The 72,089-nt window shown below is 39.1% G+C and overlaps 1 protein-coding gene across 3 annotated transcripts; it reads right to left on the reverse strand.

Moving 5' to 3' along the window:
• Nucleotides 1-28,064: 28,064 nt before the first annotated feature.
• HRH2 (histamine receptor H2) lies at nucleotides 28,065-59,415 on the reverse strand. 3 transcript variants are annotated; one of them, XR_009630784.2, is made up of 4 exons: nucleotides 59,233-59,415; nucleotides 47,047-48,759; nucleotides 40,766-40,909; nucleotides 29,212-29,298 (listed from the first exon to the last, which is right to left on the reverse strand). XR_009630784.2 is itself a non-coding variant. In XM_060765575.2 (3 exons), exons 2-3 carry the CDS (start codon nucleotides 48,120-48,122, stop codon nucleotides 29,112-29,114), a joined length of 1,263 nt encoding a protein of 420 aa, XP_060621558.2. In that variant the 5' UTR covers nucleotides 48,123-48,759; nucleotides 59,233-59,415; the 3' UTR covers nucleotides 28,065-29,111. The 3 variants fall into 3 exon arrangements, 2 of the variants coding, with proteins under 2 accessions (XP_060621558.2, XP_060621559.2); XM_060765575.2 differs by lacking the exon at nucleotides 40,766-40,909 and having other exon boundaries at nucleotides 28,065-29,298; XM_060765576.2 differs by lacking the exons at nucleotides 40,766-40,909; nucleotides 59,233-59,415 and adding an exon at nucleotides 56,426-56,528 and having other exon boundaries at nucleotides 28,065-29,298.
• Nucleotides 59,416-72,089: the final 12,674 nt, after the last annotated feature.

Consider the following 72,089-nt stretch of genomic DNA (forward strand, 5'->3'; position numbering starts at 1 on the left):
TAGTAATTATTGTCTTTGAAATTCACCAATTTTACAGAGGAAGGCAAAACAAAAAACAAAACCCCACAATGGCACTATTGAGGCAAACAAAGGTCCCCCTTCTGGACTGCTAGCTCCCTATAATTTGTACTGGTTTTCACCCTCTCTTCTTGGCTCTGCAGGCAGGTGAACATACAGAGAAAACCTTGCCATAGAAAGAGTAAGGACATGGAGGGCAGGCTTCTCGCCTCCCTTCCCTAAGGAGCTGATTCATAAAAGAAACAATGCCAATCCCCACAGGGAATGTGAAGGCAAACCTCTGGGGGAAAGAAGGCTAAGAAATCACATGGAAAGCAGAGCTCATTGCTTGACATGGCTCTGCATGGAGAACATTTGTCACAGTGAAAGGCTCCCCCTCCCTCTCTGCAGGGGAAAAGTTGCTGAAGATTTGTGTGAAAGCTGAAGTGCAGAAACAATTCAAAGTACAGGAATCTGCACAAATATTCCATGCAGGATCGATCTGATGTATTTATCTGTGTAGTCTGTAGGGAATGAGCTCCATTGTATGTGACGGGCAGAAAAGAGAAGAATTGCACAAAGCCAGCATACTGCAAGCATGACAAAACAAAAACCCTTTTGTAACTTAAATGTAGCTTAAAAGCATTAGACCAACCCTACCTTTTGAAACCTTTACGCTACTTTTTTGTGATAGCGCTTTTGCTATTTAAGGAGTCAAATCATTCTCACCCCCAGTCCTCTCTTTACATGACCAACTTCTTCAACCTTTCCTTGTATGATTTGTTCTTTGTAGTTTTATCAACTCTCTTGTCCCTTTCAGAACCTGTTATATCTGTCTATATCTTTTCTAAAATGAGTTGTCCAAAAACTGAATGTAGGACTCCAGCATGGACTATAGTGAAGCTATTACTTTCCTTGCATTGAAAACTATGGTTCTATTAAGACAGGCTGAAATGTGATTTACCTTCTTTGTTGCAATACCACTTTGCTGGGTCATGTTCAGGTTATGATCAATAATAATCACAAAGTCATTTTCACATATGTTTCTTCATGTATCCACCTCCTTTAGGTGTGCATTTGATTTTTGTGTCCTAAATGTAGAATTTAGCATTTGTCTTTGTTGAATTTCATTCTATTACTTTCTGTTCAATTTTCAGTCCACAATCTCTTCTTATCTTCCAGTGTATTAACTATTCCACCCCACTTTGCAACATTTGGAAATTTGATCAGGCTTGCCTCAAACCTTTCATTCAAGTCAATGGAAAAAATCTTGAAGAATGTCTATTCAATGACAGAATGATGAAGCATTCCATTCAAAACTTCCCTCCAGTTTGAAGCCCAGCCTTGATGATGATTCTTTGAACATTATTTCCCCTACTACTTACGGATCTATCTGACAGTGTTCCCATCTATTCCACATTTAATCAATGTGTTAATCAAAATATAATGGGGGAATTTATCAAATGTTTTACTGAAATCCAGATAAATGAACAAATGGATACCAAAATCATGGATGCCCACTCCCATTGTACAGAATGGGGTTTGGACTTCAGCATCTATGAGTTTTTAGCATTCATGATGCATCCTGGAACCAAATCCCAGTGCATACTGATGGCCATTGTATTTTACTTAAGGGGTTTGGTTTTTTAAAAAAGTTTGATTTCTATACCTATTTTATATACCTGGAGTCACATAAACATTTGTTGGGCAAAAACGTGTCTCAAGGTGAAAAAGCTTATGAAACTCTGATCTGACATTTGCAACACCAGATTGGCCCTGGGATAAGTGGTCAATGGAGAACCAGCCCAAGTCTACAAAAAAATCATGTTGTAAATTGTTTCTATCAGTCTCAAAGATGCTACAACACCTCTTGAACCATCACCACTTTTCCTTATGAGGATTAGTTTGCTGGGTTGAAGTTTAGTAGGGAAAGGAAGACAGGGAAGGTCATGGGAATATTTACTTTGTCTAATTCTGAATCAAGCATTCTTTTGTGGACACTTACACTTTACACCCAGACTGCTGGAGTGGTCTGAACATTGTATTATGACTGGAGACCAGGGCTTAAATCCTCGCTTGGTCATAGAAACCCACTGTGTGACCTGGAGCAAGTTATGCTCTGTCAGGCTCAGAGAAAGCAAAGGCAGCTCTCCTTTGAAGACATCTTGCCAAAAGTTGGAATCAACTAGAAGGTATCCAACAATAACAACACTGTCCCTGACTCCCACATGTATTTTCATTACTCAGGGCTAGCTCAAGCATTTCATGTTTATTTGGCATAGGGGATCAATTTGGATAACAATTGGGAGCTCTTTCATTTAAAATGCTAATCTACTACCTCATTATTCCTCTCTCATAGTATTAAAATGCTTCCATAGGGATTGGGATATCATTCAGATGATGATGCATTTGAGATGGAAAGTCTACTTTGAAAAGGTGGTTGCAAGGGGAATGGTGCACATGGGTGTTCCGGTTGTCTGTGCTGTTTATTTGCAAGTGTGGAAAAGAGGTTTGCTCATATGCTCATGACATTCTTCTTTTCTTTTCTACTTATAATATGTTTGAGCAAACATTCACTAGGGCAATGCTAATCAAAACAAACAAATAAAGGCTGCTAATAATACACATGATGAATCTGGGTTGGCTTTTCTTACAGGTTTTTTTTTTGTCGTGTCAGGAGCGACTTGAGAAAATTCTCTGGTGTGAGAGAATTGGCTGTCTGCAAGGACGTTGCCCATGGGATGCCCGGAAGAATTGATGTTTTTATCATTCTTGTGGGAGGCTTCTCTCATGTCCCCACATGAGGAGCTGGTAGAGGGAGCTCATCCGCCTCTCCCCGGATTCAAACCTGCGACCTGTCGGTCTTCAGTCCTGCCGGCACAGGGGTTTAACCCACTGCGCCACATGTGAAAAAGCAATGCCGACATTCCAAAAAGGGGTTTTATTTGTGGTGCTGGTGGCAAAATCCTTTCAGAGGCATTATCATGAACATATTTACATCTAGTCCATTTAATCACCATTTAAGACAAATTCTTTCACTCTTGTCAGGAGTTGAAATGCTTCTGGAGCATGGCTATACAGCCTGGAAAACTCACAGCAACCCAGTTTAAAAATAATTAGCAATTATATTCTGCTTGAAGTGTAATTTTCATTTTGTAATGGTACCATGTTACTTTTGAGGTTTTGTGGTGCATTACACGGAACACAATCTTTTCAACTTTCATAGCTCTGGGTGAGCCTATTTGAATCATAGTTCCTGGCTATTTCAGCTAAGAAAACTTGTAAAGTTATATGTAACTAAGGCTTGGCTATAGGATCAGGGTGATAGAAAATTAAGTTGCTCAGTTCTGTAGTGGTTCTCAGATGTTTGAGCTATTTCTAACAGCGGTGCCAGAAGAGCTGTTCTGGTGATAATCTAAACAGTGGGGATTAGAGGCAATGCCATGAGTTCTGTTTCTCCAGAAAGAGGAGGAGTGCTTTAATAGTCAATTTCATGTTGAAGAATAGGTGGCAGAAGGTTAAACTCTACTGGCTATTTGCCTTTTATGTGTTCATTATTTATTGGGCTCCCTAGGGTTGTTGGCACTTTCACCCAAATGATTCATAACCAACCATTTAATAGCCTCTATCAAGTGGACAGCAGAAGACAGTAACAGACTAATTGCCTCAGGTGGTTTTTCATAAGGTTGGCTGCTTTCATTCTTAGGGTTTGTTTGGTGTTAGCGTACGTGTGCTGATTTCTTAAATTTATAGCTCCTTTCTCAGCAAAGCCACCAAGATCCCTGCTCAAAATGGAATTAAATATGCAACCTCCATAGCCTTCTTTTAATTTTGTGTGTTTGTTTAGTTCTGGTTTGGATGAAAAGAGCAAAGTTGTCAATTGTGCATGGATACTATCAGCCTGCAACTCACTTTGGGGCTGAAATATCAACACATAATATGAGAGCTTGGAGGCAATTCAGCCATAGGCTATTTTTCTTCAGCATGGACACAAATACAACTGTGAGATTCTGGCTTCAAGTACCTAGCCAACTGAGAATCCTGCCTTTCCTTTTTATTTTGTAGCAGTAACTTTTATAAAACAACATCAAATAAATGCACAGGAGGCTTCGTCTTTTCAAGGAAGCAAGTGAATAGCTGAGCATATCTTAATATTGAAGTTGGTTCCAAGAAAAAGCAGATAAATGATTGGAATTTCATCTATGCATAATGTGTTCTTTTTTAGCCATATTTTTCAGAGAAGATGGTGGAGAGGAAACTAACCAACAGCCTTTTGGCAGAGATGCACTATTTCTCTCTGCTAAATCTGTTTTTTTAAGGATCAAATTGCCAGTTGCATAGATAAACTTCCCCTCCCTCCCTTCCCGGGCTTAGCCAAAGTAATTCCTCTGCCACTCTTAAGGGGCTTAAAGCATTGGGAAATGATATGCAAATGTCACTGTCTCAAAATTTTGCTATTCAGCAGTTCCTTAAACTATTGTACAGCAAGGAAAGGAAAAGAAAGAAGAGAAAAGAGAGAAAGCTTTTACTGGCCTGGATAGCAAAAGTGCATGCAATTAATTCAAACAGTTTTTATGTGAAATATGTAAAATACACCATGGGTCTTGGGCTCTCCCTTTGTATTGGTTTACTCTTAATTTTTAGCAGTATTCATTGACAGTACTATTAAGGGTTGAGAGCTTTATAATTTGCCAAAGTCGGGGAACTGTTGTTGCAAGTAACAGCTGAAACATGCCTCTCTGGCATGGGTAGGTGGTGGAAGAAACCATAGGTTAGCTGCAATGAAAGGACCCCAGGGTCTCTAAATCTGCATACATCTGTACATTTTTTAAAAATAACAAATGAGGTAAAGTCCTATTGCTCAATGAAAAACTGTCAAAGAAAATATTAAGTTTAACTGAAATGTTGGGATGAAAGGCAGGACCAACATGTGGAAAGACAGAGAGTAGTACCTAGCAAGCTTCACAAACCAGCACTCTCGGTTTTTTGCATGACACTTTCATTATCCACAACCAACATGACCAATGCTGTGATTTGGCTGATAAGAGTTTTAGCTCAACACAGCTAGGGAGTGCAGGATTGTGAGAAGTGTGTGTGTGTATAATGTCGGTGTCTCACTGTGTTATTCAGTCGGTGGGAGAGCTAAACTGAGCAAAAGTGCCATAGTTTGTTTCTCCCTTCCAAGGGCCAATGTAGAATGGAAATAGGCAAAGTAAGATGGAGGGGAGGCTAACAAAAATGGATAACAAGTTCAGTATAACTATTTGAAACCAAGTGTTACTGGAATAGTGCTGTCAGTAGTTGCCCACAGTGTAATGGATTGTAATAGCAGTTTTACTGCCCAGAGATGGAGGTGACTAAATCAGCATTTTATCCTTATTTATCATTTATCTTTATTTCTGTCCCCTGCACACTTTGATAGTCTGTGACTACTTTGTAAAAATACACCCAGAATATGTTCTCAGGCCCCCCCTCTCTTTCTTTCCTTTCTCTGCGGCATACTTCTTCCCACCTGTTTTGTTTAATTGCCACTTGCTCAGAATTGGCGCAGATATCCGAGGTCATGTGAACTGGACTCTAAATTTGCTTGTCATTTAAGCATGACTGTTTTAATTGTTTAACTGTACTGGCCTAATACATTGCTTTTCTTAGTGACTGATTAAAGGTGAATAATATAGGGATTGTTGTTGTTGGGCATCTTAAAGTCATTTTCATCCTATGAAAACCCAAAGGCCTTATTATATGCTAAAATTGGTCATGAATACAGCAGAGAAATGTGCAAAATGTTCATGCAAAATGAATATTAGGCTTGGTTGGTTTAAAAAATGGTTCAAAACTTGTTTCAGATGTTCAATTCTAAAGTCACTTCCAGATTATTATTTTTTTAAAAAATCAAAACGTTCCAAAATAGGAAAATGTTTTTATAAAAGACATTTTTAATAATAAATAAAATATGTTCCTGGTTTGAAAGTGTTATTTCCTGTTTCATTGGGTAGTCTTTACTTTGAAAGTAGTTGTTGTGCTCCAGAAACTTTGTTTGTGTGGCTCAAACTGTGTTAAATTGGGAGAGAACAGAAATCATAGTACACCCCATCAAGGGACATCTAGACTGACCTCCTAGACTGGCACCATCCAAACTCTCCTGACATCCTTTTGCTTCCTCTACTGAGTTGGAGGGGACCCTCAAGACACATCCATTTGTTTGTGTCTTTTTGCAGATGCAAAAAGTTCCAGTTTTGGCTAGAGGTTCAGGAATGTCCAGCTGGCATGATGAATGATTATTCTAACAGGAGGATTCTGGAAATTGTCATCCAGAAATACACCTACCCAAACCCCACTGAAAAACCCCATTTTATTTTATCATTACTTACTGACTGTAAAGGGCTGACTGGCTGTGGCTGGCTACCCCAGTGCCTTGTGCATGACAATCAGGCAAAGCAAAATTTGCTTATTGCTTTGCTGCCTTCTTTACACCTTTGTAGATTCAATCAGTTTAATTTATATTTAGATGAAGACAGCTATTTTGGGCCCTTCAGCCATTTTGGCTAATGAGCAGGCAAGCATTGTGGGAAATGTTGTTTAACAGCAAGGCCTTTTGCAATCTCTACCATTAGGGGCCTGGCCATCACAAACTACTACAGTTAAAGATGGCTGTGATTAGCCATGCCCACCACTTCCCTCCTTTTATCACCTGTGGCGCAGAAGGCATGAGATTTTAAAAAATCCCTTGCCTTTACCAAAACTGCTTAATTGTTGTGAGACATCCAAACATTATAGGATATTTCTGGGGAAAAACAGGTAAGTGGTTCAAATTCGGACACCCCCCCCCCCCAACCTTTCCTGCATGGTTCAAAACTGCATCAGATGTCCAAATTCATATGTTTTATTCTGAATTTCAGTCTCTTCCGAACGAACTATTCAACCCTAATGAATATTGCATCAAACAAAACTTTTAGAAACCAAAATTCAACTATTTGTGCTTATGTTCTTAGTCACTGATATTTACAGTTGGTACTACCTGCTATGCAATCCCTTGTGGAAGTTGGCTTGCAGAGTGAAAACTAGAGAGGACTCCTGAGCCTTTAATATATTTGTGGGAGGTAAAATTGTGTGATGAGCAACAGCTACTGAAATTCCTTTTCACACACAACCATTAAAGCCTTCTCAAGGTTTCACACTGGCAAAGCTATGTTGAAGCTACACGGAATAAATGATGGGTGTTTATATGGTATTTGGCCATTCCTTCTCTTTTTCAGTGGGGTTTGGGTAGGTGTATTTCTGGATGACAAAATTCCAGAATCCCCCTGTTAGAATAATCATTCATCGTGGCAGCTGGACATTCCTGAATCTCTAGCCAAAACTGGAACTTTTTGAGCAGCTGGATTCTGGAAATGTTAATGCAACTCTTCAAGTTCTCCCCTGGTACATACTCAGATCAATGAGTCATGGACAAACAGTCATGACAAAGGAGCATAGATGCATCTGTGAGCAGATCGCATGGTTAAATTACACAACTTTGCTTCTGTGATATGTGTACTGGATAAAATTAATTTGGTGCCCTCTTTTTTGACCATCAGGTCCCAAGGAGGTTAAATAAAGAGGTGTAGCCTGTGATTACAGAGAACCTGCTTTGAGCTCTATGACTAAAATTTCCAGAGTTGAAAGTATCTTGAAGTGAGTGTACTGTAGGGATGAAAATTGGATGGAAGAATGGGCTTTTGATGCCTGGTGTGGCAGGAGATGCATATAAAGCTGACCAAATGTGGAATGCTTGCTGGACATGTTTTCAGCCTGACCTGTTGTGCCTTCTGTGGACTAGGTAGCTGCTAGATATGGCTAGGTCAGCTTCCCTTGCTCATGCCTGAAATGATTCAACATATTTCTGGTGTTTTGTGGAGGAGAAGTGGGGGAAAGAAATGTAGAAAGGAGAGAGCTTTCATTTTCCCAAGTTGTGGAGGAAGCAATTTGCCAAAAGGGACTCTTTATCTGCGCAGCTTCATATTCTGCATAGAAAAAAAGACACATTCATTTCCAGAGGGGATAGGAGGAAATGAAACAGAAAAATGAAGTCCATTAAGAAAAAAAAATGTGGTGGGTGTAGTGTGGCTGTCTGGCAGGCTTTCCTTTTACTAGTTTTACCTTGTATTACCAGAGCCTAAAGGGAGCCATAGCCCATGATGGATGCCTCACTGTGCAATAGTGGCAGAGAAAATGGCTTGCGGTTTGGCCTTGCTAGAGACAATGGGGACAATTCTGAATGATTCACACATACACATACCATCACACTTCCAACCTTGTATCCAGTTCCAATATATGAATGACCAATGAGCAATAACATCTTTAATTAAATAAATTTAGTGCCAATGAAAGCAATATTTAAAATTAACTTTATTTAAAAAGTTTTAAAAGTTACATTAAAAGTCAAGAAAAGGAATCAAGAAAAGAAATATAGAGTAGAAACACAAAAAAAAAAAAAAAAAGAAAGAAAGAAAGAAAGAAAGAAGATGGCCTCCAACCTATCCTCACCTGGCCAAAAGAAAATAACATAAGCTCCACCCTTTATGCCTCCCAATGTTGACTCCTTTCTCGAACAACCACCTCCCTCATATTATTGTTCAAAACTCAAAATTGGCATGCCCTTCTCTTCCTCATGCAGAAAAAGTGAATAAAAGGTTTCCATTCTTTCAAATTTTTTCCAGTGTCCCTTTTTTTATAATAAAAACATATGCTATTTCTCCTGGGGCACTGGAGACAAAAGGAATTGAGAGAGGCAAGTAATAGAGAAAGGATGGCAAGGAATTTATCTTGCTCATTAGATGGAGGCATTTCTTTTCTCTCTCTCTCCTGGTTTGGAATGTAAGAAAATAGAGATGGAGAGAGAAGCAGCAAGGGACAGCTGTGACAACAAAGCACGGGCATTTTCTCAAGCTGGAGAAATATAGTGGTAATTCCTCCTTCTGAAAAATTAATTACAAGAGCTGGCATTGTGCTTAATCAGCATCTGTCAGCACACTCCCTTTGGGTTTGATGGTATTAGTGTTGCTTTCTGTAACTGCTTTGGGTTCTGCTGGTGTTTGCTTGTTAATCTGCACATTGATCTTTCAAGCGAGGTGTCTGGCTAGATTAGAACAAATCGTAAAAGAAGAGGAGGAGGGAGATGAGCTGATATATTCAAGGTGTTTGTGATTGGTACTCTCTCTACCAATTTCTAGTTTATCTATGGTCTACCACTTGTCTCCCTTTCCAGAGGAAATTCTGCCTTTTCGATGTATTCTCTGTCATGGCGACTGTTTCATTAGCTCAGTGGCCTGTACCTAGGAACCACTTAGTTGCCTAACCTTTACAATGTTGCAAGTAGAAACAGCCCTGACAGGAACAACTTTTACACCTTCCTCTTTGCAAATCTGGTTTATAAGATCCTAAGTGTGCTGTGGACTTTCAGAGGTGTTGTGGCCGAAGTTTCAAGTTTTCACTGCTCCAGATGTTGTTGGACCATAACTCTTATGAGATCTAGACCTACCAGGATAAATATGTTGAGAACCTTTTTTAAACTAGTTGTGAGAGAACCCTACAACTTGTCCATAAAGAATGGATTGATTGCATGGGGAAACAATGTAGTTCTCTGTGTTGTCGAAGACTCTCATGGCTGGAATGTAGTCCTCTGGATGTTGTTCGACTACAGTTCCAACAATACTAGCCAGCATATCCAGTGTGGAGAGAGATATGCAAAGAGGAAGGCATGCCAAGCAAACCCTTGTTGGGACCATCTTCTATCTGGAAATGTATGTCCTCATTATGAAAGACCATGCAGATTCAGAATAGGTCTCTACAGTCACTTATGGATCCACCAGCAAGACAATCATACTCGGCCATGAGAGATAGCCTATGTTGTTGATAATGATGATGCCATATCCTTCAGTGGTCTATAATGCTATCCTTAGAATAATTTTTCATTGTTTTCTTGTGCTGAAGTTCTTCTACATGCCTTCTCTCTGCAGAAGTTCCTCTGGGATCTGTTTCTCTCTCCTCCCATTATTTCCTCCAAATAGCACTCATATGCAGGTAGCACTCAGTTCTACCTCTCAAAGCCTAATCTGTCTCTATTCCCACTTGCCTAGCTTCTGCTCTTTTCTACCTCTTCTGACCTCCAGAAATTTCTTTGTTACTTTCCATATTAATTGACAGTGTAATCATCTTCCACAAAGTTGAAGTGCAACAATAGCCTTATAGTTGTTGGTGGCCTCCCTTTTTCTCCTGGTAACCAATATTTTTAGACCCAGTCTGCTACTCTGTCCCACATAATTTATTTTAAAGCCCCCCTGCTCAGGCTTTTGAGACTTTTAGTTAAAAAATTCCAACCCACCCCATGCCATAGGTTCAACTTTATTAAACTACCAGCTGTGGTCAAAGATGTCCAATATTTACTGGTAACACCATCAGCATAACCATTTGTCCATACCTACTATTCTCACCCTTCCGGGGACATGTTGTTCAGTTGGGAGGAGAGATGAAATGGCAAGCTGTGCATCAGGTCCTTCCACTTCCTTCCCAGATCCTCATCCCTTGTGATATCCTGAATGCTAAACCTTGCGATGTCATTGATTCCCACACAGACAAAAAGGGGACTTCTTTTCCTTACAATCAATTTTTTATGTAAGCTGGCCCTGTTCTTTTTAAGTTCTCACTTTCTGATTTTTGCTGACTTTTCTCTCATTCCCACTACCATTATAGGCATAATTGTAGAAGACGTGGGAGAGAGCTTCCTTAGTGGCTGCTCTGAGGCAGAGAAACTCCTTCCTACATTGAGTTAGGTTGTCCTTCACCCTTCTCTTTCCAGTGACAGGCAAACATTTTTTCTAATTACGCAGGCTTTTAGTTATTAACTGTTTGTTACAGAATGGTCTTGTAATGCTAGGTGCTGGGATGCAATGATGAGTCAAAATCTGGACATGAACTGATATCTTCAACATATGTCCAAATTAATTAACATACAAAAAGGCATTCACTTTATAAATACAGGTTGTTTCTGCAAATGTTGTGTTGTTTTAAATTTGCACATAAAAATGGACATTGCTTACCCATTCCTCCTCTTTTGACTGGCTGCTGGGTATATTCTACCCATTCTTTGTACCTTTCTGGAAAGCAGGTTCTCAGGAGGCAGATGAAATAGTGCATCTCATTTCTTTTGTCTGAGCCTTTGTTGGTTAACATATTTCAATGAGAACAATGATGGCAAAGCATTTGGCTCCTTAGAGTTCCAGCTGGCAACCTCCCATAGCTTACTGTAACAAACCATCAATCATATTATGAAGCTCATAGAATACATCATGCTTCTGCTGCTTCCCCTTGTTGGAAGCAGCAGAAGCATGATGTATAGGACAGAGAGGAAAAATAATTCCCCTGTACTCCTTATAGCTTTATGTGGAAAAAGTTTTATTTCTATAGGATTCCCATCCTGTTCAAAAATAGGAAACAAATCATCATCTGTCATTGTTGTAAGTAAGCTAATGGTCAGAAGTCAGTTAAGAAGAACAAAGAACTGCTCTTCGGTCTTCTTAACTGAATAATAATGTTATTGCTGTTGAGATAAAGGAAGGATCCAAGACTCCAGATGTAGAAATCCACCCTGCATCCACTCAGGGAGAGAGGGTGAATATAAATAAAGTTTTATCATTACAGGAACTCTCACAACTGAAGTTGCCCCAAACTTCTAGAAACACAGGTACAATGCTCTGGGAAAGTATGTTACTTAGTGACTAATACTTACTGCATTAATTAGATCTGTATTAATTAGACCATTGTTATTCAATGCTTTAGTTCATGTTTGAAAAAACCCAATGACCCACAGGTATTAGTGTATTTTAGAACTTTTAGAATTTTTAATTTTATCATTTGATGTTGTCTATTGTTGTATTCAGTCAAATTATGTATTGTTTTGATATGTAATTCTATTTTATGTGTGGCATCTTGAGTGTTTTGTTAGCTACCACAAGTCCCTTTGGGGAAATGGTGGCGGGGTACAAAAAGTTATTATTGTTCTTGTTATTATTATTATTATTATTATTATTATTATTATATATTTATTAGGATTACTATCATATTTAATATTCTTCCCAGATCTACCTTAGAGGAAATGCAGGATTTTATGATGAACCCAGCCCAGGATTTATACCAAGCTTTAAAGGATATATCTAAAGGAGTGGTTCTCACCCTTTGGTCCTCCATTTTGGACTTCCCTCCCCACAATTCTTAATCACTGGTAAACTGGCTGGGACTTCTGGGAGTTGAAGTCCAAAACACTTGGAGGACCAAAGAGTGAGAACCACTGATCAAAAGAATAGGTCCTATTTTCAAAATGAGTTAAGTACCTTAAACAGATCCTATATGTTTTGGCTAAAACTTGGAATGGAATAATCACCCAACTAAAATTTGGGTCATCCATCTTTCCTGGTTTGGGTTGCTGGATGTTTTATTGGTGAGTGCTGAACTAGCCATTCCTTTGTTCCTGTTTGACTGCCTAAATTATTTTTCAGATCTTTGCTTTGGGCTATAAAATTGATCTTCTAGACCAGTGTTCTTTTGGCAATCTGATATGAGGGACCAACAATTATTTTATTTTTCCAATGTGTCAGGAACCAGCACTAATTTGTGTCTACTGAGTCCAACTGTCTCTTTCCTAGAAACAGACCAAAGACTGGCAGTGGTTCAGAGACAGGTCCAGTAGCATAGTTCTTGGAGGCAAGATTGTAAATGCAAAAGAAATAAGTCTGACATTTGAGGGGTAGATGAGAAGGGTAATCAGAAATGCTGAACATGCTTCACTACAAATTCTACTAGGTATCAAGATTCCTGTCTCCAATTTGGGATAAAGTATGATTTAATGTGGACAAAACCAAAATCACATCTGATTCCACATCCTGCAAAAATGAAACTCATGGAATCAAATTAGTATAAATGAGTCTATCAGTCTTGGCAAATGCTACCCTTTAAATTGTATTGAAATGTTTTTAATGTAGGTTGCTTTGAGTCTCATTTGTGGAGAGAAAAACACAACAACAACAACAACAACAACAACAATAATAATAAGGATCTTGGTCTTCATTTAAACACAATCGGCACTGACAAAATTACCATCTGCCAGCTGCAGAAGGTCACCTTACTGGGATCTGCATGCATTATTTGCCAATACATCACACAGTCCTAGACACTTGGGAAGTGTCCGACGTGTGATCCAATACAACAGCCAGCAGAGTGATCTTGTCTGCTGTGGACTCATCTTGTTGTGTTTCAAATAATAATAATAATAACAATGTAATAATAGTACATATTGTTTACTGATGATTTTGTATTTCCTTTAAATCTTTTTTTTTTTTTGCTTTATAAGTAGTCCCTCATTTGCTAGGGGCAAGGGCATAGGACCTCCACAAAAGTGAAAATCTGTGAATAAAAAAGTTTCTGTTTTTACCTGTGGGACCCTTCTCCAGGAATCTCTAGGTTCTCCAGCACAATTTTATCGTTAATTTACAATAGAAGTTGGCCATAGAATCCCTCTAGGAATCTCTGGGTCCCCCATGACCTAAATCAAGTATTGGAGAACCTTGAGATTCATAGAGATTTGAATAAAATCCAAGAATAATCAAATCCATGGAAGTCAAGCCTGCAAATCTGTGTGTGTGTGTGTGGGGGGGGGGGGGGGCAATGGCATCCAGTTATTTATAGTACTCCAGAGCCTGATTTTTCAGTTTATAAAGTTTGACCTTTCATAGAAATGAATCAAGTGTGTAAGCAGAGTTCAGCCATTGGGTAAATGTCAGTTCAGCAAGACTAGAACAGAGTCTAGTCAATGCCAATGTATGGCATTGAAGTTTTGCCAGTTATGTGTAAACTGCTTTGAGTCCCCCTAAGGGTGAGAAAAGCGGTATAGAAATACTGCAAATAAATAAATAAATAAATAATTGTGCATTTCATTAATTCATGTAAGAACAAACACTTTCAAAAAGCATGTGACACTATGAAAGTAAGTGTTGATTTTATGCTGATATTTCACACTTTGGAACTTTTCTTTGACATGTGCAAAGAAAGATTTGCACAGTAGTGTATTTTGCACTGAATACATTGCTTTCTGTACAATAATGTTAGGGTTTCTCCAAAAATAAATAGGATTTTTTGGTCCACATCTTCATGCCAGTTGTCCATTTTCTCAATGGGGCGTCTCAAGAAGTCAAGTTAGTCTTTTTAATCAAAGACAAAAAATCTCTACATTACTGCTCTCTCAATGTTTATGAAACACATGGCTCTCATTTGACATCATGGTGAATCTGTTAAATGCATTGCCTCCTCAAATCATCTTTCATATCGCTGACAAGGTTTGCATGGAGTCTGTATACTTAGGGATGTGAGGTTTGTGCTCTGGAGATGACATTATTCTGAGATAACTCTTCTTGCATTAAACTGTTTGAATTTTCATGCCTGATTTTGTTAGCTGCTTACTTGGTTGTACATGCTCCTTCCTTCTGGGCTCTATATTATGCTGGGATAAAGGGATGATGAATGAATGCCCCTTTGGAAACCACTAGCCAGCACTGTCAGGATAATATGTTTCCACTATGCAATGGGGTTTATAGTCCAGGAACCAAAGCATCACTTGTCTGAAGGTTCCAAAATGTTTGGTGATCTCTTTGGCAATTAACAGATTCTTGCAAGGAAGACATGCCACACAAGTTGCTCCTTCTTCCTTTCCCTATTTCTAACAATAAAGATTGAAAATTAATTTAAAAAGCAGCAGAAAAAATAAGAACAAAAGTAGAGTCATGCTGGATCAGACCAAAGACTAACAATCTGTTCTTAGGGTAGTCAACCAGCTTTTGATGGGAAGACCACAAGTACGACATATGCATCACACCTTCTCACTCAGGTTCCCCTATAACAATAAATAGGGGATAATAACAGTTACCATTACTATAGGCAGTCCCTAAGTTACGAAAAAGATAGTTTCAGTAGGTTTGTTCTTATGTTGAATTTGTTTTTGTAAGTTGGTACAGGTCCATTTTTAAGTAACTTCAGCCAAATAACAGTTTGCTTTACTGTCTGTGTCCCCGTTCTGAAGATTTCACCTCACTTTCTGTCATTGGAGTTTGAAAAAAATTGCTTGTTGGGGAAACAAGGATTGGTGAGAAAACTACAGTGGAGACACCTTTTCCCCACAATAACTCTTCCAAGAGTGAATTTCCCTTCCTAGTGGTAGATTTCTCACCTGTTGTCTCACCCCCATTTGTAACTATGAGTCATTTGTAAGTCGGATGTTTGTAACTCAGGAACTGCCTGAAATAGCTTTGTCCTCCACAAAGTTCTGGCCATCTCCTATAAGAGTAAATTGTAGTGACATGCATTTTCTATTTAATCTCTGTCTGGTATGAAGTATTCCCCTTTATTTGTCCAGAAGCTGCCATCATTTAATAGGAAAACCCCAGCAACATGTCCCAAAAGCACTTTATTAGAGATTAAGATTGTCCGCACATTGCACCTATCCAAAAATCCTTATATATCACTCAGCACACTCAGCACTTTTTAATCTGTAACCATTACATTTGCCTGGCCTAGTTTTTATTGTATCACGGTGTGTTGTTTTATTGTTTACTCTTATTGCTTTAATGTTTTTGATTTGCTTTGGTTTATATGTAATTGTTATATTGTTGTTTTATTGTGGCCTTGGCCTTTGTAAGCCGCATCGAGTCCTTCGGGAGATGCTAGCGGGGTACAAATAAAGTTAATAATAATAATAATAATAATAATCATCATCATCATCATCATCATTTAGTGACATTGAATGACCCATGTCTAGTATTATGAAAGTAGAAGAAAAATACTTTTCCCACATCATTCATAATTCCATAAACTTCATTAATGTCTCTTCTTACTTGCCCATTTTTAAAGTCAAGCAAGCCTCAAATCTATCTTATCTGTCTGCCTGCCTGCCTGCCTATGTTCTCTGTCATCTTATATTTCACCTTTCTCCCGATAGCAGACCCAAGGCAGCTTGTGTAATAAAAATAAAATGAAATGCAGCAAAAACAATATATGTACCAAAGTATTGTACTGTATTGTCAAATGAGACCACTTTAATTGTCATGGTTCCTTCTGATAACTGTGGGATTTGTAGTTTGGTGGGGTTCTTAAATTGTCTAGTAAAATTCCCTGTTAGAGTTCTCTGGCAGAAAATTCTAAGTGTGTTATGAAACTACTAATTCCAGATTTTCATAGATGGAGCCATTGCAGTTACTGTTATGAAACTGCAATAACTGCGCTGTGTAGAGAAAAAGATATATACACCTGTGTCACATTTTATGTCCTAGCTCTTACAGGTAGCTCTGGCAAATGTAAAACTGAGTGACATTTAGTATATATGCATGTGTGTGTGCCGAAGAAGTGAGTAAATGCTCAATGCTTCTTCCCCACAACGGTGAATCTCTGGCATTAGCAGTCTCTCCACTTCATCACACAAGGAATTATTGCAACACTGCTACAATGCCCTTTACTCTTAACCTCTCTCTACAATTATGCTGTTGCTCAGATTTTGCATCTCCAGTGATAATGCTCAGGGAGCACATGCTGAACCTTGGCAACTACAACTGCCCTCAGGCAGGCCATCCAACTCTCCTCAACCAATTTGCTAGAAGGCCCTGATTAAAATCCTGCTCCCTGTTCCTCCCTGCTCCTTTTGGCTGGGTGAGCAATGCGTTTTCTGGCCTCTCAGGAGACCCAGTGGCTTGCAATCTTCCTTGCACTTAATACACTTAGAAAAATAATAATAATAAGACTTCCCAGCTACACAATTTTATCTACTGGCAACAACAGAACATTGGGTAAGTTTGTTTTTAAAAGCGCCTTCTTAAAAAAATCCTTTTCTCGCAATTCAGCATGTGTTTTTGATGCCCCCGTCATGACAAAAATGAACAGTTAACCTTCAGTCCTACTAGTACTAGTAGTGGAAATGGATTGACCTTCAGTGAAGGGAGAGCAAAGCCATTTCCCCTGTTTATTTCAGAAAGCACTGAGAAGTCAATGAAGTGAGACATGACATATAGGGATCACCTATGAAAATTTAAAGATGTGTGTTATTTTAGGGGGAAATTGGTCCCTGATTCAGCCCATGTAGCGAACATTTGTCTACTTGGTAAAGAAAAGGCATTGGAAGGACAGGAAGACCATACTACAGATGGGAAGCTGCGGGCCTAAGTCTGTCAGGCCTCAGTGAACTGTTGAGGATAGAGTAACTTGGAACTCTTTCATTCATGATGTCACCATAAGTGAAAGTCAATTTGATAGTAGTTAACAAAATCAAGAATACCACCTAATTAGAGCCCCATTCCTGCACATGCTCACACAATAACGTGGACAGCCAGTTTGATTTTGCTAGTGTTGCCACTTTCTCAAAATATCAATAAGGAACAGTCGAAAGGTATGGCATACGTCTTAACTTGCTTGAGGATGGGGCCATCTTGGTCTCTTTTGGGAGGGAGTTCCAAAGTCTGGGAGCAGCCACTGAAAAGGCCCTTTCCCTTGTTCTAACCAAATATGCCTGAGCGTTGCTTTGGAATAATCTGAGGACAAAGGGTGAAAGAGACAAACTGGGGTATTTCATCTTTTCTAAAGAGCTGTGTTTTCCCACAAAAGATACACTGTTCCCCTTCTTGTTCATTGCTATTTCCACAACTCCCTGACTGATCAGCACTTTCCGTATTCATCCCTTCCTCATTGTCTTCCTCCTCTTGCTTTCTCACCTTTGCAGCCTTCTGATCAGTGCTCTTTGCTCCCAAGGCTTAGTTCTGATTGATTGGCTGCCAACATAGATGCAAATTCTTCATATGCTTGTGTACTCATTTTTAAGGAACTTGTGTAGTCCTTACATGATTTAATAACAATGGGAAAAGTCTGTAAGTACACACTCTTTGGTCTTTTCCCAGGAAATGCAGCTGTTTGTGAGCCTTAGGTTCAGCAATGCCCCCAAACGTTCAGTACCTAAAATCCAGTAGATGTTTCACAATTCTCATATTCCTTTCATATGTCTGACCTCTTGTGGTCTTGTGAGCTCATTACCTCCTTTTCTGATTTTCTGAGGGTTGATATTTCTTCAGTTTTCTTTTTTCATGCTATTTTCTTGCCCATATTTTAGGCAGCCTAAAAACAGCAATGGAAGCAGAATATTAATTTTACTGATATAGACCTTGAATGCCTTATAAATTATTACAGGGTGAGCCATCCATGGCTCATTTGGAGTTAGAAATTTCTTTCTGAATAATTTATTATGCCCAATAATTTATTATGCCCAGGTTTATAATTCCTTCTTCAGGGACTTTTACTTCTCTTCCCATAAATCTGCACCAACATGCTCTTATATTCCATTCTCTGTTAAAAGAGGAAATATATTCTGAAACAAGTGGTGGAGGGGGATCTGTTTTAAGCAACCCTTTTGTTTATCCAAGGTGTGTGCATGTAGGAATTGAAATGTGGGAGGAAAAAAAATGGAGGTAATAAAAAGTTGACACTGTAATTGGAGTGAGGTATGTTTGCATTTGGAGAACCAGTGTGGTATAGTGATGTGAGTGTTGAAATATGACTCTGGAAACCAGGGTCTGATTAGGTCGGGAAAACCACTGTGTGACCTTGGGCAAGTCACACACTTTCAGATCTGGAAAACTTCATGATTGGTTAACTTTAAGTTCCCCATAACATGGAAATGACTTGAAGGTACACACAACAACAACAAGATGTTATACATTTCAGACAGGGAAAGAGTCTCATGGGAACTTAGAATATTTACCTTTTTGAGTACAACTCCCAGAATCCCCATGCCAACCTGACCCATTTCCAAGCTGCCTCAGGATTTTGTGGTACAAAATGGTGACAATTCTAAGCCAAGAGAACCAATAGTTGGTTGCAGAGATGTACTTCTCCCTCCTCCTCTTTCCTACCTCACATGGTTGATAGGATGGAAATGGAAAGCAAATATTTTAGAATTGAAATATCTTTTCAAAGACTCTAATTAGGAAATCTTTTCATCCCCCCAGGGCTAATAAGAAAATGCACACAAAACAAACCTGAGTCTCAGGCCTGATTTGATGAATCAGGAGAACAACTGTAACTACCGCAAACAGCTCTGTCTGCTTTGCATGGCAATTAAGCACTTCAATTTGAATTATTTTTTCAATTAGATTAGTCTGTAATTGTTATCTTAGGTGGGAAGCCTTTCTATTTTCCTTTTCTGGAGGGAGGGTAAGGATGATTTTCAATAATATAGCAGACAAAACTGGCACTTTAAAGGGTTGTTTGCTATCATGAACGATTATTTCCTTTGTTGGTTGTCTTTTATCTATTATATCTAACAAATGCTTTCTCATACCATCTTCCTTCAGTTTCTTAAAGTAACAGACATGAGCTGCAATCCATCGAAAAACCCAGTATTTCTTGGGCTGTTTTGTGATTTGGGGTTGTGAAGGCAGCCGACACAACTCATTTAATACTGGAGGCAGGTGAGGCTAGTCATTTGAAGGTCTAGGGCAGTGGTTCTCAACCTGTGGGTCCCCAGATGTTTTGGCCTTCAACTTCCAAAAATCCTAACAGCTGGTAAACTGGCTGGGATTTCTGGGAATTGTAGGCAAAAACACCTGGGGATCCACAGGTTGAAAACTAGGGTTCTAGGGCAGTGGTTCTCAGCCTGGGGTCCCCAGATGTTTTTGGCCTTCAACTCCAAGAAATGCTAACAGCTGGTAAACTGGCTGGAATTTCTGGGAGTTGTAGTCCAAAAACATCTGGGGACCCCAGGTTGAGAACCACTGGTCTAGGGCAATGGTTCTCAACTTGTGGGTCCCCAGATGTTTTGGCCTAAACTTACATACATCCCAGGCAGTTTACCAACTGTTAATATTTCTGGGAGTTGAGGGCCAAAACATCTGGGGATCCACAGGTTGAGAACCAGTGGTCTAAGGTGATACATAAACTACAACACCAAGGATCCACATGCTGTCCTGGTGATTTCTAACAGTTGTTTAACCCAGGTTAAAGTATTGCATAATTATGAGAATCTTTTCATTAGAAGGAACCCCAGGAAGAGTCTGCTGTATTCAGAGGTAAACTATTCTGTTGTCATGTGCTCTTATTGCCAGGCAGTTCTTGCCAATGTTAACACAAAGATTCATTATGTAATTCAGTTCAATACTGTATAATCAAGGATATGCCATATCAAAGTCTTCTCCATATATATTATATTCCTCCTCTATAAACTATATCTATTACATTCACTACATTTCCTTATAATAAATAAATTATTTTTCTTCTTTAAACAGCCAACTTCTCCAGAAAATCAGGGCACGGGTTGGACTACCTGCTTTGGTCACAGGGGCAATAGAAGGAGGAGCTGACCCTGGTCTTCCAGTTCCTCTGTGTGCTTGTTCCCCGGTATCTTCTTTTCTTTCACTGGGTGAAACATATATTTGCAGCACATAGGAAAAGGAAGATGAACCAGATCTGTAGGGTCAATGAAGTGATGTGCAGGGCTGTCTCTTCCTCTTACCTTTGTGCTGCGAGTATCTAGTTTGTCTGAGTGAATAAATAAATAAATAAATAAATAAATGTTTATTTGTTATCTGCCTCTCCTTACAGTGGGTCACAACATAGTTAAAAATGTCACCATAAAATACATACCATATATATACATACATTAAAGCACACCATCACAAAATATATAGTGCAAGGATTAAAATGCAATTCAAATACATATATCAAAATACAAATTGTATGTAAATCAAAATTCACTGTTTAAAACTGACTAGGCAGGCCTACAGGAAGAGAGATCTCCAATTCTGTCTTGAACGCTGACAGCTCATTTAGGCTGTCTTGGGGCAGCTGATTGGAAAAGGCCTTCTGGGTGATGGCTGTTAACCGGGTTCTGGCTCATCACCCTGGAGGACCTAAGTTTCTGGGGCAGATTGTGTAGGAGAAGGTGGTGCTATAGGCAACCTGGTCCCAAATCATGTAGATTTTAAAGGTTATTACAATACTTTGTACTTTGCCTGGAAATGGAACTGTGGCGCAACTAGTTAATAGCCAGCTGTATTAAATCACTACTGAGTGAGAGGTCATGAGTTCAAAGCGAGCCCGGGTCAGAGTAAGCTCCCAACCATTCATAGTCTAGCTTGCTATTGACCTATGCAGCCCGAAAAAAAAGTTGCATCTGTCAAGTAGAACATTTAGGTACCGCTTTAGGTGGGGAGGCTAATTTAACTAATTTATGACATCACAAAACCTTCCAGCAGCATGCAGAAGAATGAGGAAGTACTCTATTGAAGGACTCGGTGACACAAGTGGACAGTGAAGCTGGAAAAAGCTGGAATGCTAAATTGTCTCTGTGTCTGTCTATATATGTTGTATGTCTAAATGGCATTGTATGTTTTCCATGTATATGTACATTGTAATCTGCTCTGAGTCCCCTGCGGGATGAGAAGGATGGAATATAAATACTGTAAGTAAGTAAGTAAGTAAATAAATGGCAACCAGTGGAGTTATTTATTGTGTCAGGGGCAGACCAAACAGTTGCATTGCATTTTTTAACAAACAAATAAACAAAACACAAAGTTTGCAAGCTTGGTAGTTGATTAAATGTCCTTTGACCAGTAGCTGGCCACTTGGAGTGCCTCTGGTGTTGCCGCAAGAAGATTCTCCATTGTGCATGTGGCAGGGCTCAGGTTGCATTGCAGCAGGTGGTCTGTTGTTTGCTCTTCTCCATACTCGCATGTCGTGGATTCCACTTTGTAGCCCCATTTCTTAAGGTTGGCTCTGCATCTCGTGGTGCCAGAGCGCAGTCTGTTCAGTGCCTTCCAAGTCGCCCAGTTTTCTGTGTGCCCAGTGGGGAGTCTCTCATTTGGTATCAGCCATTGATTGAGGTTCTTGGTTTGAGCCTGTCGCTTTTGGAGTCTCGCTTGCTGAGGTGTTCCAGCAAGTGTCTCTGTAGATCTTAGAAAACTATTTCTTGATTTAAGTCATTGACATGCTGGCTGATATCCAAACAGGGGATGAGCTGGAGATGTCACTGCCTTGGTCCTTTCACTATTGGCTGCTACTTCCCGGCGGATGTCAGGTGGTGCAATACTGGCAAACCAGTGGAGTGACTTTACTATATTCATTTCTAGATGTTCCCATAACATCTAGGGAGATATGCATAGAACAGAAATATGTGGCAAGCAGATGAGGAACTGGCCCTGTAACATCATTCACCCAGTGCATCTGTTTGTTCTAATTGTCCCTCCTCTTCCTGTATGCCAAGGTTTCGTCTGGTATTTCCCTTCCTTAACCTGGGCAAAACAGAAAGTAGTGACACACAAGAAGAAAAAGATGAGCTGGCTTAACAGGGTAAGTGACGTAGTGCATGGAGCCAGCACCGCAAACATGCTGCGAGTGTCTATTTTGCCTGGGAAAAGGAAGGGAAGACCGGGATGAAACCCCTCATCCACTTCCTTAGGGTGGGGCTGCCATGTGAATGTTCATATGGCAACCCCGACTTTGGGAATCAAGACCACAAGTGTGGAACCTGCCAAAGTGGAGGGATAAGATGACTGCATACAATGTCTTCTCTTGTATATATGTTAGCATACTGCAATGAAAGAAGAGTGGAAAGTCTAGTTTAAACAATCTTTGTTGTCTGTAAATTTTATACATATTTTATGTCTATAGTTTCATATAATTTAAGTATTAAATGTGATACTAAAATTTGCCAATAAAAATATGAAAACAAAAAAACCCCACAAGATTTGTTTTCTCAACTCCACATACATTGCAAAATCAGATTTGACTAGTATTATGAGGCATCCATATGTCCACCATAATCCAGCTGCTATTTCACTGAAGCCAAACTATAGGTAAATATCGTATTGGAACCTAGCTACTAAATTAATGAGAAACTAATTTGATAATTCTTCAGTTATTAATATTTTATACCCTATCAAACACAGGCATTTTTATTTTCACCTGCTGAAAATGAATTACTTTCATTTCTCCAGTAACTATTTCTCCTTTGGCTTTCAGTCATGAACTTTCACTTTTGTTTGTTCATTTGTTTCTATGTTTCTATGCTTCTATCCTTAAGCTCAAGAAGTATCATGTCTACTCTCTCTCAAAAAGAGGTCCAAAGTACCATAGTGAGCCTGGAGAATGAACAGCTGATTCAGGCTGGATCTTGGGCAATCCAGTTTCTACACATCCAAAAGACCAATCAGGAAGCTGATTTTGGCTAGTGAAACTGTGGCAGTGGGGACAGTAGCTCCAAATGTGCTATTGGTCTGTTTGGGCCCCCAAAAGCTTCAGAGCACTCTCATGCCATGTCTGGAAGAGTTTTTGGAACAGTTTATACAAAATAGATACAAAATGACAAATACCTATACTCGAGTATAAGCTGACCTGAATATAAGCCGAGACACCTAATTTTACCACAAAAACTGGGAAAACCTATTGACTTGAGTATAAATCGAGGATGGGAAATGCAGCAGCTACTGGTAAATTTCAAAATAAAAATAGATACTAATAAAATTATATTAACTGAGACATCAGTAAGTTAAATGTTTTTGAATATTTACCCAAAACTGTAATTTAAGATGCAACTGTCCAACTCTGATTAAATCTAATTGTCAAGCTATTTAGTTTTAAACAATTGTGGTTTAGTGGTTGTATTTATATTATTGTTCAGGAGATCTATGAAGCAGTATCAAAGGGGAAATCTGATTTAAATATATTATTTACATTGGTCTTTTTTGCTGGTTTCAATGGCTTTAAACCATTCACTAATTACATTTATTTTTCCTTCAGAAAGATATATGAAAGAGGACACTAAAGCTCTGTATCAATGATATTTGCATATGATTTGAATATTGAGTATGTTTCTGTAGAATGTGCATTATATAAATACATATCACAATATGATAACAGATTGTGAGGGATTCATAAACAAAGCATGAGATCCCAATAAATTTTCTGGCCCTGGACAAAAAAGATCAACATTTTGGAGGCTATTATGTGACATCTTTGTATCATGATCTCTTTCTCCTTCTTTTCCTAATTATTTAGTTTTGTGGAGTATATTTGAGGGGTATGAAAAAAAGCAGACAAGATACACATGGACAGTGCTTCTGTATTAAGAACATTTTTTAAAACCCAAATTCACAGCATCTAGTAGGTAGGTGGCACTGCTGTGCTTTCCATTGCCCATCTTTATTACAGAGATTTTAAAATCTGAATGTTATCCATCTAGTTCTTCAGTATGGACCATGAAACATAATTTAGGCTGGGGGGGGGGGGCATTTGGACCATGAAAGCTGTGAAAAAGGAGGACAGCCTTGTTAATCTGGTCTAAATCCAGCTCTTTCTTTCTGGAGCAATTTTGTTAAAAATGTATGTGTGAGCTCACTTTTAGATGTGCTTGCCAGTACAATTTAGTTAAACCACTAGTTTCTTATTTTAAATCAACACATTTGTCAAAAGGTGCCCGAGAGGGGTCCTCTTGCCCCTATTTGATAAACTGGTCTACTTAGAAAAGACTTTTAAATGTTCGAGGAACAGAAATCCTTTTTGCAGAAACCATGCTGAAGAATCCCCAGTATGGCTTGCTGTTGAGATATTATTACAGTTTTGAAAATCTGCCTTCCTTTTTTCATTTTTCATTTTCTTTTGGACCAATTGCTAAGAAAAGAAATAGTACAATCAACAGTATTCTTGCCACTCAGCCAGTTTTTTGGGGGGAACAGACTTTGCAGTTTATGCAAACCTTTTGAACTGGGTTTCATTCACAGACTGACTAACATTGCTGGTTTTCAACTCTTGGAACCACATGTACTTAAAAACCATGACAAAACTTCATTTCGAGAAGTGGCATTCTTGGTAATTGACCTTTTGATAAGCAGTTGCATTGCTTTCACACAGCACTCACTGACTGTTGTAAATATCTGAAAGAACTTGCCCAGGCCTTTGAAAATTTAGGGCAAATGTCAAGATTTGTATCATTTACATTCTATTTCACTTGCGTAGCTGTTTATATATACTTTATATCATCTTGGGGAATGATTCCATCTCATTTCTGATCTAGAGAATGGGATGAGCTGGTGGGAGTCAATACATTTGATCTTATGAAGATCAAAAAAAGCTTCTCAGCATATTAATAATATCTACAGAATTCAATTCTACAGCAGCGGATTGCTACTGGCAAATTTGCAGACACAGAAAGAAAAAGATTGATACGATGCCTCCATGTATACTTGGCACAGAAGTGATGCCGAAATCTGTAGTTTTCAAAGCCCCGAGGGATGCATAATTTTTGCATAAAAGGGACACTTGTATAGCACAGGTGCTTGAAGGGTACAAGTGTAAAAATGTATTCACAAGCAGACATCTTTATACACATAAGTTTCCATTCACTGACACTGTCCCATTTTGAAATCTTCCTTCCCCCTCCCTCTTTGATTAGCCGGCTTAGCAAAGCCGGCTGGCACTTTCCCTGGCCTCTGATTGGTTGGGAGGCGGGTCTATGTTGGTGCTTTCTTTGATTGGTGGAGATCTGGTGTCATAGATAGGGAACTCCTCGCAGCTGGGCAGGGAAGCCCTGAGGCTTCCAATTGGCTCATGGAGGCGGTTTGAGGGAGGGAGGGAGCTCCAGGGGCCGTGCCCTCCCCTGGGTGTGTGGGGATGGAATGTAGTAAACAAAAGAATGTCCAAAAGCCAATCTAGCAGGATTATGTAAATACCACTGTCCACAATGGGAGTTGTTGTTCCAGACATTTTCCTATGTCAGGGGACAAAGGGAGAATCTCCACAATGTATATTTGGTGATGGGATCATAATCACAGCTTCATCTTGGACCTTTGTCCCACGGGTAGCTGGGATCTCCAAAAGGAAATTGTGGGGCTGTGTGCAATGGCCTCCTGCTGGGATTCTGGAAGGTCCTTTGTCCAAGGATTATGACCCAGCTCTGGCTGTCATCTGGGGTATAGATATGATGTCTGGAAATTCCTGAAGAGAGAGGTTACTGGAGTTATAGTTTCCAGGTTCATGTACATTTGCCTTCATTTTATAGAGCTTACTACTAAAAAAATTAGAGAAAAATAAGGAGTAGACTCTGTGTGGTACTTGGTATGAACGAGAGAGAGAGAGAGAAGAAAAAGAAAGAGAGAGAAGAGTGGGGGTCTCACCAAGGCTGAGCAGCTGCTAAGGATCCTCTGTAGTGTTTTGTTAGATTTTTAACTTATTCAGTTATGGGCACATTTGCAGAAAATAAAATAAAGAAAAATAAAGAAATATGGAGAAATATATGGTAGCAAGGAGAGAGAGGCATGGTAGCAAGGATTGCGAGAATAGAGGTGCTTGAATAATTTTTTTGGCCATCCAGCTTGTTCCTTGGCTGTGAGAAGGGGGGGGGGTACTTGAGCAGTTTCTGCTGACCCTGCGGAGATGGGGCTATGGTGTGGGGACTGATACTGGCCCTTGAGAAACTCCAGGAGAGGTGGGCGGGGAAATGGATGGGGACCATTTCCAGTTCATTTGGCTCTTCATCCTTGGGAAACCACAATTCCCACAGATCAAACTATGTCTTCTTCTTTTTTTGAGGGGTGGAGTTGGAGGTCTTCGATAACAGAAGTGACTGCCCTGAGGCTACACAGTGAACACTATCATGATGCATTTACACATACAGATATGAGAAAGACTGAGCACATTTATAATTCCTTAGAGCCACTAGTATCATTCAAAATGCAGTTATCCGTACAGATTGGCTGAGATTAGGGACCTCAGCAAAAGTGAAAAACTGTGATTTTTTAAAAATCTTTTTTTACCTGAGAGAACACTACTCTTGGAATCTCTAGTTCCTTCAGCATGACTCTATGGTCAACTTTCAACTTTCAAATGCATCATGACATTGTCCATAGAGTCACGCTGGAGGATCTAGAGATTCCTATAGAAAACATATTAATCAAATCCATGAATAATCAATCTGTAACCTCTCTCTTGAGCAATTACCAACCTTATTATCTTCCAGGGCTCTGCAGGATCCAGTCTTTTCCTCCCTCTTCCTTCTGTTTATCTGTCTTCCTTATCTGCTCCAATCTGTACACCTTCTTCCCATTCAATAATTTAAACTTACCTTTTAACCTTCCTACTTTCTGCATATTTTTAAAAAATTCAGAACTGATTCCAATAAACCACAGCAAATAGACCGAATGCTGCTTCTGTTTAGAACTACACAAAGGTCATGCCAGCTTCAGAACCATGGCTTCTTGACTAAAAGGCTTGTGCCAGATTGCTAGAAGCATGCAGATTTAATGTAACCATTCAATGGGGAGAGAAATGTACATTTTCAATATGTTTAGAACCTGAAAGTTCTGAGAGTGCCTTGGACTGCGAGAAGATCCAACCAGTCCATCCTCCAGGAAATAAAGCCTGACTGCTCACTGGAGGGAAAGATACTAGAGACAAAGTTGAAGTACTTTGGCCACATCATGAGGAGACAGGAAAGCCTAGAGAAGACAATGATGCTGGGGAAAGTGGAAGGCAAAAGGAAGAGGGGCCGACCAAGGGCAAGATGGATGGATGGCATCCTTGAAGTGACTGGACTGACCTTGAGGGAGCTGGGGGTGGTAACGGCCGACAGGGAGCTCTGGCGTAGGATGGTCCATGAGGTCACGAAGAGTCGGAGACAACTGAACGAATGAACAACAACAAACATACAGCAATTTAAAGTTAAAAACCTCCCAGCCATTACAAAACAAGTGCCATTATTTCAAATTTGCCATTATTCCCACAAACCGTTCTCCCTCTGTGTTGTGTTAGATTAATAACTGATTGAAAATGTTCATAAAAATGTAGCCTTTGAAAATAGCATCTAGTTTTGATAACATTTCATTTTATATCAACATAAAATGGGATTTCAGGCATGAAGACTACTTCAGATATCAAAACTATGGATAGATAATCCTGCTATGAGATGTAAAGAGAAACAACAAAGTTCATTAAATGTTAGCATTTTATTGGGTTTTAAAAAAAACATTTCAAGTAATATTCTTCCTAAATGAAATTCCCACCCCATCCCACCATGTTTTATTTTTTAAAGTGGCATTTTGTGCTGAAATACACTAAAACCACTATTTTGATAATTTCGAACCAAATTTTGCTTAATAATTAAAATTGATTTTATTAAATATTAAAAACTCTCAATCTTTTCAAATGCATTTTATCTGACATTTTGGAAGCTACTGTATGAACCATTTCAGAAATACTAACACTGAATGCTGTCAATAATATAAATGTTCTCAGCACTTCCCTCTAACAAATGGGAAGGCACACTTTTAATACCATAACAACACCCCTCCTCCCCTTCTTCTTTGCATCTTCTAAACCAATCTTTCATTCTTGTCTTGTTCATTTTCATGCCTGACACATGACATGTTCTTTTAGGCCAGTGGTTCCCAAATTTTGGTCCTTCGGATGTTTGAATTTTACCTTTTAGACTGTTGGCCAGGCTGGTAGGATTTTGAGGAGTTGAGGTGTAAAATACTTGGAGGACCAAAGTTTGGGGATCATTATTTTAGATCAATATCTCCTGCAGATTCGGATTAGGAGGATGAAGAGAGCCAACTAAATTAAAAATAGATGCTCAAGTCATTTAGTGGGCCTTTTGGGAAAATGTAAGTCCAGGATTGTATTAGAGCTGCTATAATGATTTTGTTTCCCATTTATATATTCAAGCAAAGACAGGGTTTCTGCCCAAGCCTTTTTTTCTCATTACTGAAAGGAAACACATTGAGCAAATGACTATAAAATGGATGACAACTTCTTGGTTGTGACCACACAAATACTTCGGTGTATTCAAATTTGTGTACTTCTTTGTGTGCTTATCAACACACACCCTATAATATAATCAGGAGTCTTGGAGCAATATCCCAGTCCTTGAATAGTGAGCCCCACATCAGAACTTATTAGTTTAGACTACTGTAACATGGGTGCAACCATTTTACAGCCTTTTCAAAGAAATCTGTCTTGGCTCATCTGTCTCCATATGTGATTCCACAAGAAAGCAGGTTCTTTACTCAGGAGACAATGCAGTAGATATCTCTGTGCTGTGCAGAGGACTGTCTTGTCTTCTGTGCATTTGCTCCTGGCTCCTCAAACACTGGGATCCACACACCCCTCTTGGGAAGGATCTTGGCCAACCAGAAGCTTTGATAGCATGATACAATAGCAGAGGAGGTTTTATCACATGCTGGATTCAGATTCCTAGAGAGAAAACACAAATGGAAGTATTTGGATTTGCTGCCAGAGGATATTTTTTAAAGTATTTTATAGTGTTTTAGAATCTGTTTCAGAGTCCCCAAGTCAGGATGGATGAGTTTTTTTCTACCATATTGGCTTTCCAAAACCACAACCAAAGCAACACCTCAAATCCTTTCAATACTATGTATAAAGAAGTGCACCAAATTTGGGACTATCAAATTTAACTAAACTGAATTTCACCTTCCCCCATTTGCATTTTAAAAATTGATAGGCACATTTGTTCCCAGCATGGAAGGGACATGGCATGCCTTCCCACTGCGTGGTTTTTAAAGATGAAGACTCTGTTGAGGAAAAGCTGGCAACTCTAAAACAATCCTAAACACAAACTATTCAAAATCAGATTTGATGCTCTCTGCTTAGATGGAGAAATCTCTTGGTTTCCTTTCACCAGCATTCTGATTGTTTCAATCTCAAATGCTTTTTGCTGAATTAATAAAAAGCATTCAAGGATTTTGGAAAGTTTGGCATTCAAAAACTATTTAATAGCTACTATCATAGATCACAGCATAGAAGAAGTGCAATTTTGAATGAAAACTCCCCAAATCTTATAACAAGCACGACGTTTACAAGCTTTGATACAGACATTTCTGCAAATAACTTCATCAGTTATGGATCTTAAGAACTGTGTCTTGTGAGCCACACAGTGCTCAGATGTTTATGACAGAAAGACACCTGTTGCTACACCATGTACTCCAAGGATAAATATATTTTCACTTCTTATTGAACACATTTCATTGGGATATTGCCCCAGGAAGATCAGGCTTTCTCTAGCCACCTGGGAAGGGCAGGCAGTTGAAGAAAGCTAGATTCACTCGTCCTAACAGAAGAAATAGTAAATAGTGACCGCAGTAAAATAGTAAAGAGTAGAGACATCAGACTGGCAACAAAGATCCGCCTAGTCAAAGCCATGGTATTCCCTGTAGTCACCTACGGATGTGAGAGCTGGACCTTTGGGGAAGGCTGAGTGAAGGAAGATCGATGCTTTTGAGCTGTGGTGTTGGAGGAAAGTTCTGAGAGTGCCTTGGACTGCGAGAAGATCCAACCCGTCCATCCTCCAGGAAATAAAGCCCGGCTGCTCACTGGAAGGAAGGATACTAGAGACAAAGTTGAAGTACTTTGGCCACATCATGAGGAGACAGCAAAGCCTAGAGAAGACAATTATGCTGGGGAAAGTGGAAGGCAAAAGGAAGAGGGGCCGACCAAGGGCAAGATGGATGGATGGCATCCTTGAAGTGACTGGCTTGACCTTGAAGGAGCTGAGGGTGGTGACGGCCGACAGGGAGCGCTGGCGTGGGCTGGTCCATGAGGTCACGAAGAGTCAGAGACGACTGAACGAATGAACAACAACAGAAGAAACTTTGTTAGGATTGTGTGTGATCAAAATTTGGAAAGTATTATTTTGTCCTTTGCTTCCCAGAACTCTCACTCATGCTGATTGGGGATTCTGGGACTTGTAGCCCCAAGTCTTAGTTTGTCAAGCTGTGCCTTTGCCTTTTAGACTACAGAAAAGAAGGGAAGGCTGCTCTAGTCTCTGCCAAATTGAAAGCCCCTGTTTTTATTGAAAAAATATCACATCGAGGAAGGGGCAAGCTTGTTTTCTGCAACTTTGGAGATTAGGGCATGGAGCAATAGATTCAAATTACAATAAATAAATTCCACATAAACATTAGGAAGGATTTTCTGATGGTAAGATCTTTTCAGCAGTTGAACTCTCTGCCTGGAGAGTGATGGAGCCTCCTTCTCTGGAGGTTTTCAAGCAGAGGCTGGATGGCCATCTGTTGGGGGTGCTGTGATTGTGCTTTTCCTGCATGGCAGCGGGTTAGTTTGGATGGCCCTTGTTGTCTCTTCCCACTCTATAATTGTATGAAAAGCAAAAACATGCCCCCTTAAGGACATTTTTCTTTTAAAAATCACTAAAAACATGCCCCTCTTGAACTGCAACTTCAGAATCCAAAGAATACAGCAATAATATTGGAAATGGAATCAAAGTGGTCTAACCGTGTAGTGTGGATGGAACCCATATTGGCTGCATTTGTGCTGGGGCAGGATGCTGCCTGTTTTACCACTGTGAGTTAAGTTGCGTATTTAGTTATTTGAAGTGCTGTATTAAATAAGAATAGACTGCACACGGCTTGGGAACACCAAGAGAAATGAAATCAAGAGATGCATCTCTCAAGACTATCGGGACTCAGATTTTATTTGAAATGTTTCTGTTTTAATGGTGGGACTGCGGTATGAGGGAATAAAATGTATTATTAATATGTGGTACGTTGACATATTGTTTAATATATGCCTTTTATGGAATGTATTTAGTATGATGATGTATTTTAATATGTTGTGCCCCATCTTGATCCACAAGAAGCAGATAATAGGTATATTATTATTATGCAAAAAGGCCTTATTTTACATCAAAACTGGTAAGAAGGCTAATGTCTGCCACTCTATTCAAGGGCTCGGTTAGCTCTTCAAATCATTCAAGAACTTGTCAGTGATATACAGACTTGGTGCAATGAGTTAATGGATTGTGGATATAGAAACCACAATGAGATGAGTGCTGTATGTGTTTCATTTCTCAGTTTAAACAACAGGAATGTGCATATAATCTACACATTTATAACCACGGTTGAGCAAAGAGGGGGAAATGGTCTGTATAAAGTGAAAAACTCACAAATGCTTTGCACTCTGCGGTCTGTAGCAAACTTGAGAATTAGTTAAAGGATGCATCAGTGAGGAAATAAAACACCACAAAAAAGAAAACAAACAAGATAAAATGACAGGAATGTGCTTTCTCGTTGTTGATGGCCCAGCAAAAATATGAGGTATGAAGGGATCACACTTTTGTCTTTGAGGATCATTCTCAGTTCACAGCATAAGAGGAAGCAAAGATAGTTTTGCTCACATTGAATTTGAAAAGCTGAACACACTTCTAGTGGAAGTGTTATGCACACCTAGTGAGTTTAGATCAAAGCTTTCCCAAAGATATTGATTGGCAAGAGGAAACCAGCTTAAATTCATCCATAGTTTATCACATTTTAACAGAGTTCAAGTTTGTTTGTTTGTTTTTTAAAAAGGAAGATAACTAAGATTTCAGGATATGGCAGTAGCAGGCAGTGGCTTTTGTGACAAAGGTCAATTAATCTGCTCCAGATTTTAGTACAAAGTAAGGGAACCTTCAAAGTTGTTGCACAGTATTTTGGAGACAGGGTTCAGCACTTTGGATAGCTTCCCCTTCTCTGAACTAAAATTCAGAGGTGATTCATGGCTACAATGACATGGAAGGTGGGAAGGGTGCAGATTTCTTGGTAAAGCAAATTATAGTTGAAATATTGCATTATTGTTGCATCTATATTTGAAGCTTGACAGGTTCCTCACCAAAAACTTTCTGAGACTCTGGAAATTTGAGCACTGAGAAAAAGAATTTGCCTCACTCTTGCATCATGAGGTGCCCACAACTGCTTCTCCAAAGGATTATCCCTGTGCACAAAAGAGTGCTCAGGACATCAGTGTCAGGTACTCTGATCTCCAGCATATCAGAAACACTTTTACTGGGATGGGAAAATAGATATTTGGTTTTTCTTTTGGCCATTCATGACCATAAATGTTTGAATATTGTTAAATCCATCTTATGATAGCATAATGGCTAAACATGATTCCAGCCTACGTTTCACTTTGTGGTATGGGAGATGGAAGTCTATGACAGATGTAGGATGGGTGACATCTGGTTTGGCAACAGTACAAGTGAAAGGGATCTAGGAATCTTATTAGAGCACAATCTGAACATGATTCAGTAGTGTGATCCAGTATTTTAAAAAGCCAATGTGATTTTGGGCTGCACCAATAGTGTCTAGAGATTGAGAGAAGTAATAGTACCACTCTATTCTGCTTTGGTCAGACCGCACTTGGGATACTGTGTGCAGTTCTGGGCACCACAATTCAAGAGGGATATTGACAAGCTAGAAGATGTCCAGGGAAGGGTGACCAAAATGGTAAACAGTCTAGAAGCTCAGCTCACCTGGAATATTGTGTCCAATTCTGGAAACCACAATTCAAAAGAGATATTGACAAGCTGGAATGTGTCCAGAGGAGGGCGACTAAAATGATCAAGGGTCTGGAGAACAAGCCCTATGAGGAGCGGCTTAAGGAGCTGGGCATGTTTAGCCAGAAGAAGAGAAGGCTGAGAGGAGATATGACAGCCATCTATAAATATGTGAGAGGAAGCCACAGGGAGGAGGGAGCAAGCTTGTTTTCTGCTTCCCTGGAGATTAGGACGTGGAACAATGGCTTCAAACTACAAGAAAGGAGATTCCATCTGAACATGAGGAAGAACTTCCTGACTGTGAGAGCCGTTCAACAGTGGAACTCTCTGCCCTGGAGCGTGGCGGAGGCTCCTTCTTTGGAAGCTTTTAAACAGAGGCTGGATGGCCTTCTGTCAGGGGTTATTTGAATGCAATATTCCTGCTTCTTGGCAGGGGGTTGGACTGGATGGCCCATGAGGTCTCTTCCAACTCTTTGATTCTATGATTCTATGATTCTAGGAGTAGCTTAGGGAGCTGGGTATGTTCAGTTTGCAGAAAAGAAGGTTGAGGAGACATGATAGCTGTGTTTAACTATTTGAAAGGATGTCACATTAATGAGGGGAGAAGCTTGTTTTCTGCTGCTTTACAAGGACATGGAGCAATGGATTCAAATTGTAGGTCCTAGACACTAGAAATAATCTCCTGATGGTTAGAGCTGTTTGGCAGTGGAATATGCAACCACAAGTGTGTGGTGAACTCTTCTTTGAAAGTTTTAAAACAGAGGCTTGATAGCCATCTGTTGGGGGTGTTCGAATTGTGGAATTCTGCGTGTCAGAATGGAGTTGAACTGATAGGCTCATGTGTTTTCTCCCAACATTGTGTTTTTATAGATTGTATTCTCTGGCTCAGATTTTGAGGAATTCAGGCCATCATAATACAGATATGTCTCAGCAAAACTTCTGCTAGTAAAGTTTCCTTTATGAAGGTTTTAGAGTTTCCAAAATCGTCATATAGTGAGAAGTGCGCTCCTTCCCACTTAGTGGAAGGGAAAATCCTTTCATTAAGGCCAGACCATCACCAGGTTGGACCTGTTGTGAATCAGCTCTTTAGGCTGATAACAAAGGAACTAGAGCACATTTTCCACCCAACTTGCTTTGGCATGATAGTCCTTATTAGTTATCCATCATTTCACTTTTCAGCTGCTTTTAAAATATCCGAATTTCTCTCTCCTACTGCTTTCTCCTTTGTATCCAGTTTATGCAAGCCTGAATTCAAAGTGCAAAGTAGCACTCAGCAGGTAGGAGGGAAAAGGGCAGAAACTTGCTCTTCCTAGTAGACTGAGGCAAAAGTAAGCTGCTTCAGCCTCACCTAGCTTCTGTGACCTTCCTCACTAATACCTTTTGCCTTCTTGAAAACATTCTGATGTTGCTTAGACAGAATTGTCCTTCTGTCTACATCTATCTACATCTGATGAGATAGATAAAGAAATAGGAAGTGGATGTAGAGGAACCCCAAAGTCATGCCCTGTAGAGAAATGTTTATTATAAAGTGTTTATTATACTGTGTTTAAACTGTATTTATGTTTTACATTGGTTGCCGTGGCCTAGCTGTGAGAGATAGGTTGCCATGGTGACAAGGCAGAAGAGGAGGTGGGCGGAGCTTAAGGAGAAAAAGGTTTGAAAGTGACAGTTAATTTTCAGTCAGGAGGATGAGACCCTGAGAGGAGGAGCAGAGTCAGATAGGACTCTGGAAAAGTAGTTTAGTCAGGAGGAAGAGACCCTGAGAAGAGGAGCAGAGTTAGTTAGGGCTCTGTGGAGTGAAGCAGTATAGATTCAGTTAGTTCTTAGTATTTGTGAATATTTCTTCAGCAAGGGAGCTGAAGGTGAAACCTAGTTAGATTGCTTGAGTTAAAAAGAATCTAACAGAGGGGGTTTTAGGATCGACAGTAGTGGAAGACTGGGGATCAGTGGTTTGATCCGGTATAGGACAAACAGTGAGAATATTCACAACAAGGAACACTGAAATAATAAAGCACTTCACTGTAGAAGGAGTTTATAAGATTGTAACATCTAAAGCCTGAATGTATCTCAACCAAGCCATATTGTAACCATCAAGCATATGCCAAGCTCAACATCTCAATATTGCAACAATTACGCTTTGTTTAACAATAAACTTGTTCTCTTTGTATTTTAAACCTGCCTCCTCCATTGATTTTACGTTCGGTGCATTCCACTCTACCAAAGTTACCTCACAACGCAAATAGGGATAAACAGAGACTTTAAGACCAGCGTCTCTAAATATATTGGTGGCAGTTTAATTTAATAGCAGTCTAGGAACTTTCTTACATTTTTGGTGGTCCCATTTGGTGGGATTAACGCACGACTTTACATTTTATTGGTGGCATTGATACGTCTTTACATGCCCCCAACTCATAAAAATATAGATCAGCATTCAACTTTTCAATGGCAAAACTGGCTGCTTCTGTGGAAGCTTTGGAGATCTGTCCTCACAGTTTTGGATTACCCGGGTATGTCTGTTTTTATTTTTTATTTTATTTAAATAGCCTAAGATCCCAACATCTCTAAGTGATATACAGGAAGGTTTTACTGGGATCCCAGCAATTCTGGTGGCGGTTGTCTTTGCCAATACAAGGGAAATACTGTATTTTCACAAAGAACTTCAGCTTCAATTATTAATTATTTTACACCCCACCTTTCTCCCAGAAGAGGACCCAAATAAAAATCTGGGTAAAGTTCTCCAGTTATAGAATATGTGCAGAGCAATAGGATACATCACTAGGAAGTCCAAACTTCCCAGGCCTACTGTGGGCACTGGCCCTGCCAGATGGATAATTCTCCCAAAATAACTTTTACGAGCTCTGGATCTGCACAGATAAGAGGCTGGGTTGTTGTTAAGCTTTTGAATGGGATACACTTAAATGGAAGTATGCTATCTGTATGAAATCATATCCTCACATTGACATCACATTGACATCATGACATATGACTGTCATGATTTTAAAAACTATGGTGGCCTTTTTTAGACTTGGAGAAACAGAAATATGGTAGATGCCCCGAGGTACTGGATTCCCAATTACAATGTACATGGAGAAAAAACTGATTAAAATAAAACTTGATATAAATCAAACTATAATAGCTTAAATTCTAGGGCTGGAAGCTACCATTTTAAATACAGTCCTTAATTACATTTACTGCTTTTTTTGTACAAGGCTTGGACTGCTCACTGGCATCAACTGAAATACGACCTTTAATATTAACTGACTTTTTCATTTCCCTGTCAAAGGGGGATGGATATAACTATGTGAAGCTGAAATTGTCCGTGATCTTCCTCCACAGGGCAAGCAAAAGGCAAAGAACTCCTGAGGAGAGGCCAATCTGTAGCTACTGAGACGTGAGCAGAACTCTTGAGAAGCTCTAATTCAGTCATTTTGCCAACAAGAAAGACACGAATGCAAAGAAAGTTAATGGTCTAGGTACGAGATCAGAGCAAGCCTCTGAGGGTGTCAGTGACCCACTTTGTTGCCTGCTCATCAAGTAGTTTTGTCATGCACAGGGACTCTACTCCTTTCCATTCGGGCCATGCTGTGCCACCTCATCTTTATTCAAAAGACATCAAGTGGTTCAGCCACCACTGCTGTCCCTGCCACTTTGGCCTCTGTGATGAATGCATTCAAGGGTCACTGCCTGTCACATAAATATTCTGGGACCAAGGGACATTTTCAAGGAAACCTCATTACAAGCCACAAGAGGTGACTTGGTTGTACATCCCCTGCTAGCTTGTTCAAGTACTGCCAGGGAGCAGACCCATTTGAAGGAGCTATTGACATGCACTGCAGCATTCGCATTTCTTTCTCCCTCACATAGGCAGAAATGCCAAATGTATGTGATCTTGCGCAAGGTTATAAGTGCCCTGTCTTGGAGCCAGCATAACAATTGTATCTGAGTTTGGGCAGACAAAGTGACCTCTTTATTATTATTATTTTTAAACCTCCATGACACTGTCAATAAAACTGAGGCAAACTAGAAAGAGCAAGCTTATCAGCAGCAGAGAGATGTGAGGCGGCAGAGGTGACTCTGACCTTACCTTGCTAAGCCCTGCTCAGGTTTTCCTTTCCAGTCTCACTGTAAATACTAATTCCATTACAGTCTGAACTTCTGACTTTCTATAGATGACTCATTCTGACTTTCCATCGGGCGTAGATTATCAACATACAGGAAACAGTTTTGAGATGTGTGTGTTTGGGGGGAGAGGGCTGTTATGTTGGAATTGGTCCTCAAATATGAATTCAACTAAAAGTGCTTGTTCAGTTGGATATTTCATTATGAGATTCTTCATTGAAAGCAATCCTAGACTCTGCACGTGTTCGTGTGCTTGTGTGCATGTGAGTGAGTGCTGTAGCACGGCAGTTCCTCCATTTGCAAATGGGAATGCTCAGGGGAAGGGGAAGTACAGGTAATTGAGGCAGCATGTCCCTCATTCAGTTATATACTGTCCTCTTTGACAACATCCTGAATGTATTGGAGCTGATAAGATTTCTCCTTGACAATGTGCCCTCTGATATCCTTTCTATATCTGCAGAGAAAGAACAAAAACCGTGATGAAAGGCCTATGTATTTAAGTCCTACTCTGCGTCAGCTGTCACCTGTGCCCCAAATTTTGACATTGGCCCCTCAGCGGCTTTGATCTCTTTTTTGTGTGATGCATGGGTGAAAATGAATACCAAATGCATAAGATAGTCTCATGTATAAGTTGAAGGCAAGTATTAAGCAGAGGTTTTATACAGCTTGTGGATAAGTCAAGGGTTATTCTGAAGAGGCAAAAGCACCAATGAAAGATTAGTGGCCTAGCATTTAAAAAGGCCAGAAGCAGCACTACTGTGGATGAAGTAGAGGAGATTGATGCTTCTTTGCATTCTCCTGGGAAAGACTAAGTTCCTGCCTTTTGCCACTCTACTCAGAGAAGATAGTTCCATTTTGATAAAAAATGTAGAGTATTTACATTGACCTATGGAGACGTTGACCCAAGTTTTTGGTGTGAATTTTTGACTAACATTTCTAGACTGATATATGAATATATACAGCATTTTAAGTGAGGGATGAAAATGGTGTAATCCATGGGCTACATAATGTGTCTTTTGGCCCTCCTGGGTCCCTGAACCCCATTTATAAACCAAACATGTATTTTGAAAAGTTGTTTTCAGCTGAAAACAAATCACAGGGAGCACATTTCACTATTTCTGACCCTTCTTCAAAAGAACAAGAATGCTCCCCTCCCTAAAAAAGAAAGCCTACCATACTACACACTCCTAAATAGACTGGGAATGACTTCAGTCACAGATAAGTATTAGGCTTGTGCAATTCGGCTGGAAGGCAATCTGGTTTTGGCTTCCGAATTTCATTGGGCACCCAGATCCGTTTTTTGGGAGCCTCCCAAAAATTGGCTAATGGAAATATCTGTTTTTGGCTAGGCAGCTGAAAGATCCAGGAAGATCCAACCAATTTGTGGCAGTGGGGAACTTACAAGGCTCCCCTTTCTAGTCCTGGGATCTTTTCCTTTCTTCCTTTCAAGGGAGTCTAAGCAATAGAGTTAAGGAAGCACCTTCCTGGGACCCTTTCTTTGCTTACCTTCAAGTAAGTCTGGGTTTGAGCATTGAAGTTAAGGAAGCAATGTGTAAGACATGTTACAGTTTTCTTCTATTCAGATTGGCCCAACAGGCTGGGCTCACAGGGACTCCCCATGCGAGCAGCATGCATCAGCCTTTTTGCGTGCCGCTGATGCCGAATAGGGGAGGAGGAACCGTGATCGGCTGCCACGTTGTCCCGTAAAGGATGAAAAATGTGACAGCTGGGTTCTTACTGTTACGGCATCTGACCAAGTTGAACAAGCCAAATTGGCCGAAGGGAACTAACCACTCCTGAATATATGCACAATAAATATACTGGTATAGCTTACAAACCGCCCCCCCTCATTTTCTGAATGTGCCCACTCCAGTTTTAAAATCAGGCTCCCATTTCCTTACTGCAAGTACTTTATGAGGCATATCAAGGGCAGTGGACCCCTCAATTTAAGGGGACCTCTCAATTTAATTACTCAGTATTTGATTTAGGCTTATATGCTTTTGACAAATAATTGTATGATCTCAAAGCCTCATCTCCAACTAAATTATATAGGCAGGAATGAAGGGAAATTACTTGAACTTCCTCTCTCTTATTCCCATAGCTGGTCTTACTTCTGGTCAAGGGAAAGGCATTGATTTCCAAAGATAGGAAGAATGGAGAGCAGTAAAACCCCATGTCACCAGCCAATATCTCCAGACCACTTTTTCCTCGTGAGTTTCCTTCATAATTTCTAGATTTACCATGATTGTCATAAAAGGCTATCTTTTTTAATACAGAAAACACATACTGATTTCCATCTGATAAATATAAGAAGATGGGGAGAATACAGACATTCATTCATGTCATGAGATGATTAGTCCCCACAGGGAAGCTCGACATTAATTGGTTCAGGCAATGTTTCTGGTAAACGTTCCTTCAGGAAATGTTAAACATAGCTTAGCATGCTGGGAAGGCAGAGAAGTTTTAAGCTGTCATCTTCCTGTATGGACTAGCAATTAGGTCAGATAAATTATTCTCCAAAGACTGATCCAGTCTGAGAACAAAAAAAAGTTATTATTCATCATTTCCTGTTCATTCTATGGTACTATGAGGGAAATAACTCTTCCTGGAAGCTCTTACATTTTCCTGGAAGTTTCTTCCTAGAGGTTGGTTTTAGGGAGACTGAAGCTTTTATTAAATTTTTCTCCCTTTCCTGTTTCCTAAACTCCCAGTGCAAAATGCATTTCCTACTGCTGCTAATCCAAAAATATTGCACAGCTATTTTATATTTCCCTACTTAAGTGATTTCCCACAGAATGGAGATTGGGGAAGAAAGTGACAAGGATTTGGGTCCACCTGAAATAATATAGAATCTCACTCCACTGAGAGTATGACTGACAATTCAACTCAAGGTAGAGCTACCATTAAACTAATGGAAGAGGCTTTTCACAATCAGAAATCCAAAACAGCATGAATCTGTAGTAAAAGCAATATATATATATATATATCAGTTTTAAGATACCCTCCCCCCACCTTCCATGGCATATAAACTTCTCTAAAAATGGGGTGCATCTTAGAATCACAGATGCTTTTTAAAATAAATTAAAATATTTTCTATTGGTTTGTACTGGTGTTTGTCTTACAATGGATGATGTCTTCGAATTTAAGAATTTCAGTAAAAATTAAACCGAAAATGGCCATAGAAGGAAGAAGCACCATTCAACAGTATCAAAGGACCTTTTCACTTTCAGAATACAACACAGCACAGATACTCACCCAAGCACCCCTGCTTTTAATCTTTCCACAGCAGAAAATCTAACTGTTTCCTTCTGTCCTTCCATGGATTTTGGAACAGGACAGTTAGAATTGTGTCACAGCTAATGGCCTGGCCTGGCTGCAGTTTAGGAAAAGGTGGCAGAGCTGAAAAATGAAAAGGAAGAAGGGAGGAAGAAAAGGAGCGCAAGGGGAGGGAAAGAGAAAGGGGAAGGAAGGATCTGTCAGTGCCACCAGAAAATAATATAATTAAGAGGTATGCGTTTCATCTTATTTTTTGTCTCCTGTACCTTGGCAACACAATGACACACTTTTTTCCATAAGCTCTGGTTTATATCACCCAGGCCTGGATTCAAGATGAACCAGTGAGGAAAACCAGAATTGCAACTCAAAACAGCCTCATTTGTCATCAGTAATGTGGTTACTTCTGCAGTGACAATGAACACATTTTTCTTCATATCTAATGTGAAGCTACAAATCACCTCTACACACAACTTAGAGATACAAAAGCTGCAAACAGAGTTTTTTTTAATACTGCATATATACTAACCCTGTTGCCCCAATATAACATATGGATGATGGCTGCTTTTGTATAACAGTTGTGGGGGGTGGGGGGGATGCATGACCAAATGAGAGGACAGAGGATAATACAAATTTGCATCAAAACTTACATGTGCTATACATGCCTGTTGCATCCTATGGTGTTCAGATGCTAACTGCTGATGGATGCTTTCAAAACCCTTCCTTGATCTCCTGTCCTATAACTCTTCATCTTTCAACCAGGGCTGGACAGCTATCCGAGCAGGATGCCTTCATAAAAATCATCATCTCCTCTGCCCATTCCCACCTGATTTATCTCTATGGCAGTACAAAGTCTAGAAAAGTATTCTTATGATATCATTTATCTGGAGACTTAAAGCTGAAGCTGGATGGCCATTTGTTGGGCATGCTTTGATTGTGTGTTCCTGCAAGGCAGTGGATTGGACTGAATAGCCCTTGTGGTCTCTTTCAACTTTATGATTCTGTGACTGGGAGAGTAGAAACTATGTTGACTTCTAGTGCAATTTCATTCCCTTGGAAATTGACAGCTGTAGGGCTGTTCCTTCTTGGGGCCTCACCACATGAAGACTTCCTTATGTTTCTAGATATTTTAAAAATCACATCCCACAGAGGCCATAAAATGATGCAAGAATACTTCCAGGAATTGCCCATGGGGCTCCCATTTTAAAGTGTCAGAAACTGGTACTTTTAGAGTATAGTGTTGCCCGAATCCAGAACTCTCAATTTACTTGGAAGCAGCGAAAAGCAGGTACTTTAATGTGTGATGGCAACTGCTGGGTGTCTGTTGTACTGTTTTATGATTGTAACTATAGTGGTGATTGCTGTTGAAACAATACGTATGATGCGGAGACAGCCATTCTCTGTACAAGGAAAGGCAAGAAACACAAAGATAGAAGACAGTTTCTCCTACTTTCCTCTGCTTCCTTCCCCCATGGGTTGAGGTCCTTTGTTGCCCAAAGATGGCAGGAAAGTGACTGAGTGCATCCTTATGTCCAGACAGTGGCCAAGAGACAGGAAAAAACTACACTTGAGAGTTCCCTTTCCCCAAGCTGCTGTTGCTTAGCTGTGTTGTACAAGGAGATACCGTGGCCACTTCCACACAGCTATATAAAATCCACACTGAACTGGATTATAAGGCAGTGTGGACTCAGATAATTCAATTCAAAGCAGATATTGTGGATTATCTGCCTTGATATTATGGGTTATATGACTGTGTGGAAGAGCCCTGAATTTCTCCTTGCACATTGTCTCCCAAAGTACATATGCTAGTATCCTATACAGACTACATATGAACAAAGGAAAGAATATTCTCAGTTATAGCACCTGAGATGTGGAATACTTTCCACACAGCAATTGCTTAGTTGAATTGATTTATCTGATTTCATTGTAGATTGTTTTGGCTACTTTTTTGTATTGATTCTATATTTTGTTGCTTTATTTATATTTTATTGTTCTATGTATACTTGTATGACAACATACTATCGGTAAGAATAACAGACACTTTAACGATGAACACCAGAGTGCTATGTTCTCAGCCAGCATATCACTGATACAGAAGGATTCGTTTGGAGGAAAAAACATTTCCATTTGATTATGGCCTAGTTACATTTTCAGGTGACAGCCCCACAGGAATCTGACACAAGGTGATTCTTACCACAGAGAACAAAGGGAACATCTGGCAGCAGTTTTCAGAGAATCTGAAGATCTGAATACAATGTTTTGGAGATGAAAGGTTCTCTGTTGACTAATTTTTGCCTGACCCCTTATGCAACCTAGACAGACAATTCTTAAAAATCTAGAAATTCGTCCCTGGTGATGAATTACTGTATATCCAATTTCATAATTGCTTTCTCACGTCTGTTATGAATAAGTATCCCTTTAGCTTACAACCATCAGTTATTTTCCTACTTAGTCTATTGTGCTGCTTATTACACTATTCCAGTGCATCCAAAATCTCAATAATTTTTATGCATTCTTTCATTTGTCATCTCTTGGATTCTTTATGTGATAATGGCATCTTATTACATAGTACAACAACATTTTATTATGGTCCAAAGGCCCTTAAAATACACAGTAACCTAAATACTCTAGCCAACAGATCCCCTTTTATCTTAGAAGCTAAACAGGGTCAACCTCCTTTAATACTTGAATGGAAACTGCAAACGAATACTGGGTGTTGAAGGTTAGATTTCAGAGGAAAGAAGGGGCAAGACCACCTCTGAGTTTTCCTTGCCCAAGAAAACCTAGGAAACCCATGGAGTTGTTATAACTTGACAGGGCACTTAAAGGCACGGGCATGCAAACACACAGCACTACAAAGGAAAGAAAACGAGGGAATGATTGGAATCTCCCCCAACAAACTTCCCCCAACAAACTGGACATGAAGTGGAATGAGATGTAAAACTCCTCTCCCCCTTCCCACTAAAATTCCAGACAATGACTCAACTACACCTGCATTTTGCATTTTCCAAAGCTTTTCATTCAATTGCATATTGTATGAACAGTATGGAATCAAGTTAGGCACTTTCTGTGACAGTGTTTTCTTTACTTAGAAAATGAAAGCAGAATAAATTAATGGGTCAAGTTTACAAAAATGCAGAATTGTCATTAGCATGCAAGGAGAGTTTTTAAAGAGTAAACATAGTTCTCAATCTATTTATCTCTCTGCAAACCAACTGATTCAGGTTGCAATGCTACACTCATTTACACAAAGGATGAAACCCACTATACCTAAGAAAGATTTCTTATTGTCAAAGGCTTCAATGGCTGGAATCACTGGGTTGTTGTAGGTTTTTTGTGCTATATGGTCATGTACCTCTGAGAATGCCTGCCATAGATGCAGGTGAAACATCAGGAGAGAATGCTTCTAGAACATGGCCATATAGCCTGAAAAAACTACAACAACCCAAGAAAATAAAAAACAGTTACAAAAAGAGATATGAAACATATTAAAGGTTATCATTAAAATCCACTCCCTTTCAAATATTTTATTTATCAAAGGATAAGTCCTTTATTTTACACAGAGGGCATTTGATCCACAAGGAGATCCAAATGTGCATAGCTAATGAAGACCAATCAGTAAATCAAGAATGTAGAACACTTAATTTGCATTTTTGAGAGTCTCTCAGCATCTATAGAATATTTTTCTGTACAACTGAACCACTGCATTTCCGCTTCCTCACTCCCTGTAAAGGTGTATGGAGTGCAAAGGCCAGTGTAAGATTGCAGGTTCTGCATGCTGGATGAAGCCAAGGGTCCCAAATAAAATCTGTGGCATCCTCACTTTTTATAATAAAGTATATTATATCTTGTCTGCACCTATTTTACCTTAAGTGGATAATTAAAAGGAGTAAGAAGCTGAAGGAAGCGTAGGAGGGGTTGGGTAAAAAGCAGAAAGGGTAAAGAGAAAGAAAGAGGTGTAAAGCCAAGAGCATCAGTGACTAAAAGTGGAAAGAGATGAATATTCCTTTTTGTTTTATGACCTCATACCAGCATTGGTCATGGAAAAAACAGAAGAATCAAATCTTTGTTGGCACTTCCTGGAATCATGCTTGCAAAAGCAAGTGCTATCTGCTAGCTGGAAAATTTCTTTTCAACTGACCAAGTCGTAGTACTAGCTTTAGATAAAAAGTTTGGGAAGAAACTGGAACTCAGATGTGCTTGTGAGAAGCAAGGAGTACCACCACTACTGCTACCTTTTCCTTAGCTTTTTAGGAATACAATCAGTGCAGCCTGGTTATCAGTTGTGCCCACCTTCTTGGAACCTAAATCTTATTATTATTTGCTTAAGGGATTACACAATTAAGCCTACATGAGCTCTTTCCACTGCTGATTACGTAGGATCTCCTTCAGTACTTTAAGCTTTAGATATGTGCCAGTCTCTCCCCATTCTCAAACATCTACTTCACTATTAATTGCCATTCAGTCTCTTCAAAGGAACAAAGGCCTTCCTAAGAACAAGTGATTATGATCTCATTTGTTTGTTAGGACCCTCAAGGAGACAATTTTGTTTCTTCTACTGCACAACCAAATCAATATGAAAGTAAAAGTATCAAACATCTAACTTATGCTCAAGGGCATAAAGGCTGCCATTTCCCAATCTCTAGCAAGACCCTTGTGATTCTGGGGAGCTTCCTCTAATTTGATAACGTCTGGGTATCCTATGCTGTAATTTAGTGTTAACAGCTACAGTCTTGATATAAGAATAGGTAATTGCACTCAAAGGACATAGCTGGTGATCGGGAGCTACCTCACTTCTTTCTCCATTACAGAATTGTAGCCAGGTGTTGCCTGGCTGCCCCATTTTCCCCTACCCTTTCCACAGCCTGTAAATAACCATGGCTACAATCCCAGAAGTTGGAAGCTGCCAGGGGAAGGGAGCTATAGATTATTACATTCTATATACCAATGATTCCCAAACTTTGGTCCTCCAGGTGTTTTGATCTTCATCTCCCAGAAGTCATGAGTAGTTTGACTAACAGCCAGGAATTCTGAGACCTGGAGTTCAAAACATCAATAAGGCTAACATTTGGAAACCACTATTCTACACCTTTTGATGAAGAACCCTTGCCTTATGTGCTAGTCTGCCAGTAAAACACACACACACCCATGTTTCATAGTGAAGGTTACTATTGGACATTTTTTCTCTTTTACTAATAATTTTTAAACCCAAGTGACTGGTATTTCATTCAGTAATTGTCATCACCAATCATCATCATCTACCCCACTTTTCTTCCAGATTGGGGCTCCCAAATTTGATCTTGTTCATTCCTTGGTGTTTATAACTCACACTCATGAGGTGTTATATAAAAAGAGATCCTTTATGTGTGCTGATATCACATTTATAAGCATAAATGTCATATTTTTGGTATAGAAATTTGTGCATATGCCTCTAAAAATATTGTTGCTGTGTACATTCAGATAATTACTGATTTATGTTGACCCTAAGGCAAATCTATAACAGGTGTTTCTTCTGAGATTTGTTCAGAGAGGTTTTGCCTTTGCCTTATCCGAGGCAAACAGAATGTGACTTGCCCAAGGATTACCAAGTGGGTTTGAAACTATGGTATCCCAGTGTTCTCACCCAAAACTAAAATCACTACATATTTTGGTTCTTATTACCCTCGTAAGAGAGATACTTCTGTTTCATTTTGTTTTAAAAACGTATTAGGAATCAAAGGTTCATCTTGTACATTTGCTTTAATCATTTTGAAAATGATTCCTGAATGAATTTCTCAAGTTTGAGGGTAAACCAACTTTGAGTAAGAGCCAGTGTGATGTAAATATTAGAACAGAGCTCAAGGAGACCAGAGTTCAAAGCTTTACACATCTGTGAAAATCCAGTGATTGATCCTGGGAAAATTACTCTCTCTCAGACACAAATGAAGACAATGGCAACACTCCTCTGAAGAAATCTTGTCAAGAAACCCCTGTGATTGGTTTTCCTTATGGTCACCATCAATTTCAAGAAGTCTTGCTAAGAAAACCTCATGATAGGGTTGCTGTACATTGGAGCTGACTTAAAGGCACTTAACCACAAACCCTAATTTATTTGAGTATTCTCTATCAGTAGATGCTTGGCCCATAAAATTGTCTACAAAGCTTGTGCCACTTAAACATTTCACATGAATTCAGAATCAAAATAGATGTTATTCAGTTTCAGTCCTTTTACTACCATCAGAACAATATTATTGAGCCTGCAAGGTCACTCAGAAACATCTTACCTTTCCAAGCTGTCTCGGACAAGAGAATTTCCCTTTTCATCCACTGTATGCAGCTGTAGAGAATTATTCTCCAGTTTACACTGTGCCTGATTAAAGGTCTTGTCCCTCATCTCCTGGTTGAGAGGGATTTTTCTGGTTTCTGGTACCACCTTCCTACATCGGAGCAACCTCTGATAAGCTGTTCGGAAGTCCCTGTTCAGTGCAGCATACAAGATAGGGTTCAAGGCTGAATTGGCATACCCAAGCCACACGACAATAGTCAGTAATGTTTCATATACTGCACCCTGTATGCCCCGGTACATGAACACTGTAAAATAAGGAAACCAGCAGATAATGAAGGCTCCCATCACAGCAGCAAGGGTCACAGTGGCTTTGTGTTCCTTCAAAGTTGGCAATGCATTTCTAGCATTCGTGCAGCAGCTGGTGTAGTTGATTCTCTGTGCTTGTTCCCTGGCTATTTTGAATATACGGTAGTATGTAATGCACATGACAACCAAAGGGAGGTAAAAAGTAAGCAAGCCATCCACTAGTACATAGAGAGCATTGACCTCAAGCATGCATTCCTGTTTTCTATCCATGACATGTGTATTCTGGATAGTTGTATTATTGGTATTCCAGCCCAAATGAATGGGCAGGAAGGAGACCATGAGTGACACTACCCAGATAAGGATCAGAGCTACACCTGCCCGGAAGGGAGTGACCACGGAATGGTAGCGGAGAGGTGCTGTGATGGCATAGTAGCGGTCAAGGCTAATCACGAAGAGGTTGAGGATGGAGGCCGTGCACAGCATGACATCTAAGCTGATGTAGATATTGCACCAAGTAATGCCCATGGACCATGTATGGGAAGAGATCTCATATGTAGCTGAAAAGGGCATCACCAATAAGCCCAGTAGCAGATCTGTGAAGGCCAGGGAGACAATGAAGCAGTTGGTCAGGCTGCGGAGCCTTCGATTTAAACAGACTACAAGGCACACCATAACATTGCCACAAACAGTCACAACCACGAGGACTGTAAGGGTAATCCCAATCAGCACCTGGTGGAGAGAACTGTCTGTAACATTTGTAGAATTCATGATGACAAGAGAAACAACTCCTGTTTTTACTTCATGCAGATTTACATGACAGTGGCCTCGGAAAGAACTGCTATGTTAGATTCTAATTTATCTGCATTCTTCTATTTTCCCCCTATCAGTCCCTATAAACTGTGACAAAATGCATTTCCTCAGCAAGAGAAATCCAATACCATCTCTGATTATATATCTGTAGGAAGACTGGTATGGCTAAACAAGTCCTCATCTCATTCATTCTGCTCCAGAAGGATCCAAGAAAAGTATTGTGCTGAACATAATGAAACTCTCCTGTTCGCAACGTTCCACCAAGAGTTTCTTTTGGAAATCTGATGCCAGCCTCGATCTCTTATAGTTCCTGATTTAGCAGGTTTCCTCTCATGTTTCTTATGTTCTAGCCAGTTCTTTTGGTTTTGTCTCACCCTTTTCTTCACCTTCTTTTTCCTGCTTTCACAGTAATCATTGGGACATATTAAGTGATGTGATACGTTAGAAACTGCACTCGGTTTCATAGGTCAGGCCAAAAACGAATTGGTAGAGTCCCAGCTGTGTTACTCTTGGACAATTTCTCCACTTACATATCTTGAAGGTAAATTAGAATAACTGAAGAGAAACAAGATGGATACTCCTTCTTGGACAAAATCTGTAAGAAAAAATAGAGTTAGGTGATATGAATGGGATTCAGGGAGCTATGTTATATCAGGTCAGAAAGACATTTAAGCAGTAGCTTTCAAAAGTGTCAGATAGGAAGGGTCTTTCCCATCACCTGCTACTGATCTTCCCTAATTTAGCTTGAACATAGAGCACCGTATCCATTTATGCACAAACTGAATTCCTTTCCCCTATGTTCTAAGTAGAACTTGGAAACTTCCATTTTTGGATTACAACTCCAAGAATCCATCCATGACACTGGTCCTAAGAAGCAGGTAAAGATTTTTGTTTATGAACCCTTAGGTGACAGCTCAGTGAAGCATCCTTGATATCCCTAAACTTCCCCAAACTGCAAAGGGACGCATCACAGCAGGCTCATCTCATCTCATCTCAATTCATCTCATCTCATCGCAGTCTCTCAAGTTGCTCCTGACACGGAAAAAAAACCCTCATCTCATCTCACCCAGTCTGTTTATACTTTCAGTTGCATCACTATGGTTACTGATCACATCAGCCATGGCTGAGATGGGGCTAAACCAAAGGCTGAGATCAGATAAATATGTAGGACCAGCAATCTGCTCAAGGTTATGGAGCACGCCCACACAGTGTGTGTCCTGATTATATTTTGGATAAGAGTAATGAAGGAGGATAACAGCAATTACTTAATTACTTTAAGAAATTATATACTATGACAGGCATGTAGCCGGGGGGGGGGGGGGGGGGGGGCGGCTCAGGGGACTTCAGTCCCATCCCCGTCCCCCCTAAATTCTTATGGTGGCTCGTGAAAAGGCCTTACTGGTGCATTATTTAAACTGTTATGTTTATTCATATCATGATCTGATCACCATACTCAATATATCCCATATGCATGGGGGTATTGGGGTAATGATACAAATGATAGACCCTCTTTCACTCAGACTCAGCCCCCCCCGAAACTCAGCCCCCCCCAAACCCGCCCCCTGAAAAAAATTCAGCCCCCCCCCCCTGAAACGAAATCCTGGCTACGGGCCTGTACTATGATCACCATGAAGGAGATATTCCAGAGCACTGCCACCATCCATGGATACCCAAAACAGAAAATAATAGAGAATACTATATTATGACTAGGGAAGTATATATCAGAATAACATTGGAGGATCTAGAGATGCTGACAAACACTTCATTTGTAGATTTCTTAGGTACTCCAGTGCTATTATCTCATATACCTGGCAGGAGGAATACCATAGAAGTGCACTAGACAAGCCCACAAACACTTCTGGAGGGAATATTTTTGCAACATTGCTAAGTGAAACCTTAGATAACAAGGTAAGGGGGCAGGCTGTATTTCTATATACAGAAATGTTGCATTAAGTTTATTATTTCTTAACCTCTGTCTTCCATTTTGTCCATGGGTATATTGGTGATGTTAATGCAACACAGGTACACATTTACAATAAAATAGTTCAGAAAAATTACACTGATGGCTGCAGCTCCTGAAATCCTGCAGCTAGCATGACCATTAGCATGTAGAGCAACTGGAGGAAGCAGCTGAAGAAAACAATGGAAAGGAACAGCACTGTTGATGCTAAAAATGACAAGTGTGTATTGAACGTTTTAAAAAAAACATAATTAGGCACATATAAATGTGGAAAGGTAGCAATGCTTTTGAGCTGCTCTGAATCCCCCCCCTCCCCCGGTGGTTGAGATGGGCGGGGTAAAAATACTGTAAATAAATAAATAAATAAATAAATAATACTTTTTCTGCATGGCAGGGGTTGGACTGGATGGCCCATGTGGCCTCTTTCAATGCTATGGTTCTATGGTAATTTATTTATATATTTATTTAGCACCATCAATACACATATTTTTCACAAAGCAATGCCTTATTACTTTTGTATATGTGTATAAGTCTGTAATTTAATACACCAATTTATACTGCACATTTCCAACAAGAATGTTGTTAAATGCAGCATTTTTCTTCTTTTGCCTGCCACCTCATAAGAAGAATAAGTTCAAACTGAAGCAAACCAGTCAATGATCTAGAACGATTTCAAAAGTGATCATGAACGAAGTGATTAATTAAGAACTGAGCTTCACCTACAGAAACAGAAGATACGACTCCATTTAAAAAAACCCCCAGATATTTATGGTTGTAAACCGATTTTCTATAAATGTAATATGGAAAACAAAGCAAATGTTTATTATTAAAATGGCAAAAAAGCCCCAAATCATTACCTGTAATGAGAGTTGGGGAAGCAAACAATCTTTTTTCTAAACATAACTGGATATGTTTTGAAAGTGATTTAATTTTTATAATCAACAGAACTGCAGAAAGCATTTATTTTCTTTGATCTCCAGTGCCCCTCTTCCTCTGGAATATTGGACATTATTATAAACATAAATTATTTTTTTAATGTATAATTTCCCTTGTGTATAAGTTGAGGGCTGGTTTAGGGGCCAAAATTATAGATTTTGATATGCCTTCTGGAAAAGTTGAGTATCATTCCATGGAGAGGGGAAAGCATTAATGCAACCTCAGAGGCCAGAAGCCTCTGACCACCACCACAATCTTCCTATCGAGGCATTAAAAAAGCCAGAAGTGATGTTATGGCAGAGAAAATAGAGGGTTGGTGTGTCCTTTGAGATGGGTCATGCTCTTGCCTTTTGCCACTCTATTCAGAAAAGGGGGTTGTTTCTTTCTTTTCTTTTTTTTTATAAGAGTTAAGGTAAAGTACTGACATTGTCCCTTGGATAAGTTGACCCGGTTTTTGTGGGTTTTTTTTTTTTTACTAAGATTTCTTGACTTAAAATCTTAGAATTATCATCACTGATACTTAACCTGTGTTGGACAAGGTGGATTTCTTCTAAAGAGTGGAGGAAATTAACTGGGAGTTCATTGACCTTGCTCTGCTTCATGATTATTTGACAGCCAGATCTGCATTCATCTGTAATGTTTATGCAGCATATCCAATGTGGTGTAGTGGTTGCAGTGCTGTAACAGGGCTCTGGGAAACCAGAGTTCAAATCTCCCACTCAGCCATGGAAACTCACTGGATTACCTTGGACAAATTGTACACTCACAGCTTCAGATGAAGACTGAACAAATATGTTCAAGAAATCCCCACTAGAGTTGTGAGCGGATCTGTTTTCCTTTGTTACATCTATTCTTTAATTTCTTTCATTAACTTTGGGAGCATGTAACAGAAAGCCCCTTCCCGGTACAGAAATCAGCTCAACATGAAAGCAAGTAGGAGCTGATCACAGCTCTTTGTCTGCTTTTCGTGAGCCACCTCCTTACCTTGGAAAGTGTGTGTGTGTGTGGTATGCAGGCTCAGAAAGCATGCATCTGCCTGCAGCTGAGCACCTCTCCTCTAGAGTAGATAAACAGGCAAGAAGCCTTCCTAAAGCATGTGCCTGCCTGCACCTAAGCACCTCTCCTCTAGAGTAGAAACAGCTTAAATGCCTATGACAGGAAGGGGACCTTGGAACCCCCCCCCCCCCATAATGGGATGATAGAAAATGAATATTTCAGCACCCCAGAGCTTTTTCATTAAAATAGAAAAGAAAAGGGAGTATTTCCTTTAGTGTGCTTTATAATTTTTTATATCAAAATGTACTGGTTGTTTTAATTTATACAGTGTTTAAAAGACCTGTTAACTGGCAACCTCAAATATGGTGTAGAGCATGTTAGAGAATGTGATATGACTCTTTCATACTACACAGTTTTAGCACTCTCATTCCACTTTAACTGTTGTGGCAATTTGTAGCTGGATGAAAATATCAAATGTATCACAAAATGATAGAATTCCACACTATGGCAATTAAAGTGGTATCAAAATGATGTAGCTGTCTAGCACGAGCAAGACACATTTGTAATGGTGTTGATGCCTACTCGGGCTCTTGCCAATTGGGAAAAAAGGAGGATGGAGGATATTTTTATTCTTATATCCCATCTCCATCTCCCCCAAAGGAACTCAGGGTGGCTTACATGGGGGTCCAAGCCCAATATGAACAAAGGTTACAAAGTAACACAATTAAAAACATATAACAGTCAACTATATTAAAACAATAAAACCAATAAAATGTAAGACATTATAAAACAGAAACCAAACAACAAACTACCAATAGCATGTGTAGATTTGAAATTAATAGGGCAGGACAAGGGCTTATGCAAACACAAACTGTAGGGCCGGGAGTGGGAATAAAGTGCTGGAGATCCAACCAAAAGATTAGGGCTAGGCAGACTTGATCATTCAAAGGCACATTGGAACATCCAAGTCTTCAGGTCTTTCCGAAAGGGCAGACAGGGTGGGGGCTAATCTAATCTCCCTGGGGAGAGAGTTCCAGAGCCAGGGGGCCACCACCGAGAAGACCCTCTCTCTTGCCCCCACTGACCGTGCTGGTGATGGAGATGAGAGTGACAGAAGGGCCTCCCGAGCAGAAAGGCCTCCACCAGTTCATAGAGGGAGATATGGTCACAAAGATAAGCAAGACATGAACTCATGTCTTGCTTATCTTTGTGACCATATCTCCCTCTATGAACTGGTGGAGGCCCTTCTGCTCGGGAGGCCCTTCTGTCACTCTCATCTCCGTCACCAGCACGGTCAGTGGGGGCAAGAGAGAGGGTCTTCTCGGTGGTGGCCGCCTTTTTGTGTTTGTGCTACTCTTGGAGACTAAAATTTTGACATGTTTTTGGATTCAGATTTGAATAAACAATATAGAATTCTGAAAAATATGATGTATTAATCAACATTTCAATTTTGCCCACAGAAAGAGGAAACTGAACAAAAGAGGGAAATGTATTTGGTGGAAAATGAGAAATGATATTATTGCAATAAGCACATATACAACTAGGGAATTAATTATTATGATAATGTGTGAGACTGGGAAAAGTTAACAACAGGGGCTCTTGGAGTTCTTGCATTCATACAGTCATTTTAAGTCAACCCTGACTTGACAGCACATAACAATATAACAACAAATTTATCAACAACAAGAAACATGTTCTGGGATCAGAGTACTAAACTGTTTAATGTTTACTTTTTCTTCCTTTTAAGGCTAAAACTAAATAGCTCTTTGGGATTTAATTACTATATCTATATCTATATATCTATATCTATATCTATATGAAGTTCTAATAAAGATAAAGTTAAATACTACAAAAGGAGAAAAATAACAAAGATCAGAACTCTTACCTTCTTGTTGCTGAACTATTTTCTACTCCTGCATACTAACTTCATGTTTCATAACCACACAAAGGTTTGAAAGAAGGCAAACTGCACCTCCTTCAAAAACTTCCCTCTTTTGTTTTGTTTCCTTTATTTCTCTGAGGCCTCAATAATCTTCATTTAAAAAAAATGTTCTGAAGCTAAGAGAGGCTGCCTGGGGAAGGATTAGCACAATGAAGTCAATGGAGTTGTACCTAATGATGTAAAAAGAACAGGAATTACATACAGGAGGGAAAAATAGCCTCTTTAATTTAGGTGCTTGAAGATGCTATGGGAAAGCAAAACACTAAATAGAAATGTTTGTGTAGTTCAGAAAGTGAAGGTGAAAGGAAGCAAAGTGAATGGTGTGAATCTAGACCTGGTCCAAACATGTTCCTCCTACTTAAAGCAAAAGATAACATGCACACCAATTCCATGTACAACATAAACTGGACTGGCAGTTCAATTTTGCTTCAACACCAGTAATGGAACAATGTCCTGTAAGGCTCCCAAAGGCAGTAACCTTTTTGCTCTGTGTATGTATATGTGTGTGTGTATGGGAGAGGTGTCAGCTGACAGAATGGCAACAACCAAGGTCCGGGGGGTTGCAATGCTGGCCTCAGCATCTGCCATCTGAAGCAGTTGTTTTGTTCTGCCTAATGGTAGGGCCAGTGAGAATGCACCATAATGAATGATATAATCAAAGGACTGAATTACAGGAGTGTATTCAAGTGACCCAACAAACCACTTCTGAAAAGGTGAACATGCTATGGTAAAATAGGAATTGAGAAAAATTGTGGCAATCATTTTTTAAGATTGGTGTTGATAAAAATTTGGGGAAAATATTTTAAAATGCTATATACAAAAACACCATTATGGATCTCCCTCTTAGAAGCTATACATAGAAGAGAACTTGGATAAGATAAATGGCTCATGTATAAACAGTTGTTAAAAAAACAAAACTGAGAAATGATACTAAAAACACAGGAGAAAATTAAAGGAATAGACAAAAATATATCCTGGTTTCAATATATACAAATAAGAGAAAGCTACAAGAATGATAAAAATGGGATTTACAAAGAAAGACATATTCTGGGGGAAAAATAATGGTTACAGAAAAGAAAATAATAATGAATATATATAAAAAGCTCTTGGACTGGTCAAAAGAAAAAACACAGATTAAAGATTGCATGGTCAAATGGGCAGCAAATGTGGGGCCATACAATAAGGCTGGAAGAGTGAGAAAAATTTGGAATAAAAAATTAAAATTCATATGACTGTGTTGTGCTGGCTCAAATAGAGCCAGCACAGAGTCATGCTGTTTCAGTGATGTTCCAGAGGTACAAGCTGGTTGTTGTAATAGTGTTGAGCTGCAATGGCCCTATAGGGGGAGGATTTGGTAAGCACAAAAGGAGAAATACACAGATGTAAGGTTGGCTTCAACTTGCATGTGCCACTAGCAAGATGACAGCCAAAATATTTCTTGCACCCAGCTTTTCTCAATACTGGATAAATGGGAAGATTTGTGGCTCCAATTTCATTGGGAGTGGGAGTGAATCTGCCCTTGGTTTAAGTCTGAACTTTAAATAAAAAGGATCCAAGGCTTTAAAAAAGTGGATCACAAGAAAGTACCAAGAGATGTGATTGTCTATTTTACTAAGAAATGCAGAAATTAAATTCTACAGAAATACTGAGAAACTAAATAAACAAAAATATCCCAGGACATATATTGGCAATGAGAAAGGATTATTTCAGGAAGAAAAATGACATATACAAATGAGAGGAACTGGAAGGACTATCATTTTATTTCCATAACAAAAGATTCTGGATTACTACTCTGCAACAAGCGAAATAATTTGATGATAATCTCGAACATGATTTGGAATTGGAAGAAATTGGATAAACTGAGCTGATTTTAAAAAGACAAACCAACACAAGGTTTTAGAAGAGCTGAAATCTTGGTCCATAATATTTATGTAGGATATTTAAAGACGGGCCTGTAACGTTGTTTAATGACCAAAAATCATTGATAGAAAGAAGACCAACAGTAAGACAAATGTTAGACAACAAAATTATTATTTGTTTACTATAGATATCTTTTTAAAAATTTCCTCTTTTTTCTTATGATACACAGGACTTCAACCCACAGAACAGGGCAAGTATTTGTGGGAGAAGGTTTTCCATAAAGCTTCGCCATAACCTGTTTTGAAATTAAATGGAAGATTTTTCTACCTCCTTCACACCTAATTCTTCTCTATGCTTTCATTAAGATTTATCCATTTTTTTGCCATCACACGATAAAGACTTGTTTCCCTCATTGGCCCTCCCATGTTTTCTTCTTTTTAAACAACTTCTCTCTTTGTATCTTGGGACTTCATCTTACAGCCTGAAAAACTCACAGCATAGAATAAGAATATATATATTGGTTATCCTTTCATTCTTACAGGAAGGAGGAGGGATATAAAGCTTTACCTCTCTTAAATCTCTTTCTGCTATCCTTTTGATAGGCAAAAGCAGCACAGCAGGAGTTTCAATAAGAGTTCACAAGGACTTTTTTGACCCAACACAGGAAGAGAGAACTGAAAGAGGGAGCTTGTTAAGGTTACAGAGACACAAAGCACAGATTTGCATGCTTGCTATGTTCTCCTGAATGTTTTGAATACCTTGTTTGCTATACCTCCTCAGGCCCAAAATGTTAATGGTGGCAGAAAGGAATCAATTCTGCCCATCTTGGCTCCTCCCTCCATAATGATGTCAACATTTTATTTAAAAACAGGCAAGGGAGGGATTCCCATTACATGTTAAATTTGGCGTTTTTACTCATCTCTACATGGGGAATTAAGAAATAAGTTGCTTGCCAATTGACTTAAGAACTGTGGGAAAAACCCCCACCTTAGAAACAGCAAGATATCTCTGTCCACATTTGAAACTTGCATCATATGAAGGGCACCATCTGTGGCAGATTCTTAAGTGTGTAGAAATGCTCATTTAATTGTGTGTGATGAAGTCAACTGTTCGTTAAGAGTATCAATAACATGTTGTGGATATTATCCTGGGGTATGTTGGGGAGTTTTTTCCAAAATATGATAGTTTATTATTGTTAGAAGGTTTACAACCACCAATGTTATAAAACTACATTCCATGGAGGAGGCAGCATTCGAAGGTCTGAAGATAGTCATAGTTTAGTAGTGGGCACTATACAGTTTAATTGTACAGTGGTAGTGGACACTATATAGTTGTAGGTGTTGCTAGTTTTACATATCATTTGTGTGTTATATTTTTCTTGAATCTCTACATTTGAGTTCCATTCAAAAGTTATTCTTTCCCTCAATGAAGCGGGAAGAATATTACTTGCTTATCTTGTCAGCCCTTCTCAACTGGTCAAGACAAGAAAGGGTTTTATGTCTGTGGGATTAGATTAGGGGTTCTCAAACTTCGCTTCATGGAGCCCTTGGGGCTCTGCGAGGGATAGTGAGGGGCTCTGTGGCACCATGCTGCTTCTCACCTCCTCCTCTTTTCTCCTTCTCCTCTTGAGAAATGCAGGGAAATTAAAGTTTGGAGCTTCAAAAACAGCAGCAACAGCAGTGTCCTCTGGGGGCACAGACCCTTTCTTCCCTGCTTACCTCAATGCCTAGACTCTTTTTTTCTCAATGCCCAGATCCTCTCCCCCTGCCTTCTTTGCTTTCAAAACCCCATTTTCCTCCCACCACTCAAGGGGTGCTTTGATTGTGCTTTTCCAGCATGGCAGAAGTGGGGTGGACTGGATGTCTCCTGGGGTTTTCCAATGAAATACTGTTAAGTTTATGTTGATTAACATTTTTTCTATTTTAAATATTGTATTATTTCTTTCTTTATTTGCGCTACAAGTGAAATATGTGCAGTGTGCATAGGAATTTGTTCATATTTTTTTCAATTCACACAAACACTCTCCATCTATCTGCCACTGGCCCAACCTGTCTGTCAAAATTTTAAACGCAATGTGGCCCCTGTGACCAAAAGTTTGCCCATGCCTAATATAATATAATATCAAAACATTTTGGGGCTCCACAAGAAACTTTTGCTTCAAAAAGGGCTCTGCAGCTGAAAAAGTTTGAAAACCCATGGATTAGATCAAAGCAAACAACAACAACAACAACAACAACAACATCAAAGCCTACTGAAGCCTGATGCAAAAAGAATCTCCTTAGAAATAAAGACTTCTGGGTCAAGGAAATTGCTTTGGGTATCAGAAAGGAATCAAGATCATAGACCACATAAATTCATTCTTGGTTATGCCAAATCTTCCTCATTTCAGCAGCATATTTAGAATGAGACAAGAATGTTTGCCATTTTGTTCCTACTGTTTTTAAACAATTTGGAGCCATAAATTGTTGATCTCTGCAAACGAGCCAGAGATCTATCACCACTATATCCATGATTACAATAAACATTCACAATACTAATCACAGGGGAAAAAACCTACCCAGTTTTAATTATTGTGGTTGAACAGAAAAAGCTTACAAACATTTATTCCATACACTCTAATGTACTAGTTGCAAAGTGTTCTGCTGAGGGATTTGATAGTCAATTGGTACCAAGGTCTTAACTCACAGTTCCCAATGCCAGTTCTTCCTATCCTACTCTTCCTAGCTTTCAATGTGTTTTCAAATTGTTGCTTCCACTTTTTGCTTCTCCGGAATGCAATCCTGCAATATGCACACTGGGATTAGCATAGTGACTAAGTTCAAACAAACTATGTTTGCAATTTGTTTTTCCTGCACAACCTCACAGTCTCACAAGCTCCATAAATGCAGTAGTCTGCCTGTGTCCCACTGTGTTCCCAGTATTCATAATATTGAAATCTGGAAAATTGCTATTAAACTACAAACAATAACTACAAATATACTCTTCCTAAATGAATAAGGATTTCTCAGAGAGTGTATGCATATGTTGTGGGGGAGAGGATTGCAGAGAAATTAAGAGATAATTTTATAATCAAAATATAGTGACAGATGCAAGGTCTGCATTTGTGCTGCTGGCTGAGGAAGAACTTATACATCTTGGAAACTTTTTCTAACTCAAGGTTCTTTGCATTACAAATAGCATCCCCCTCAAGAAAAAAAAAACAGCCCACACAGAAAAGGACTGCTGCTGATCTGCTGCATTACATACAACATGTCTACCCACTGCCCCAACACCATGGTGACAGGTCATGCACAAGAAGTCAAACAAAACAGATTTCCTTGTTTCATTCATATAAAGGCATTAAATCAGCTTTGAAAAACAGAAAGAAGCATTACCTGCTTGGAGACGAGAGTAAAGGAAAGCCAAGTAGTGGTAAGAAGAAAGAGTAGCACTATCTGGTGAAATAACTATGGTTGGGCTTCCTTCAAAGTTCTCTTTCATTTGCAGCATGCTCTTGAATGTGTAGCCGACAGAAAAAAAAATGCTTAGGGCTGTTACAGCGAGTGGTAGCTCCTTCCTCTTTTCTCTCTTTCTCTTCCTCTCTCACTCGTTCACTCCTTCCTCTCCTCCCACTTCCCTCAAACAGATCAAAGCAACCAGTGAGTCCGATTGATTGTAATGTGAATCAGGGAAGCAGTAGGCAGGATTAGACTTGCCCCCACTCTCAAGGGCAGTGTCACAACCCACAAGAGTTAGAATTCATCCAGAGGAAGTGCAATGCCCCTAAAGAAAATCACACTTTAAATATCCAGATAGCAATGTGATTGCAAACCACAGCTTTTTAATTCCCAAGTTCTATGTGAGGGGTGAAGCTGCAGAAGAGCCAAATGAAGGGCCACTCATTGACACCCTGCAAAGTATGTCAGGAATAAACAATATAGCAAGAGGGTGGTATCCATGAGAACAGGATTCATAACCATTTGCCATATTTATAATACACCAAGTTTGGAATTATAGGCGAAAATAGCATAAAGTAAAAACTAGAGAATATATAACACTGGGCTCAATGAGTGATTTCGCGAAAAAAAAAAAAAAAACGCTGCCTAAGGGGGAAATAAACAGCTTTCATTGTTTTTGGAAATGAAAAGTCTGACTTAATGCTGCATCATATTTCCCCTTCACTGATTCTACAGTGAATCATTTTTTTTCTAGAAATGGGCCTGACTGTGGTTATTAAGTCACAAGCTATAGATTAATTGTATGTTTTTAACATCAGTGCAGCAGCAAGGAGAGATACCAGGACATGTGGCAGAAGAGGCAAAGCATAAAGTGGGTGCCCTTCAATATCCCAACTACATATGTTAACTGTAACATCAGTGGGATAGGATTCTCTCTAATACTTAAGGTGATGGGATAATTTTGGGCAGCAGTCCTCAAACCTTTTTGGTCATGTTCCCCTTCAGAAGACTTCTTAACCCCACAAAACCCTAACTATGTCCTTAAGCATTGTGAACCCATGAAGCTTTTCATGTACTCCTGCTTCCTAAGTGTTTTTAGAGCATGGTAGGTTTGGGAATAAAGAGAAAACATTTAGATATAACTGTGTTAATCATAGAATCAAAGAATCATTGAATCACTGAGTTGGAAGAGACCTCATGGGCCATCCTGTCCAACCCCCTGCCAGGAAGCAGGAAAATTGAATCCAAAGCACCAGTGGCAGATAGCCATCCATCCTCTGCTTAAAGGCCTCCAAAGAAGGAGCCTCCACCACACTCCAGGGTAGAGTCCCACTGATGAACAGCTCTCACAGATAAGAGGTTCTTCCTAATGTTCTGGTAGAATCTCCTTTCCTGTAGTTTGAAGCCATTCCTCCACGTCCTCGTCTCCAGGGCAGCAGAAAACAAGCCTGCTCCCTACTCCCTATGACTTCCCCTCACATAGTTATACAGGGTCATCATGTCTCCTCTAAGCCTTCTCTTCTGAAGGCTAAACATGTCCAGTTCTTTAAGCCACTCATCATAGGGCTTGTTCTCCAGACCCTTGATCATTTTACAATCTGTTTTAAATTTGATTTTAAAGATTTCTTTGTGTGGAAACCTTATGATACTTTTGTGGAATCCTAGGATTCTGGAGAACATAGTGGAAACTGCTGATTTAGAAGATTAAGAATAGGACATTTAGCTAAAAGAGTTGTCATCCAAATGAGAAGATTTAGAAAGTTCAGAAGGAACTGCCAGCATAAGACCCTTAGCAACATACCTAATGCATGTTATAACCTAATGCCTTTAGGCCTTACCCAATAAAACTGCCCTTTGGATCATACTGGACAGGAATACTTTCCCCTGGAATTGCATCTGACAGCAAGGCCTTTGCGAGCTTTGATGTGCTTCTGTGACCTTGGTTCTTATTTGCCCTTCAGTTGTGCCTCTTAGTTCCTCCTTTTGTTTTAACATGTTCTGTGACTCTAGTTTCACATGTTTTTACTCTTCTCCAACTTGCTGCCTGTGGTCCAGCGGTATCAACTGAGGAATATGAATCTTTCACAGATTCTCAGTAGATGCCAGACATGGTTTGTTAATAAGGTTGTCAGATCTTATTATCAATTCTTATCCCAATAGTGGCTGCCCTGGCTCAGCTAACACAGACAGAGGAAGGAGGAACCAATTAGCTCAGAATTCAGAGATAGCTGAAGCAAGGGCAATATATCAACAGGTCTCAGAAAGTGTCCTTGCCTGTGAGAATTTATTTGTTAAAAGCATAGTCAAGGCCAGTCTGGGAAATAAGCAATGGCATCAGCAATCTAGGGTCTAGGAATCCAGCAAGGCCCCCAGGCAGTTCAGGGGTCATAATCAAATAAGTCATGAAATAGGAATGCCAGCCAGAAAGCGGGCCAAATGCTTCCAGCAATTGACACCAGGCAGAGTTGACTCTTACATGGGCTGCAACCAGCCGCTCCTAATCAGGAGCAACAGGTCATGCTGCCTAGCAAGGAGCCTCATCGACTGTCTCTGCTCTGCTTTCTTATCTTCTCTACTCACTGGATCTGTGGACTAGGGGGCTGTGCTGCTTCTTCAGCCAATTCCTTTGATAGGCCAGTGCCCAGTGAGCCCTGGTTTTGTGCTTCCTGGGGCTGCCCTTCAACAGGTAGAGTTTCAGATTATAAATCTGACTCCTGGCTCATGTCATTGGCCAGGCACCATGTCAGTAAGATCCATTCTGGGGTTTAGTCCAGAGGTTAAAGGTATTACCCAAAGTACTGATCCTATTTTGAAGATAGGTTACAACACCTTGGATAGCTCCTTTGAACTCCTCTATGTTGAAAGAATGATGATTAAAAATGAATGCGTTAGCAGAAGCGGATTAGAGAAAAATAATTAGAAACATGATTGTAAACCCTTGATAGAATTTTGAGGAAAAAAGAAAATGATACAATGCCTGTTGATTTTGAGAATTAATATGAGATAGGCATCAGAAGAAGTGTAAGATACAATTTGTTAGAGAGTTGGGTAAGATTACTTTAAAGCACAGGTACAGGGGAGGCCATTTTTTCTTAGCGAGGAACCTTCCACACTCTCCAACTATAGCACTATGATTCCAATTTAAATGTGGTGATTCTGATCTATGAAAGCCTGGGATTGGCAATTTAGGAAGGAGAATTTTCAAAACAGAGAGTTCTTCTAGTGCTGCCTCAAATTATAAACTCTGGGATTCCATAGGATTCAACCATGGTAATTAAAATGGAATCATTTGCATCGCATGAACAAGCTCAAGATGATAAATTCTATTTGCAGAACTTCATTTTGCCTTCACGTAGGAGGCTGGCTGCTTAGAATCAATATCAAACTCTGTTCTAAATGAAAAGGACGTATTTATTCAGGCTTCCAGGAATGACAATTTCTTCACTGAATTAATTTTTAATTTAATTCTGAATGATAGTCCTGGGTGGTCTGGAAGTTGCAAAACTGACAGTACCAAATATAGTCTGTGGCTTGCTTGCTTGCTATCCACAATCAAGGAAGAAGAAATCAGAAAAAATAGAAAAGGGGAATAACACCAGGCAGCATCACTAGGACTGGTGTCACTTGATGTGATAACTCATGGTATTACCCCCCCTCCCCCCGCCCCCGAAATTCTTCCTGTATCAGACCATATGAAAATACAGCTAAAATTTGACAAAATTAGTACCTATGAAAAACAACACAACAAAAACAACATGCTTGTAGTAGGTGCTGATGAAACCATGTCAATTCAAGCATCACTGTAATTGGGTAATAATGAAAGTTGTGACCAGAGTACATGTACCTCAGAAGGTTCAAAAATGAATTGGCATAGAGTTTTAGCCTTGTTGGTATATTAAATGTATGTGTAAGCTGGTCATATCTAATTACACAGATATTTTCATAAAAATAATACATTTCTGCTGAAATATTGCAAAAATGTAGATACCTCCTCTGATGGTCTCACCCACCACTGCACACCCCCCCCCCCCCCACACACATACACTCCCCTAGTGATTCTGACTCTGATAACTCTTACTCTATTGCCTCCTACAAGTATATAGTCATATGAAAAGTGTAGTTGCTGCTCAGAGGTTGTTTGCCAGCCAAGTAAAGGGATTTTGCTCTTGACCTAGTCTAAGAGAGGCTTTGCACAGATTCATATGATTTCTTATTTTGGTATTTACGACCTCCAGCTCCCAATTTGAGGAGTAAGTAGTGAGACCAGAGAAGACTGGAGAAGCATCCAAGGCTGTTATCTTGCTGGCAAAAGCACCAGCCATCATTTTGTCATTTTTCTAAAGTAAGCTTTTTCTTACAGACCTTGTAGTAGCTAAATTAAAAAGTTCAAAGACTAATGATATAGGCCCTTGATATGATGAAGTGAGCAGAGATTTAACTCACCTGGTAAGAAGAGAAGAGATTTAACTATGGACTTACAGCAGAAATTAAAACAAGACACGAAATGGGGCAAAGGGGAGAAGAAAGGTGAAAGGAGAAAGAAATCAGCAGGATTTGAACATAAAGAACAACTAAAAGATAAGAAGTTCGCTGAAAACTGAAATGATTAACAATCCAAGCATCAATGATTTTGGTGGAAGAAATGGACAAAATACTGAAATTTAGTCAGCAGAAATTATACCAATATGCAAATAAACCAGGCAAATGGCTTGCATTTTTTTAAAAAAAAATCAAAATAAACATGTAATCTCATTAAACATGAACAAAGAAATTAAGGAGGGCCAAAAGGTAAAATAATAAAGATTTTTAACAGGATCTATACAAAAATGAAGAGGGCCCAACAGTCACATACTGTTGTAGAATACATTAAAAAAATCAAAAGCTACCAACTCTCTCTGAGGCAGACCAGGAATGACTGAATGGATCAATTACAATGCAGGAAATTGATGAGGCTATGGAAAGAGATACATGGCAAGAGGCCAGTATTATTTTAATTTCCAAAGGAGATCAAGACAAAGAATTGGTTCAAAATTCCAGACCTTAAAGTTTAAGATTAATTCGGGTGTTTAGAATGTTCTTGGTCTGAACTATTCTTGAAATCAGTGTCACTTGAAGTGGGTAGAATAGTGCCCGGGAATACTCCATAGACATGTGTCTTGTTTTCTCATTCTTTAGATTTATATATCTGGAACTGGCAAGATTGTTCCAGTAGACCATTTAACTTGGCATAACTAGAACCATACACATAAATAGAAGTTTTAAAAAGACATATGAGCATGATGTTAAATGCTGTGTCTTGTTTCCAGTAAGTCTCTCTTGTCAATGAAATAACAACTTTGGGTGGAATATGGAATAGCTGTAACTGTGTGCGGCATGCAGCAAGCTGTGATATCATGCCTGCTTTTTGCACCTCTTTACATACTGGCCTGCGACTTTCAGACATCAGCTAGAATTTAACACTCTTGTGTGGCCTTTGTGTATAGAATGTGTGTGCATCTGCCATTTTGTATTTGCCTTGGGCAGTGAAATGTTGATCTGGCTCTACAGAAATTTTTAAAAAACCAGTCTATTCCGGACACCACTGGAAACCACTATTACATTTAAGGAAATTGCCTTCTTGTGAGTTTTAAAAATGATGGCTGTAATTTGCAATCACAGTTGCAAATGCCTATCCTTTTGTATTCACAAAAGACTAAGCATTCACAATGATGGCACTATTGCCAAAACTGTAAAAGTCCTCCAACCTGTAATAAAATTTCTGTAATGAAATTTACTCATATTCATAATCCATACAATATGCCTGAACGACTTAGCCCAAACAAAAGCACTAAGGTATTTTTTAAATTACGTATGTACAACACTAATGTGGCTTCCCAGCCACAAATATTTTCTGAGTGGCTTTCAGGGTAAAAACAAACAAGTAAAATGTTGAAAATAGCAATTAAAACAACATAAAACACATAGCATAAAACTCTTTCTGACAGGACTGGAATAAATTATACAGAAGCTCAGCTGACAAATCATATACAAACATTGAGAATTAAAAATTTCCTTGAAACACAGAGTTTCCCCATCCAAGTCCCCAGAGGAATTACTTTCTGGAGATATTTAAAGTATAGCTTGGATTGCCCTTTAAAAGCCAGGAAAGACATTAATTAATGAATTGACAACACAATCAAGATTTGTTTATGACCTAATTCCTCTGGGTCTGGCTGTTAAAGACAATTCTATCATAAAAAAAATAATATTGGTGCAAAGACAAAAGTCATTGTACCACTTCTACAAATACTTCAAGTCCTTATGGCTCCCCTGACTGCTCTATATTAAGATTGTGCAGATTTTCCCAGTATAACTGGGGAGGGGCCAGTACAGGATGAAACCGCCCTTTTCCTCTCTTTCTTAGCTACATCTTTTCCCCCATTATCTTGACACAGCAATACAAGAGAGTCTCTGGCACCACACATGAAATACTTTATCTGAAGAATGAGCCATAGTTTTACAAACACTTGTGGCAATGACGTTCCTTGCACTATAAAGGAATGCAGTCAAAGCTTAGATATCGCTGTCCTGCCAACAACACTTACATAAAAATATTTCTACCAATGTAGAAAATCTCTTCACTCTCCCTGTGTGTGTTTCTGTGTGCATCTATGTGTCTCTCTGTATATGAAAAGACAGACAAATCGATATATAGATAGAAGCACGGCAATGTCACCAATATATCTTGCATTTAGTGTTCTTTGTTTAATTATTAGTCACTCAACATAAATACAGGCTTAATCTGGTACCATGATTGCTGCAGAGATTTTACATATAGAGATGCCTAATAGGGAAATGCAAATTACATAAATATTCAGTTCCTTAGTAGTATACGATGCCTTATATGTGATGTGCCTAGACACTAAAATTCCATGTTTATCGCTCATTCTTTAGAATCAATATTCTGAGATTCTAATTTGTCGGAGTGTTTAATTGGAGTGTTGATTCTGTGTGTTTGGACTTCCAACTCATGTGATTCATGAGTTGGAAGCCCTGATAACCAGATATTGATAACAGGGACCTCCAAACAGATACACATTTGCTGACAAATGATTAAAAAAACCCACTCAGTTTAAAGAGATATAGACAGTGATCCATGCCTTTGGTATATCACTTTAAAAATTAATAATTTTTATTTAAGCGTTTTTTTCTACAATAAAACTTGGTGGGGAGGAGGGGAGATAGAAAAAAAACGGAGAAGGGAGGGATGGGAAGGGGTTTGTTTCTTCCGTTTCTCTACATAGTGGGATTGGTATAGATTCTTATTTCATAGATTTTGTTCTCTTCTTCTTCCATTGGTGGTGGGTCTATCAGTACTATGTTATCTTTGCTCTATTTATATCATTAACTTTATTATTTTTTAACCAGATCTTCAAAGGTGTCCAGTCTGTCATCCTCATATGTTTGTTCTGTATCTTTGATAATAGAAATGTCAATTTATCCATGTTCATTATGTCAAGGATTTTCATTATCCAATCTTCTTTTTGAGGCCTTGTGTTTTGTCTCCAAGACTTTGCGTAAATTATTCTTGCCGCTGTAATCATATATACAAAGAGCTTGTCGTCATTAATATTCCATTGGGTGTTTGTCAGTAATTTGGTATATTACTGAATTACATCATATCCAGCATCTTGATGTCAATAGTAACCAATCAGATGTATCTAGAAAATCACAGAAGATGGTATGAAGGTTTCTCCCAGTAATTAGTAGGTGGAAATGTTTTTCTGAACTGGGGGTTCTCTTACACCTTTATGCTTTAAGGCTATGGTGGATACAACTTCCATGAATGAATCCATAAGGCTGAGTCCATCACTGCATTTTCCTGTAGCAGAGAATTCTATAAATTAATTCTGGGTTTTGTATCAGTGCAATTCTTTCTAATTTTTGTCAGATATGGAAAAATAACCCATAATCAAAATGAAGAATATAAAGAGATGCTGAATCAGAGCAAACTCTTATGTAGTCCAGTCCTATATAAAGTGTTGACTCCTTAATCTATGTTGGTCCCTGTACCTGTGCAGTCCCTGTTGAATTATTAAGAAAGAAAGAAAAAATGTCAGTCAATGACACAACCATAGCAGTGGATCTTTGCATACATTGGAACAAAGTGCAAACCAGAGAAGCTAGTTCACTATTTTGTTCTCATAGGGAACAACCCATGGGATGGGAGTAGAGGCCATTATGCTATAGGTGACAAAAATGCAGAGCTATATAAAATCTTGTATTGAAGGGCATATATACCCATCATGACTTGTAGCTACTTTATTTATTTATTTATTTATTTATTGTATTTGTATCCCACTTTCTCTTTCTCAAAGCAGACAACACACTGAAATTGTACAATGTCACAATGACTTCTCTGTGATTTGGCTTACGCAAATTTGTCTGTTGAATGAGCAAAATGAATATCTCAACCAATATATATATATATGTTAAGCAGTTTACGGTTACAACTTCCTGAAGCAAGATGCAGATTATTTATAGGATTTAGTCACTTGCAAATAGCCTTTCCCAAAAGCAATTTTGAATGTTCTATTACAATCAGGAATGCTTTCAAGTTGCAAGCATCACCAGTTGCAAAGTGAATGCTATTATAGATACCAAAGGAAGTAAATGTTTGAAAAGTTTGTGCTTCTGATTGTGTGGGTTGCTAAGTGAGCAATAAAGGAATTGCTTTATTTTATAAAGAGGAGAAATATGATACGGAATCATAATGAAATATGGTCTGCTTTTAAATATCCCATAATATTCATTTCACAGAAAAGGAGAAGTACTAATCTGTATGGCAACCCCCTCTGTACAAATGGCAGTAAAAACCCTTGGCAGATTCACTTTTGAGTCACCATAAGTAAAAGTGCCATACTGGTATATTCTTTGACAATTGAATCTGCAAATGCCTGTTTTCTTGTAGTAGTTTAAAAATCTGTTTCTCATCAAATAATCTCCCACAATTTCAGAATTTCTTTTATACTCAATGCAAAACACGTCTTATTATATTTCACAATAAGCAAATGCAGAGTAGCATAAAATGTATGTGAATAGGAAAATATATGTACCTCTTAGGATTGTAAAAACTTCTCTTCCGGTTCCCATGAGAAATGATTGTGGTGGCACAAAAACAGGCTGCTGACCAGTCGCTTGAATCATAAAATGTAGCTAATTTTACACAACCCGTTTTAGGGAACGGGCAACAAATGCTTTTATAAACAGTAAGCCTTTTCAATGAAAGGAAAATGCATTTCCTTTTGGTATTTTTTTGTGTGCTGCTTTTACTGTTTTATTGCTTCTTTCATGCTAATGACTCACTTCCTTGCACTTGGGCTGCTGATCTCTGCTGAGTATCACATATTTGCCACCTGCTACTGTTTTCCATACATTCCTGTGGTACCAGAAGTTTGGCATGCCTTCTTGCGGGAAAGACAAAACTTCAAAATTGGGATTTGGTCCCAAATTGCTCGAATCCATTCAATTCTTCATAGCATTTGAAAACTGGCGGTACAATGTATGCTGCCAAGTGAGCTCAGTGTTGCCAGATAAAATTTGTGAGACTAAGTGGAAGGGAATCAAGTGAGGTGGTGTGATGGAGAAATTAACAGCCTCTCAATTCTAATTCCATCATGGATTTTGCTCTGCTTGGCTACACTTGCATCTTGGGGAAGTTTCTTTGGGATTATAACTCCCCAAATTCCCCATCAAAGGGACTGCAGTCCAGAAAAATAATTTTCCCAAGCCATGACTTCAGAAAACTCAAAAGAATGTAGAATTGCTACATTATATATATTTGAAATAATCTTGATATGTTTTTAAATTTATTTGCCAAATCATTCAGGTTCAGGGGAGCAGCGACCACTAAAAAAACTGAGTTGTTGTAAGGTTTTTGGGCTGTACGGCCATGTTCCAGAAGCATTCTCTCCTGATGTTTCGCCTGCATCTACGGCAGGCATCCTCAGAGGTTGTGAGGTCTCAGACCTCACAACCTCTGAGGATGCCTGCCATAGATACAGGCAAAACATCAAGCGAGAATGCTTCTGGAACATGGCCATACAGCCTGAAAAACTTACAAGAACCCAGTAATTCCGGCCATGAAACCCTTCGACAAAAACTAAGTTGTTGACTTTTATGGATTATGGTTATGTGGTTTAACAAAGGTGATATCGGTTTAAATGTTTTTAAATGTTCTGGTGTATTTTATAATTTTATTTAAAATGCTTGTTTTAATTGCATATTGTTTTTAATGACAATGAATAGTTGCCTATGTGTAAAGCTGCCTTGAGTCCTCTCCAGGTTGAGAAAGGCAGGGTAGAAATGGTGTAAATAAATAAATAAATAAATAAATTTTATTAATAAAAAGGCTGACATCGCTAAAAGAGAACAATGTCTATTTTTAACTGTTAAAGGTTTGCACAAATTAAAAAAGAAGCATTGATATTGTGTTTGCCTGGACATGAGAAATATTTATTAAAACACAAGTGGGAAAGCCTCAGTTCAAATCTCACATCGTTGCTCAATGTAATACATAACCTTAACGAAAGGTAGGAAATATGGGATAGCTAGCATGCTGTAGTGGTTTGAGTGTTGGACTAGTACTCTGAAGACCAGGACTCAAATTGCTGCTCATCTGTGAGTGTCAGTGGGCTAGTCACACATTCTTCTCAGCCTCATAGGAAGACAAAGTTAACCGTCTCTGAACAAATCCGAAAAAGCTTGTGATAGGTTTGCCTTAAGATAAACCGTACATTGGAAATGACATGAAAGCACAATACAATAGAATTTCTTCCAAATGTTTTAGATGAAAACTCAAAGATACCTTGATGATTGGTCATGATAGCGGAGGATCTTGGGAGACTGTAGCCCAAAACAGCTGGAGAGCACTATAGCACATCTCTGACTTAAGGCTTCAGAATGCATGAGCTTCCCCCATCTCTTAATATATAGATAATAATGATGGTGCACATTACAGGATTGCTGCAAGGACAACTAATATAATGTATCTTAAAGGCCCTAGACTCTTATCAATTGTATAATATTAAGAATCAGTAGGCTAAAACTAAGATGGTAAAGTCATTGCATATTTTGCTTCAACCTGTATTGTCTCATAACCCATTTTAATTTTGTAACCACTTTGAAATTACTGATAAAAAGTGCTTTATAACTTTTTTAAAAAGAAAAATAAAAGTAGTATAATGTTGTACGACTTCTGTTGTTCCTATTCGATTAAGGAGATTTTAGGTTCTCTAAGCAACAGAGGGCCAACATGTCTGTGTCTCATTCTCTGCCAGACTACCTCAGAGAGCAGTTATAAGGAGAAATTTTTGATATGGAGACAGTTTATTCTGTTCTAATCTCTTGGATATATACATCTCAAGACCTTTACTGTGCTTATATATATTTCATACTTAGTCAGTATGAGTTAATGGTAGCCTACCCAGAAAAGTTCCATCTATGTCTGTTTACTTCTATTGCTATATCATGGGCTTCATTTCCAGCAAAATTAATGTGATAACATAATGCATAAATGCCCCATGTATATATTTTCAGAAACCAATGTGTGCTTTGCCATTTATCCATTTAGAAGACAATTCTATACATAATCATCTGAGGGAAGCCTTCACTAAATTACATTAAACATCATGCTGAGTAGACACACTTGGACTTGTGGGGTTATGATTTTCCTCCATGTGCCTTTCTTCCCTCCACCTGTAACATCTCTCTGTACCAGTCAAATCTCTACTTCAGATTGAGAGATTCAGTCAAGAAAGTTATGGCCCTGAGTCTGCAAAACCTGAGCAGAGCTGTTGAGGATAGGATGATTAGGGGTCTCTCATTCATTGGGTCAACTATACATTGAAGTTGACTTGGTTGCAGTTAACAACAAGAGTACCTAGGTTTTAATGCTCTCCAAATGAATCCTAAATAAGTATATATTCTGAGATTTGTTTCAAAGTAAACACCACCTACTTTTCATCACAAAACTAGTTGTTTTGCACATACTTAGAACCAGAGACCTTTTGGGATCTGCAAACTTGTGGAGAGAGTGTAAGCATAAAAAAAAAAATCTGATTAGCTGAATACTGACATTAAAAATGAAAATGATCTCACTTCTGGACAAAATAACAGCCCACCTTTATTAAAGGGCCAACTTTTCCAGGACTCAAATTCCCATAAATATGTGACTGTTCACACTCACTCCAGATCTTCCTGGCAACATCTAATCTGGAATCACTCAGGCCATTCTGTTTGTAGAGAAGTCTGCACATCATCTGAAACACATGATAAAAGTGGATGGCTAAGTGAGTGTGACTGTACTTAGTATTTGGATTTCGTTGCATGTGCTTAGGTGTCTTCTTTGTGTTTTTTCTCTTTCTTCCATCCTCTCCTGATACACTTATAAAAATTCTGGTCATTTATCTGAACTATTTCAAAGGGAAACTATTAACTTGTTGCTTCTGTTGTTGTTGTTGCTGCTGCTGTGTGCCTTCAAGCCATTTCTGATTTATGTTCAAGCAACTCCAGAGATGTAGTCCAATGTACAAATCATGCTGGCTCTCTACTCACTACAATGTTGCTAATGTTCATGAGTGCATACATTAGCCTCACATCCTTTCACTACTTCTCAAGATTATTTGTCATATCTCAAAAATAGACTGAATAGCCCAGCAGATTAAGTGCAAATCTACACTAGTCAGTAAATCTATAGCCAGACTGGTCCTGGAGGACTTGAAGGTAGCTATACACACCTTGCTGAATCAGCTGTG

Source organism: Anolis sagrei, chromosome 2 (assembly GCF_037176765.1).
Source record: "Anolis sagrei isolate rAnoSag1 chromosome 2, rAnoSag1.mat, whole genome shotgun sequence".
Taxonomy (NCBI): Eukaryota; Metazoa; Chordata; class Lepidosauria; order Squamata; family Dactyloidae; genus Anolis; species Anolis sagrei.

Coding starts and splice junctions, on each gene's coding strand:
- HRH2 (XM_060765575.2), bottom strand. CDS start 48,122: ATGAATTCTACAAATGTTACAGACAGTTCTCTCCACCAGGTGCTGATT. Junction 29,299..47,046: donor GTCCGAGACAGCTTGGAAAG/GTAAGATGTTTC, acceptor TTTTCTCTCTAG/GAATCTGAATCCAGCATGTG.